Here is a 52,704-nt window from a genome sequence, read left to right on the forward strand (position 1 = left end):
CTTTGAGCTGTGGCTAGTTGCATCCTGTCAGTCTATGAACTGGATTCAGCCTCCTTCGTTTTCTAAATGAGGCTCTGATAACAGCTGCCATGTCCCTCCCCGATGGTGGCTGTTCTGCTGTGGTGTAAGAAGTAACCACTCTGCAGAGCAGCTTCCAGGCCTTTGGGGGTGAAGAGCACTGCCTAAATGTAAGATGTTAAATCACCATAATTAATGAGTTAAGGACACAAAGGAAATGAGGAGGGATCATGCAGTGGGTGCATGGGGCTGATTTCTAAGACCCACAGAGACATTTCAACAGCCACTCACTGAAACCTTTGTCTTCCTCCTCTCCTCTGAACTTTGCTCGGCAAGGTAAAATCTTGTCTATCACAGAACTTTTTCTTGGCATAACCTAAGGTGGGAATTTACACCAGCTGAATTAGACCAATTCCCTCACTCCTCTTAACACTCTGGTGTAAGAGTGTCCTCACAGTGAGTTATACCTGTATAACTCTGCCAGTATAGCAGTAAGATCAGCTCCTGTAAACAAACTGGCTCATATGTTCTCCACTGATTTGCACATTGGGTAGTGGTAGCCACCACAACTGTGCACAATGGGTGTGAAATGCAGCTGTTCTGATTGGACAGCATCTCACACCTCCTTTGCACAGAGCCAAGCAGTGACATCAGGTTAGGAACAGGACTTTCACGAGTGAAAGGGCCAAATTCTTTGCTGACATAGAATGCCCTTGCCTTCAGTTGAGTGATCCTAGTGGAGAATTTGGCCCAAACTCCCTACTTCCAGAGCTGTCCCCTGCAGCGAGGCTGAGAGAGAGGACCAGCCACGTGACATAGGTTAGTTATGCTGGGCGACTGGAAGTGGCTCAGAGACGAAGGTGCGCAGGGAGGAGTAAAAACCTGAATAAAATAGCTGCCAAGTGGTGCCTGAAGCCATCCAGAACCAAAGATCCCTGCTTTTCCCCTTTCAAGCTGCAGATACCGCCCATTTGGGTGCTAAAGAGCACAGCAGGCACAGCACCAGAAAAGAAGCAAGAGGACTATCTTGTGGCAACCTCAGTGGACTCATAGAGGGCTCTGCTATCTGTTAACATCTAGACTTCCATGACTGCTGCCAGTGGAGAGAGGACTGGGAGAGGGGAGATTTATCCCTAGCCAGCACTGAGGGGAGCTCCTGGACAACTCACTTCCACTCTGCCTCCCCTCCACCCTTGTCTCTTGGCTATAAGCTCTTTGGGTGGGGGTTGTTTGTAGAGCGCCCTGTAAATTAGAGGCCTGATCTCGGCAGTGCCTCTAGGTTCTTCTGTCAACCAATCAATCCTGACATCACTGAGTTACACACAGCCTCACTGACTCCCACTCTGGTATGGGCCCTGCCTTGTGCCTCAGTTTCCCACTCAGTCTGTGCTGAGATCTGGGGATGGGGCTGCCCTAGGTCTCCATTCCCAGCCCCTGTAAGATCCTTTCTGCCTTCAGTAGAGAGGAGAAATCAGCTCCCCAGGCAATGGTGTGGCTGAAGAGGGAGGTGCCCCAGACTCCCTTTCTTTCTTGCTCCATTAACAGGTGTGTGTGTGTGGGGGGGGGGGGGGTCACACAACAGGTACTAACCCCATATCACCAGCAGCAATCGCCTGGACACAGCAAGGCAGCTCGGCAGGGTGGCTGTCCCACCCCTTCACCCTCTTTTCCAGTCTCAAACTGCCACAGCCTGGGAACACTGATCCTTTGAGGATGGACAGTGGCAGACACAAGCTGAGACCTGGGGGAATTCATCACATCCCAGATTCCCGCCCACGCCCAGGCATCTGCTTCCTCCTCCCCCCTCCACCTGTGCCTGGGGCTCTAGCATATGGGAGCTGGGTTGGCACGCCCATATAGGTCAAGTTCCCCCAGGGCAGCCCCAGGAGCACGGTGCGGTGTCTGAGGCACAGCTCAGCCTGTCCCATGCGGCTGGCTTTCCAGCTAACCCCGTAGCCCCCTCGCTAATTAAACCGTTAAACACCTTGTAAATTACACAACAACAGGCGTGTGCAGCTGACTTAGCAACAACAAAGGGGGAGAAGATGAATAAAGCGGAGGGAGAGAAATACATTTTTAACCTTCCCCGGCAGCGGCCCCTGGGGAAGGAGGGGAGGGATTTAACCCAAGGAAGGCCTTTCTCCCTTGGAGATGATCATTCTGGGAACCCTTCTGCCATCTGCTCCTCTAGATAATGACACCACACCCAGCACGGGGGCACCTGAGTGGCTGACTGCTCAGCGGGGACAGGGAAGGGGGTGGAAATGGAGATAGAGATGGACACTTAGGAGGAGAGCTAGAGAGAGAGAGGAGCCTTACCCATCTACCTTATTCCCTGCCTGAGCGCAGGGCCTGGAAGTCAGACACAGCCCCATTTTGCATTTGCGGCAGCACCTTTCCTCTGCTCACCTCAGAGCACCTTGTGGATAATTAACTCACTGCCCCCATCCCACAGGGCTGGGGCAGGGAACCTTTCCTGGGTCAGGGGTCAGTGACCCACGGAAACATCAGTTGGGGGGCTGCACACGGGTGAGAAGCAAAGCAAAAATCAAACACGCCCCACATTCCCCTCGCACACCACAGCCTGGGCGGGGCCTGGTTAGTAGATTTTCAATTTTGTGCGCGCCAGACTCGTGGGGAGGCTGGAGCGCGGGGGCCAAATCCAGGCAAGCTGGGGGCTGGATCTGGCCCCCAGGCCTTTTCTTCCCCACCCCTGCCCTAGGGAAATAGTCCGGCAAAGAGAGAGAACAAGGCCGCGCGGTGTGTGTCCAGCCATGTCACACTTCCAGGGGCAGAGTTACAAACCAGGAGAGATTTCAGGGGCAGCTGGAGGAGAACCCAAGAGTCCTGCCTGCCCGGACCTTGCTCTCCAGGCTGGAGCCAGACAGCTATTGCCTGCCGTCGCCTGCGCAGTGTTTGGCCGTTAACTCGCCACTGCCTGTCTGTAACTGCACATTGGTGGCTAGGTTACCGCCGGGGCTGGAGAACAAGAAGCCGGTGGAGTGTGTTTCAGGGGCAAGGCCAACCCTTGCCCAGGAATGAGGGTCTGCGTCCTGAGGGGGGCAGACTTATGCCTCCTCCCCTCCCACGGGCTGAGGTGACACGGGCTGCTGGGGGAGAGGCTGCAGGGAGAAGCCATCGAAGCTGGGCAGCGGTGCTACCGAATGGAGTGCCTCTTCCGATACAGGACTGGCCCCTGTTGGCCTGTGGTCTGGCTGGGGGCTGCCCCTCTGTTCCTCCTGGCAGGACCCCCCCTTTACCCCAGCCATGCAGGGACCTGCAAGCTGCAGCAGCCTTTCCCTTTAAGGGATGATTGTGTGAAAAGGCTCTGACTCCTTCACTGCTGAGGCTGCCCCTGTCAGAGCCCAGGGCCTGCAGCCCGCGCCCCGCCCCTCCAGCCGCTGCTGGGGTAGTCGGAGGAGCGTGGCTGAGGCCCCGTTTCGCCTTGCAGTGAAATCCCCCCTTGGCAGCCCCTGCATCAGCGTCCTTCACACGGACCGAGTCCCCTGGACCGCAGAGCCGGATCCCTCCGAGCCATGGCCCTGCTGCCACAAACAGGGTGTAGCCGATCCCTGGGGCTGCCAGTCCCTAGGGCCCCGCAAACACCTTCTGTCTCAGATCTTGGGCTGGGCTGCTGGCGGGCGGGTACTTCCTCTAAACACAGGCCTTCCCTTGCACCTCCAAATTAACAGACAGCTACGATAGACAGACAGACGGACAGAGATGGACAGGTCACTGTTACAGTCGGAGCAGTCCAAAGCAACGGCGCTGTCCCCCCTTTAGCAACCCCAGCCAAGCCATCCCCGGCACAAACCCTCGCTGCGCTTGTCCGCCTGCAGCACGTGGCTTCCAGAGGGCTCTGGAAAGCCGCTCCCGGTGCCCCCCCCCCCCCCGCCCCGAGCCGAGGGAGCTTTAATAATTAAGCAGGCGAGTCAGGGCCCAGATGTCAGCTCTTATTTAAGGAGCTGAGCTCAATCCCGCATCGGCAGCACTTCCAGCCTGGCTAAAAAAAGACTCTGGACTCGGCGCTCTCCAGACGCAGCCCCCTGCGCTCCGCAAGGCTGGCAGACACCAGGCAGGCCATGACGAGGCAGGTGGCGTCAGCCAGCAGACCAGGCTGGGAGCAGGGCTGGGCGTAGACTGGTTGGGGAGGATGTTCCCAGGAGAGGTCCGTGTGCTGTATCCTCTCTTCCCCCTGCCCCGCCCCAGCTGGTCCAGGCCCCAGCGCCATATCCCCTGGGGCTCAGGGGGTGGGACCGTGTCACTGTGAGGAAAGAGCTGGGGAGGGGGGGCTATACGGGAACAATCCCTCTCCTAGGCTCCACCTTCTCCCCTCCATCTCTGGGTGTCAGACCTGCTCGCCTGGATGCCCATGCCAGGCTGTGATGGGAAGGGGTCTGATGCCCTCTGCTGGAAAAGCTCATTCCAGCCAGTCCGCCCACGGCCCTGGTGCCAGGGCTCGCCAGCACCAGCGGGCATGCGGTCGAGGCTGCTGCAGCTAGCAACGCCAAGCTCTGCAGGGTGGCGACGGGCCCACTGCAGGCTGGGAGTGCAGAGCCTGGCTGAAATCTCCGGCCAGCTCCCTGCAGAGCCTCTGCTCCGAGCAGCACTGGGGAGCGGGGCAGAGCTGGCGTCCTGAGCGGGCCCAGATACACCGGAGGCGGCATGAGCCCAGGGGCCCCTGGAGTTCGGCGAGGGGAGGCGGCTCCTCGGCCAGACGCAGCCCTGTGGAGCCGTCATGTCCGGGGAGGATCCCCAGGCCTAGTACAAGACAGCAGAGCCTTTGGGGTGCGACCAGCCCCTCCAAGCCTTCCCGCCACTGAAACGCCCCCCCGCCTGCCCCACACCAGCACCGCCAATAAACTCCCCTCCGGAGAGTATGGCCTGCTCTCCGTCGCCCCCGGCATCACCGTTCATCTTTCTCCTCAGCCCCAGCAGACGCCACTGGTGTCACAAGCCCACATGCTGCTCATTCGGATGGGCTTGCTGCACTACCCATGTCGCCAGGCCAACCGCCCAAAAGCCTCAGTCACCGACCCAGCCCTGCGAGGCCCCCACCTCAATCACTGACCCAGCCCCGCGAGGCCCCCGCCTCAGTCACCGACCCAGCCCCGCGAGGCCCCCACCTCAATCACTGACCCAGCCCCGCGAGGCCCCCACCTCAATCACTGACCCAGCCCCGCGAGGCCCCCGCCTCAGTCACCGACCCAGCCCTGCGAGGCCCCCACCTCAATCACTGACCCAGCCCCGCGAGGCCCCCACCTCAATCACTGACCCAGTCCCACGAGGCCCCCGCCTCAGTCACCGACCCAGCCCCGCGAGGCCCCCGCCTCAGTCACCGACCCAGCCCCGCGAGGCCCCCGCCTCAGTCACCGACCCAGCCCTGCGAGGCCCCCGCCTCAGTCACCAACCCAGCGCCACGAGGCCCCCGGCTCAGTCACCGACCCAGCCCTGCGAGGCCCCCGCCTCAGTCACCAACCCAGCGCCACGAGGCCCCCGGCTCAGTCACCGACCCAGCCCCGCGAGGCCCCCGCCTCAGTCACCGACCCAGCCCCGCGAGGCCCCCCGCCTCAGTCACCGACCCAGCCCCGCGAGGCCCCCCGCCTCAGTCACCGACCCAGCCCCGCGAGGCCCCCGCCTCAGTCACCGACCCAGCCCCGCGAGGCCCCCGCCTCAGTCACCGACCCAGCCCCGCGAGGCCCCCGGCTCAGTCACCGACCCAGCCCCGCGAGGCCCCCGCCTCAGTCACCGACCCAGCCCCGCGAGGCCCCCGCCTCAGTCACCGACCCAGCCCTGCGAGGCCCCCGCCTCAGTCACCGACCCAGCCCCGCGAGGCCCCCGCCTCAGTCACCGACCCAGCCCCGCGAGGCCCCCCCCTCAGTCACTGACCCAGCCCCGCGAGGCCCCCGCCTCAGTCACCGACCCAGCCCCGCGAGGCCCCCCACCTCAGTCACCGACCCAGCCCCGCGAGGCCCCCGGCTCAGTCACCGACCCAGCCCCATGAGGCCCCCGCCTCAGTCAGTAGGTCAGTCCCCATAAGGCCCCAGGTTCAGCCGCAGGGTGAGCTCTGTTGCCTATTTCTCTATCAGCATGAGGTCATTGCAGCTAAAGTGGTTTTTTAGCTCATATAACTGTTTCCTTAAAAGGACCCATGTCCTGCAGGCTTCAGTGAAGCCTTTGCTTACTCCCCTCTGCTCCAGGCTCCTCCAGCCAGCATGACAGCCTGGCTTGGCCTCAGCACCATGATGAGGGCTCTAGTCTCTGTAACAGCCCACAGCCTCATCAGCCACCTTCCCGCTCAGCTGCGTGGGTCCTGTTAAGCTCTGCACAGGTGCCCCACGACAGGCAGGTACCAGATAGCCTGCCTTAGTAGCACTGCCTAAGTAAGCCCGAACCCCAGCCCGTCTCACCCTGAGCCCCCCCAACCCTTGAGTCACCTCCTGCACCCCAAAGCCCACACCCCAGTCCAGAGCCTGTACCTCATCCTGCACCCCAACCCTCAGCCCTGAGCCCCTCCCCACACCTGGAGTCCCCGTTCCACCGCAGAGCCCTCACCCCCTCCTGCACCCCAATCCTCAGCCCTGAGCCCCTCCCCACACCTGGAGTCCCCGTTCCACCGCAGAGCCCTCACCCCCTCCTGCACCCCAACCCTCAGCCCTGAGTCCCTCCCCACACCTGGAGCCTTCCTTCCACTCCACAGCCTTCACCCCCTCCTGCATCCCAACCCCCTGCCTCAATGCACAGCCACCTCCTGTTTTCCAAACCCTCTGCCCCAGCCTCGAGCCCCCATCTGCACACCAAACCCCTCATCCCAAGAGCCCTTGCACCCCAGCCCTCTGTCCCAGTCCTGAGCCCCTCATCCCTGGCCCCACCCAGAGCCCTCACACCCCTGCACCCCAACCCTCTGCCCAAGGTCTGAGCCCCCTCCCACACTCAGAACCCCTTGGCCCCACTCCCGCCATGTCAATTTTTGTTATGTGCACCAATATGAAGGTGATGTGTTGCACAGCGCCTCCACATTGGTGCACATAACAGAATTCATTGCACACCAGGGTGGGAAAAATGAGACCATGAGCAGCACCTACAACCCCCTTCAATCTGCTACTGCCCTGTGCATTCATTAGCACAAAGGGGGGAAGGGGCAGAGAGATTGCTCAGCCAGGCTCCACGTCGCTGGATTCAAGCAAAGCCACCTGGTACGTCTCACTGACGGCCCTGTCCACAGTATCACTAGTGTCCGAGTCCACGCTCGAAATCAGCACTCCTGTCCCCACCAAACTGCCCCCATCATGCACTATGCGGGCACCCCCTTCTCGCACCCGCTAGGGGCCCTGGAATGTCACATCAGGACCAGCTCCTCAGCTGGCGTAAATCAGTGTCGCTCCAGGAAAGGCAACAGAGCCATGCCCCTGGCCTCTGGGTGTTTTGTTACATGGCACCAGTGCTGCTTCTCATATCGTCCACCCATGTGCAGAATGAATTTTGTTGTGTGCACCCATATGGAGGTGAAGTTTTGGACTATGGGAGGGGAGTCAGGACTCTGGCTGGGGTGCAGGCTCTGGGGGGGGGAGGCCAAGGATGTGGGGTTTGGGATGCCGGCTGCCTCAGGGCTAAGGCAGGGAGAGAGGGGTTCCCCCCCAGCTCACTCTTCCAGCTGCAGCACCTGGGATGGGGTAGGGGAGAGGCCTTTTTCCTACCACAGCAGCTCTGGGGCTGTGGCCATGGGACAGGTGCCTTTCCCCCAGCTCTGGTAGCTCAGGGGCTGGGCTAGGACGGGGCCAGGGAATGGGTGCTGGCCTGTCCCCCGGCTGCAGCAAGTCGGGGGGCCAGGTTAGGGTGGGACCAGGGAGGGGTGCCTCTGCCCTGGCCGCAGCAGGTCTGCTGGGGCTGGGTTCCCTGAGCAGTGGCACAGGCTGCCGCGTGGCTGCATGGCCTACGGGACACTTAGCTCTGGGGTGAGTTCTGTGATGTGCTTGCTCGCTAGCGGGGGGGGCCTGCTTGGTTGAAGTGCAGACTGTTTGGGGGCTGCCTCCTGAGCCTCCTGACTGAAGGGTCCGTCTGCCATCCTATGATCCCTGATCTCTTTGGGAAGCTTTGTCAAGGGGCAAGGCCAGCTCGGGTAAACAGGGGGTTAAGAGCCAGCCCCTAAGCGGGCGCCCCTACCCTGTCGCAGAAAGTCAGCTCCTCCCTCCCCCACAACGCTGCCTGGTTAGACATCCCCCAGGGCACTGTCCCACTAGGGGCACTGAGACCACATCCAGAGAAGGCCGCAGCAGTAGGAGGCTACACGCTTGACCCACACTCCAGGAAGGAAGCATGTCGCTAGCTGGCTCCAGAGCCGTGGGTCAAGCGGGAACGTGAGCCAAAGCAACAGGGCGTCCCACCTGCCACACCGGGAGATCTCAGCCGCGCAACGCCCAACTGCAGAGCTCTCCAGCCCACCGCACAGGGGGTTAAGCGAGATGCACCAGGCATGCTCTGTAATGAACAGCCAGGGCTGCTTTGCAAGTCAGACCAAGCGAGCACTGCAGTGCAACCCCGGCACTGCAGTGCAAACGGAGACTGCGGAGCAATTCCAGGGTGGCCCCCATGAATGACGCAAAACCGAGCCCATCCCAGCACAACTGCCCTGTGGGAACGGCAGGGAAACGGCTGCTCTAGAAAGGAATCGAGGGAGCAGGCTCCCAGAGGGGTAGCGATGGCTCTTCCAAAGACAAAGTAGTGGATGCACATAACTGCCCACATTCGGCTCACCTCACTTCACTGACTGCAGAGGTGAACCTGCCGTGTGGGAACCTGCCCTTCAGCACGCAGCTGCCAGCCTGTCCGGCACGGGCAATGTAGTGCAAAGCCAAGACTGTAATGCTAGGGGTCCTGTCCTAAGAACATCCGCTGCCCGTGCTCAGTCAGACTCCAGAGGAGCATGGACCCCGTGGGAGGAGCAAAGCACTCTGCAGGGACGGGGCCGAAGGCTCAGGCCCAGGTGACTGTGCTACAGACGGGACTTGAGACAGTCTCCTGGAGCAGGGGTCCCCAGCCTTGTTCCTTCTGAGCCTCCCCCTCCCCCATGTGCTATCAAACCTGCATGGTCCGTCTGTGCCACAAACACTGGCTTTCTGCACGTAAAAGCCAGCGCCAGCCTTAGGCAACAGCAAGAAAGGCAATTGCCCGAGGTCTCGTGCAACCCGGGCAGCTAAGTTGTTCAGGCTTTGGCTTCAGGCTCGGCTGGTGGGGTTCGGGTCTCCAGGCTTCATCCCCACATGGTGGGGCTTGGGCTTTCTGCCCTGTGCCCCCGTGAGTCTGATGATGGCCCTGCTAGACGGACCCCTTGAAACCTGCTCGCAGCCCCTCCCTGCCTGAGTGTGTGTGTGTATGGACAAAGTCCCCCCGGCACAGAGAATTGGCCACTATTTGATCAGCAAGTCCAGTTGAAAAGGGGACTTGACAGTGTCCAGTCAGAGCTACTGACTGGGCCCCCAAAGTCCGGCTTTACAGGCGGGGGAGGTGCCAGCCATCCCTCGTGCCAGTCCCTGCTCGGTTGGGGCCACCTGCTATCTGCATTGGCTGGCTGCAGCTCCCGCATGCTCCGGGCACCGGGGAACAGTCAGCGGGGCTCACTGGGCGCTGCAGCCCCCCAGCCATGATGCTGGAGATGGGCTCCCCGCTGTCTTTCCAATTGCCTGTCCCAGTGAAAGGTGGGGAGGAGGAGGGGGGCGTCTGGCTGCAGATTTGAGCTCCAGGCCCTGCTAGCAACAAGCAGACCCAGCTGCAGGGGACAACTCCTTCCTCCAAAGCAAAGAAGCCCATGGAGAAACGGGGGGGGGGGGCTCCAAGCTGCCGCAAAGCTCTGTTCCTGGGGTGCAGGGGGATGAATACTCTGCAGCGGGCGTGGAGGGAGCAGGGGGAGATGCCTCATCTGCTCCCCCCTTTCCCTTCCATCTCCCCGCTGGGCACAGCCCCAGCTGCTTACTGAACGCGGCTTGGCGGGAGCCACCAGCTCAATTAAAGCTGCCCTGTAAGTGGATTGATTTCTACTGGCTCCATTTCACCTTGGCTCCCAGTCAGCCCTTTGCTTAATAGCCCTGCATTGCTCCGCGGGGCTGGCGCTGGCAGGAGAGCCCGCCGGGGCTCCCCCACCCTTCAGCTGCTGCAGGGGAGGGGGAGAGCCCCTCTGCAGACTGCGCCCCTCCCCCCGCACCACCTCCAGCCCGCCAGCTCTGCAGACGGGCGAGCCGGGAGGAATAATCAGCTCTCTCATTCATTTTCATTAGGGGCGGCCGGCGCGGTGCAGCTCCCGCCTGCTGCAGTCTTGCTAGAATAAGGCTCTGCAGAGTGACTCAGCAGCCGATGCAGCTGGATCTGTTCCTGAAGGGTCAGGGCAGCCTACCGGCCTATGCCCAGGGCACAGAGCCCCCTATGCTCCCTGCGTGCCATAGGAGACCTGCCCCCTTCCACACCGGGAAGCCCCCTGCCATGAGAATGTATTCTAGCTTGCTTAGCCATTGAGCATGTGTGCACACATGGGCTGGGCTTGCCATGCACTTATGTTAAAAGGTTGGCCTAGTGGTTAGAGCAGCAGATTGGCAGCAAGGGCATCTGGGGGCTAGTCACAGCTCAAGCATGAATGCCCTGCGTGATCTGGGGTAAGGCTCTGTGCTTCAGTCCCCCTCTAGGTAAAGCTGTCTCCGGCAGACAGTTCCTTTCCTGCTGAATAAGGAAGCTGTTCTCTAGTTAAACGGCACAAAACCAGAATAAATCTCCCCCACCATTTTTCAAAATATCATGTTTTTAAAGCCAGTCTCGTGATTTTTGGCTGCGTGCATGCAGCTTTGAAGGGGGACTTGATATTTGTTCTTTCTTGTCACGCCTCTGACTCTGAAATCAAAGTCCTTTTCAGCTGAAGACGGGGCTGCTATTTGTGCAGGGAGGAGCATCAGGCTACTGGTGATAGACCCTGCCTGTGCATGGGCTTTGCACATCGCAACGTTCGCCAGGCACCCCCTGTGCAGGGAAGGGGTGACACACACTTTCAGTTTTGTCCAAGGTCCCTTTATCACGCCAGTGGCTCATGGATTTCCCTGGCAGACTGGCAGTGGCAGCTGTGTCTTCGTTTCCAGCATGAGGTGGCTGAACCCGTCTGTGTAATCTGAGTGAGGGGGGACTTGATAGCAGCCTTCAACTTCCTGAAGGGAGGTTCCAAAGAGGATGGAGAGAGGCTGTTCTCAGTAGTGACAGATGGCAGAACAAGGAGCAATGGTCTCAAGTTGTGGTGGGAGAGGTCCAGATTGGATATTAGGAAAAACTATTTTACTAGGAGGGTAGTGAAGCATTGGAATGGGTTACCTAGGGAAGTAGTGGAGTCTCCATCCCTAGAGGTGTTTAAGTCTCGGCTTGACAAAGCCCTGGCCGGGTTGATTTAGATGGGATTGGTCCTGCCTAGAGCGGAGGGCTGGACTTGACGACCTTCTGAGGTCTCTTCCAGTTCTGATTCTATGATAAGGGGATGGTTGGATGAAATAACATGATCTTGGTAACTAATTGACCATTCATTTCCAGTTGGAAATAGGTCAATGGAGGGATGATAGGAGTTGCTATAGGGAACTTTCTGGGTGTCTGGCTGGTGAGTCTTGCCCACATGCTCAGGGTTTAGCTGATCGCCATATTTGGGGTCAGGAAGGAATTTTCCTCCAGGGTAGATTGGCAGAGGCCCTGGAGGTTTTTCGCCTTCCTCTGTAGCATTGGGCACAGATCACAGCTGAAGGACTCTCTGCATGTTGGGGCCTTCAAAGTATTGGAAGGCTTCAATATCTGAGACATAGGTGAGAGGATTATTCTAAGAGGGGTGGGCGAGATTCTGTGGCCTGCACTGTGCAGGGGGTCAGACTAGATGATCATAATGGTCCCTTCTGACCTTAAAGTCTATGAGTCTATGAGTCTATGAGTGGTGCTGCCGGGACAGGCTCCTTCCGGGTCAATTCAGGCAGTTTATGGTCAGGGTCACAAGAAGACCACGCGGAGACTGACGCCAGTGCCCATCTATAGCCCTGGCCATCTAGGTGTCACGTCTCTTGGCTGATGTGAACCTCTCGTGCTGCGTGTTTGCCCCGAAGCCAGACGGAATCAAGTCTCCCCCAGGAGCCGCGGCTCAGGGGTGAGGCTCGAAATTCACAGCCTCAGGTCACAGCAAATGCATCTAACAACACATGGGATCAGCTCTGGGCTCTGTCTGCTCGGCAGCAGGAGAGGAGAGGAAACCAGATCCTGAGTCGTCGGGGGAATCCCTGCTGCAGGAAGCAAGGTGTGAGATCTGAGGAGGAAACAACCGATGGCTGGTCTATCTTCCCTTGGGGGAGAAGGGAAACTCTGTCCTTCCTTACGCCATGGGCTCCCCACTGTCTCCCACAGCCACTCACAGGGGTGGCAGAGGCAGGCCAGGGTTTAAGCCAGGGTAGGTTTGGCCCTGCGATTGGAACAGTTCTGGGGACGATGCAGGAGCTAGAGGAGAATAGGGCTCGACCTCTTACCTGTATTTGCTCCGCTTGGCAAACAGTGAGCCCCGTGGCTTTGGCACAGCTGGGAGCCGGTCGGACTCCCAGTATGCACTGGGGCCTGATGGGCAGGAGGGAGGGGAAACAAAGGCAGCATTTACATGTCTTTGGACTCCCCATAGGCTGGAATCGCCAGGATCTCGCCTGGGACCCAGGATAGATTAGAGCAGCCTCAGGGCTGCGGGAATTGGTGCTCCAGTCCCTATGCCCTATATGGGCCCTGACAGGCAGTGCACTCGGCCTTCATACCCCTTCCCTTCCTGCCCTCAGCCCACTCCCGACGTGGTCCTGACGCCCTGGGTGGGGGCTCCAGCACGAAGCCAGAGAATGGGGAGGCAGGCCGGAGGCCGGAGCCTCACCAAGGGGCCTGAGGCACAAGCCAGGAGGTTCTGCTTGACTTGCCAGCCTTCCAGTTGCACTCCCCTGGCAGCCACGGGTGTGGAGCCAGAAGGACAACACGAGGGATCCCAGCCCCCTGTCCCCCTGCACAGACCCCTCAGAAGGGCCAGGAGAGTACGCAAGGGGAGAGGGAGGTGCCCCTTTGCCTGCCCTGGGAGGAGCTGCGGTGGTGCTGGAACACTTTCAGTAGTGGGGGAGGAGGACTGAAAGCTCCCTTCCCCCTATTTTTGTCCCTCCCCCGTCTGTGGGATGGGGGAGCCAAATGGGGTCGAGGTTGGGGCCACAGCTGGGGGCAGGCACTGGGCCGGGAGCGGAGCTTACAGGCCTCTTAGGCTACGTCTACACTGCACCATAGCTCGAAATAAGACGCAAATTGCGTATCTTATTTCGCTATTTCAAAATACAGAAGGCCCCCGACTTGCGACTGCCCGAGTTCTGACCCCCCGCACTTACAACTATTTTTGTAAGCGCAGAAGGGGCCGGAACCCCCCGATTTACATCCTCGGCCTACATTTACGATGGCGCATGGCGCCTATCATAAGTGAGGCTTCGAGTTACGACGCCCCCACCTTGTGATGCTTCCCCGGGAACCAATCATGTCACAAGTCTGTGACAAGCCTGTAGCTTATTTTGTACTTTGGCGCTGTCTGCACAGCGCCAAATTTCGAAATAACCCGCTACTCCGAAACGTCCCTTCCTCCTCATGGAATGAGGCTTGCAAGGACGTCGGAAGAACGAGCCTGAAATAACAGGCTTGCCGCGAAGATGCGGAATAGCAATTTCGGGACACTCCGGTATCTCGAAAAAGCACTGCAGTGTAGTCATAGCCTTAGTGAACTGACATTATCTAAAGAGCCAGATTCTCATCTGAGGTAAAAGGGATGTAGCAGCTAACTATCTAGCCCTTCATCGCAGCCCCCTGAGCAAATCCATCTGTGGTGCCGTGCCGCGGAGGGCCGGCCTGTTGGTGGCCCATCAGGCACAGACCCTGCTGCGGTCCCTGTGCTCGCTCTGAGTGACCCAGGCCAACGGCACTGTGTGTGTCCCTTTAAATCAGCCATGCCCGGGCAGGCCTGACTGTAACTTGCTTTTCATCCTTCACCAGCCCAGGGGAGATATTGCTCATTAAAGAGGCTTCCCAGCTTCCTTTGCGGGGGACTTTAGGCCAGGCAGGCTGCTCTGCACTTGGGGGGCTGTCTTCAGCTCCCAGCACGAGGCAGCTTCCCCCTTCTCCACCAACCCTCTTCCCCACAGGGGCACTCCCCTACCCGTGTCACGCCGGGCAGCGAACAGCCATCCCCTGGTGCGGAGTGCGGCTGGCCAGCACTGGGCTTGGAGCTGGGGTCCTGAGCCAGCTCACTGTGCACCCCACCCAGAGCTTCCCAGGGCCCTGCTCAGACTCCCCCGCAGCCTGGGAGAGCGCTGGGGCATGGCCCCAGGGACTGGGCTGGCAACATTCTTCACTGCCATCCCCCAGCGGGGGGCGTCCCCGTTAACCATCCCCAGGGGTGATAGCTCATGCCCCTGCTGGGGATGGTCACGGGAGCACATGACCCCAAGTCCTCCTCCCGCTTGGCTTGCTGCTCTGCCGCCTGGGGAGCACCCCCCCCCCGCTGCATTGGGGGGCTTGCACTGCAGGTGCTCCACACCCTGGGGAGGAGTGAGGCATGAAGACAGGCCCAAGCACTGGAGACGCTCCCCCTCCCCCAGCTGCAGGCCCCCAGGAGCCCACAAGCACTCAGCTCCCTCCTTTAGCGGGAAAGGATCTTCCAGCCACGCTGCGGCTCTTGGCTCATCCCCGTGGCAGGGAGTCTCCGCATTGCGCATTCGCCCCCATCCTCCTCCAGGGAGAGAGCCTGGCCTCCACCAGCCTCCACTCCGGGGACTCCCACCAGCACTTCCTCGTAGGCTGGCCCCACCCCCGGGCCTATTTAGACCAGAGAGAGGCCCGACTGCAAACCCAGATCCAATCCCCCTGGATCTGTCTGCCTGGCTCTCGGTTTTGCAGCTTGAGTGGCTCTTTAATGAGGGGGTTACCATCGCGCTACCTGGGCTGCCGTCACCGCAGCGTTACCCCGAGTTTGGAGGGAACCCCTCGGGAGCCAGCCTTCCTATTGTGTGAGCAGCCACGGTGCAGAATAACGCCAGAGCAGCACCGAGCGATGGCGTTCGCTGCCACTCAGTTGTACTCACTCGAGCCTGAGACCCGTCGTGGCCCACCCCACGCTAATGACGGGGTTTGGGGTGTGGGCAGGACTCAGGTGAGGACCAACGCTGGTGTTAACTCTGCAGTGAAGACAAAGTTAAAGTCACAACGTGGAGTCTGTTTAAAGCTGGTCAAAACAACCAGGGGCTGGCTTTACCTTTCCAAAACTTTGAGACTTAGCCAGGGCAGAGGACAGACCAAATGCAGGGCCCATTTTAACTGAACTAGGGGAGAATAAGAAATTGTTTTCCAACCCCCACAAGAATTTGTCCCTGCCCCAAATAGAGACAAAAAAAAATCAAAATCTTAAAAATGTTCATGAGCCAAAAATCTGGAAAAAAAATTGACACGGGTCAGTAAAAACATTTGCCCGTCAATCATTTTGAAAGGGCTCCTTTAGCTTTTGACCCTTGTTGTTTTGTATTTGCATTTTTTTTACTGTAAGTTATATTGAATGTCAAAAGGAAAAATGGAATATTTTGCAGCAAAAATGAGGAACTGGGACGTCTTGACCACTTTGAAATGCTCACATTTCAAAATAATTTTGGAACAAAATGCGTCCAGAGTGCCCCCCTTCCCCTGGACAGTTTTGGTGATGCTGAATCGGCATTTTCCAGTGAAAAATTTTGCCAAAAAATTCCCAACAAGATGTAATTTGAATCCTAATGTTTATCAAATATTAATTAAGAAAAAAACAGGCCTGAGATACTATCAGAGCACAAACAAAATCAGGTGAAACAAAATCAGCCTTACATGACAGCACTTCACCAACTGGAGAACTCCCCCCCCCCCAACCCCGCTGCTCCTAGCCTTAGGCACCACTGTGGAAGCAGGTTCAGGACCCTGTGAGGAAGGGGGGTGAGATGCCAGAGGATCGCATCGCGCTCATGCCCTCTGCGTATACAAATGGCTGCAGTGCTGGCTGGCTGGGGTTACACTTGTGCTCTGCTGGGTAATCGCCCCAGTCTGGGAGGAAGGGATGACAGATATTTACCAGTCTCAGCTGGAGTCCTTGAAACCCGGAGGACAAGGGGAGGCACAAATCTTTGTGCCGCAAGGGTTATTGGCTTCCGTCAGCCCCCTGCCAAAGTGATGGAGAGAAACTATGGATTGGTGTCAGACTAGCCCAGTCCTCCTTCCCTGCTGCGTTCGCTACCCTGCCAATGAAGTAATTGCATTAGTGACTGCACTGTGCTTGAAATAGCTCCTCATCCCTGAGCCAGGGCCATGTCACAGAGCGCCGCGGCCTTAGAAGAGCCAGAGAGGAAGGAGGGTTCTATGGTTAAAGTCCTAGAGCCTGGGAGTTGAGGTCCCAGCTCCACCAGACTCCCCAGGTGACCTTGGCCGTGTCACTTTAGGGCTGATTTCAGCCCCGTGGGGTTGAAAATTCCAGCCCTGATCTCTCCAGGCCACAGGACCCTGGCTGTCAAAGGGGATCGTCCTCCTCTTCCTTGGGCCCAGGTAGACCCTTGTAAGCTCATTATGCTAATGAGATGGCCTGCTGGATCTGGGCGAGCCAATCAGGTTTGGGAGGATGGCCCTGCCATGCTGTTCAGAGCCTGCTGGAGAGTGGGATGGGGAGGGGCTGTTCCCGCTGTACATCACACAGAGGGAGTGCCCAAAGGCCAGGACCACCTTGGATACTAGCTGGCCCCCAGGACTGAGTGAACCATGGGCCTTGGCAGGGCAGCCGGAGACACGTGCACTGCTGGCGCTGCTGATATTGTTGACAGGTGGAGCTCTCTGGGGCTGGACTTTCCTGTGGCGCCCTCTCTAAGGTGACCAGGGGGAAAGTCTTCATCACTGGCTCCACGATGGGCCCGATCCTGAGAGCCACTGGGCACCAACAGCTCCCGCTCACACCAGTGGGTGCCCAGAACCTCGGAAAACTCAGCCCTGGTATTTAGGTGCCCAACTTCTGACCATCCAATGGGGACAATATATGTGCTTGTTGGCAACCCCCAGCACTACTCACTCAAGGGGGTAAGAGTTGTTAGGCGATGGGGAAACTGAGGCAGAGAAGAGGCAAGGGAGCCAGCGGCACTACTAGGCCTGGAACTCAGGTCAGCCGAATCTCATTCCCTTGCTCTAGCCACAAGCCAACCCTGCCCTTGTAAGCAGAACAGGGTCTGGGCGATACGGCCTAGAGTGAACCACGGCCTAGTGTGACCTCATTATTCCAAAGAGGAGAAACTGAGCTATGAGGGAGTTCGATGACTGAGGCCCAGGAAGAGGCAAATGCACAGGAACACTTTGACTGGAGGCGGGGCCGTTGCTTCCAGCTCTGCATCTCCTGTTACCCACAGGGCTCTTCCCAGCTCCAGGGCTGCATGCAGCATGGCTGATGGCCTTAAAGGGGCACATCACCATGACTGCCCCTTCCCCTCCCCGCAGCCTCAGAGCTGGGTCCGAACTAACGCACCAGCGCCAGCTCCCTACGCTTTGGATCCTGATAATAGATCAACCCGGGGTTGAAGGAGACCTGTATCAGAGCTGGGCGCCTCTGGATCATGTCCAATGGGGCAGGCTGCCCCTATCCCCAAAATACACCCACGACCTAGAATCACAGAATCCCAGGGCTGCCAGAGACCTCAGGCCCAAAGCAGGACCAACCCCAACTCAATCATCCCAGCCAGGGCTTTGTCAAGCCGGGACTTAAAAACCTCTAGGGATGGAGATTGTACCCCCTCTCTAGGGAACCATCCCAGTGCTTCTCCACCCGCCTAGGGAAATAACTTTTCCTAAGATCCAACCTAGACCTCCCCCCCGTAACTTGAGACCATTGCTCCTTGTTCTGCCACCGGTCACTACTGAGAACAACCATTCTCCATCTCCCCTTCAGGTAGCTGAAGGCTGCTCTCAAATCCCCCCTCACTCTTCTCTTCTGCAGACTAAACAAGTCCAAATCCCTCAGCCTCTCCTCGTAAGTCATATGCTCCAGCCCCTGAACCATTTTGGTCGCCCTCTGCTGGACCCTCTCCAATGCGTCCACATCCTTTCTGCAACAGGGGGCCCACAATACTCCAGATATGCCCCCCACAGTGCCAAATAAAGGGGAATCATCACTTCTCTAGACCTGCTGGCAATGCTCCTCCTAATGCAGCCCAATAAGCCATTAGCCTGCTTGGTTACAAGGGCGCCCTGTTGACTCCTATCCAGCTTCTCAGCTACTGAAATCCCCAGGCCCTTTTCTGCCAAACCGCTGCTTAGCCAGTCGTAGCAGGACTTGGGATTCTTCCGTCCCAAGGGCAGGACTCTGCACGTGTCCTTGTTGAGCCTCCTCAGGTTTCCTCCACTCTGGGGCGGGCACCCTCCTACAAGGCACCAAACCTCCATTGGCAGGACGCCTGATTAAGGGCCTGATCACTCGCCTGTTTGAAGTCACTAGAAAGACTCCCACGGATTGCAGTGGGCTTTGGATCAGGCTCTTAAGGCCAGTCACCTTCCACTAGCCGGACCCTCCGTCAGAACAGAGCTCTGCACCTTGCTACCCCGGCAGCTGCAGTTCAACCAGCCCCCACCCAGACGCATGTCCCAAACGCCCCCCTCAGCCGCCGCAAATCTGGGACCCCGCCAAGCTAGCGCTGGGCGTGAGCCAAACCAACCCCGGCCTGCTCCTGCTGACAGAAGATTTGCGTCAGGAGCTGCACGTCACCCTTCAGGCTTGTCCGACCCCAGAAAAGAGGGCTGGGCAAGACCCAGGCTGGGCACAGTCCAGACTTACCCGCCCCCCCTTGACTGAGATCAGAAACCACCTTGATTTTGCTCCCCTCTCTCTGGAAAAGGCTCTGTCCCCTTTAAGCAGCGCTTGCAATGCAGCCCGGGGCTGGGTCCTCCCCTGACCCTTCCGTGGGCTTGTCCCCGCTCCCTCAGGGGCACGGTGTGAACCAGCACAAGGGACCTGCAATTTCCATGCCCCCGTTTCCAGCTCTGAGAGGAGGCTGATGCTGCCGGGCTGCCTGGGCACCGGGTTATCTAGGGCTCAGATTTGGGACAGGCGTCTAATCCAGCCCCACATCTTATTCCAGATGTGGTGAAATCAAACACAAGCCCCCCTCCCTTTCCTCTGTGGCCTCGTGTTCCTTCCTCCCAGCTTAATAGTCGCCTTCCCCTTTAATCTCCCCTCCCCCTGCACAGACTCATCCCTCACTCCTCGGAGGCCATCAATCCAAACCCAAGAGCACCTGGTGAAATATTTATCCGCTGCTGCCTGCACCACCCGCGCCTCTTAAAAGGGGCTGAAGGGAACCGGTCGATGCCATCGATCGGGACGGAACGGCAGCAGCGCCAGGCCAAAGCTGGGGACAGGAAAGGGGGAAAGCGCAGGCGGGCGACTGCAAAGAGCCCCTCAGGCCCGTGAGTGTTCACTGGGCCTTGGGGTAGATGCAGCTGTGGCCCACACAATGGGGCAACATCCTGCACAGGCCACGAGTGTGGGAGACTCAGCTGTGCTTCTCCCATCATGGCTCTCGTGGGAAATAAGCCAGCAGGCGCTACCTTGGCGCTGCAGCGTGGCGGACACTTTTATCCCCCTCCAAACCCCCCTGCCACTCCCCACAATGCCTTGCTCCGGAGCCAGGTCCTCCCCCACCCTTGCCTGGAGCCAGGACTAGATATGGCACCTTCCCCTGCCCCCTCTATTCTCTAGGGATAGAGAATAAGACAGAGAATATCTCATTGCCTCTCTATAAAACCCTGGTGCGCCCACATCTCGAATACCCGTACAGATGTGGTCGCCCCGTCTCAAAAAAGATCTCTTGGCATTGGAAAAGGTTCAGAAAAGGGCAACAGAGATGATGAGGGGTTTGGAACTGGTCCCATAAGAAGCGAGATTAAAAAGACTGGGACTTTTCATCTTAGAAAAGAGGAGACGAAGAGGGGATAGGATAGAGGTCTATAAAATCAAGACTGGTGTGGAAACAGTGACAGAGGAAAAGTTATTTACTTGTACTCATAAGAAATTAATTGGCAGCAGGTTTAAAACCAAATGAAATGAATAGGCAGCAGATTTAAAACAAACAAAAGGAAGGTTTTCTTCACTCAGTGCAGTCTACCTGTGGAACTCCTTGCCAGGGGATGTGGTGAAGGCTAGGACTTTAACAGGGTTAAGAAAAGAGATAGATAGATTCATGGAGGTGAGGTCCATCAATGGCTATTAGCCCTGCTGGGTAAGAATGGTGTCCCTAGCCTCTGTCTGGAAATGGGTGACTGGGGCAGGATCACATGATGATTTCCTGTTCTGTTCACTCCCTCTGGGGCATCTGGTACTGGCCACTGTGGGCAGACAGGACACTGGGCTAGATGGACCTTTGGTCTGACCCAGTCTGGCCGCTCTTATGCTCTTCCTATGTTCTTATGTTCTCATGTTCTCTAGGCAGTGTAGAGGCCGCCGGTGACCAGCCAGATCCAAAGGCCAGGGATGCTTGGTGGCAGGATTCTGGTCTGAGTTCTCCTCTAACACGGCCATGGCAGGGCCCCATATTGTCTTGCTAGGAAGCCGTCCCTGGCTCTGGAGTACAAGGAAACTCAACTGCTCCAGCCCAGGTTCTGTAGGAGGATGTTCCAGTGGTCTTGGCCGGCCTTGCCTCCTGCTGCTAGGAATGCCCTGTGCTAAGCTAAGCAACCCACGCTCCAGGCCACAGGCAAAGGGAAGCCAGGGCAGAGGAGGGAAGATGAGTGGGAGCCGCCTCGCACTGGGGCTGAGCCATTCAGGACCATGCCCACCTCGCTGCCCTGCTGGCAGGATGCATTGCTCTTTGCACGCTCGCTGCAGCAGTGCATCACTGCCACCTCTTCAGATCCTTCGAGGGAGGGCTGGTGGGCACAGGACAGCCCCAGAGCAGCAGTCCCAGAGCAGGTTACCAGTAGCCTGCAAAGGAAGGGATCTGGAACCCAAGTGTTTTACCCAAACCAGGCACCCCAGGGTAAATGGGAGGAAGGGAGAGTAGCGGCGAGCCAGCAGATTGGATTTTTGGGGCCTACATCTAATGCTGCCCCCACTTGCAGTGTGATCAGGGGTGGGAAAAAAAAATCTCTTCTGTGCCTCAGTTTCTCCACCTGAGAAATGGGGCTAACAAATCCTTCCCTGGCGTGAAAAGCACTGTGAGCGCCTCAGACGACCCGGGCTACCGCCATGGCGACCGTCAGCCTCACGACTGGCCCTGGAGCAGCAAATCAGGAGCAACACCAGCCAGGCCCTCGGCAACCTCTCTGGCCTTCGGCAGGGGCACTAGCCAGCCTCTAAGAGCTGGGATCCTCCTGCCGGTGCCAGCATCCCCCGCAAGGCAGGAACAGATCAACAGCAGGGAACATCTCACCCTTACCCGCCTTCTCGGCTATGATGGAGAATGCCTGGGATTGGTTGCTGCTGGCCGAAAGATGGAGAGGCAGAGAGAAACCCTGCTGGCTTTATCCTGGGTTCCGGTTTCATGCTCTGGCTAGTGCACCAGAGCCCCTGGGCTGCACAGATGCTTCACCCCATAGAGAGTGGGGTTACGCAGCCTGCCCCCTTTGGCACCCTAATGCCAAAACATTTTCCACGGGCTGCTCGGGGCCCCAGGCTGCTGCTCTGCAGCTCACAGAAGAACAAGCTCCCTTCTGTGTGGTCAGCCCCATGAATCCAGCTGTGGAACAGCAAGAGGTCCAGCCACGTCCCCATTTCAAACGACCCCAGCGCAGCTCACGGTCACTCGCAGCAGAGTTGCCCGCACATACACCAGCTGAGCAGCTCACTCCGGAACTCCGAACACACCCAGATGGCGTGGTGTGGCAGCTAGCGCCCACAGACCCTCGGCCCGCCCTTCTGATGGGCGACACCCCTGTAAAGCCCCAGCAGCTGCATTCAAACCACGGATGCAACTTTGAACCTGCACCCACTGGGGCGGCCCGTTCGCACGGTGACAGTTCAGAATCCAGTTGCTACTGAGGGACCAAGCTGGGATTCACTGCAATGAGCACGCTGGGTTGTTCAGCTCACTTTCAAAAGGCTTTTATTTATTCACACCAAACAATGTCTACGTGGAAAAACCGGGCGATGCCACTCCGTTCTTAACAAAGGAATTCTACAGAGAATTCAGAGTCCTGCGGCGGCCTCTGCCCTTCCCGCCACCCAAAACGAGCGTTTCCCCAGTCTCCCCGCAGGGAAAAGACAAAGCATCAACGACAAACCCCCAGCGGAGTCTCAGAATTCCCCGCCAGGGTCCGAGAATGGGAACAGCCTCCTTGTGAAACATACCCGGCCGAGCGGGGCGACCACAAGTGTCTTGGCTGAGAAGTGGAGCTCTCCGATGGGCCCAAGAAACGCACACGTTTTGATGCTCTACTCCCCAGGGGCGAGCCCCGCAGGCAGGTCGGTGCTAGGCACACAACATCCCTTGACTCCCAGGGGGCTCTGTGCAGCTACAGGGGCAAAGCTGCTGGCTGGAACAGGGGCCTAGATTTCTAATGCACCAACATGCCTACAAATGAATCACCCGGGGGTCACTCCAGCATGGATCAGCTCTGCCTTCCTTAGAAAAGTCAACCTCATTGGTCAACAGTGGTCCGGGCCCTGCTTGTGCTATAATAGTCACGGGGCCACGGCAAGGAGGTGCGTTATCGTGATGGGGACACATGGCCACGGAGACCTGCACGGAGATCTGCTGCCAAGCACGTCTCACACTCACCCACCAACCACCCTCGGATGGCAACAGCCCATTTTAAAAAATGACCTAGGAACTTAGCTCTATTGGCTTTTCAAAAGAGCCTGCCTGACTACTTTCCATCTTTAAGTGCCTAACTACCCTAGGCTCTAAAATATCTAGGGCCCAGATCTTCAAAAGGTATTAAGGCTCCTAACTTCATTGAAACCAATGGGAGTTGGGCACCTCAATACCTCTTGGGCTCTGGCTCCAAGTCTTGTCTGAAAATGTGGTACAGGCACCTCTGAAAATGTTCCCCATGGTCACCTGGGCTGGATGTGGGCTGGCCAGCTGGACCCAGCCACCGCCGCTCGTTTCTCAGCTCCAATGCAGCTCCCAGCAACCGCAGAAAAGCCCGTTCCAGCTGCCAGAGCCGGTGACTCTCCAGAGACTAGCAATGCAGGGCCGGCTCCCCGGTTCTCCGCCTTCTCGGGCGTGTACGTGCGTCTGCAGTTCCCTTAGGAGACCGCGGGGCAGTGATGGGCCTTCTGGCGCTGCTTCCATTCGGAGAGCTTTGGGGGAGAAAAATCGCCCTGCCGGAGGGTTTGCGGGGATGCCCGTGGGCATGCGCTCGGTGCACCGGAGGGAACGGGCGACGCGGGAGGCTCTGGCACATGTTCAGTTAGACGTTGGCCAGCGCCCCGGGGAAATTGCCGGGGGCCAGCGAGGGGCCGCAAGAAGAGCCGTCCGTGGCCGCTACAGCCGTGCTATAGGCAGCAATGTGCAGGTCATGCGGGCGTTCGGCTCCCCCGACGTCAGCGCCCAGGACACACCAGAAGCCTGCCTGCACCGTGCTGCGTGCCGCCAGCACCTGGGACTCCTGCGGCTTGGGCCAGCGTCCGTCTGAAAGAGGAACAAGCAGCCAACCTCAGCTGCCGGCCCGGGCTTGTCCTCCTGCTGCTCTGCCAAAGGACAACAGGGGGCAGGCCCTGGGGCCTGGCCCCTCTGAGCCACATGGCCCGCCCCTGGCTCCTCGTTACCCTGCTTTCACGACAGGCCGGAGGCACCACTGCCAGGCGGCCTGAGTTACTGCTGCTGGTCTGTGAACACCTCCAGGGGGAGCTTTCCCAATTCAGGCTGGGGAGATTCACCTCAGCTGAGCAGGGCCAAGGTCTGGGAAGGGAAGGGCTCTTTAGAACAGGGGTGGGGGCCTTTTGGGGGTCAGGGGCCACTGACTCACAGAAAAGTCAGTCAGGGGCTGCCCACAAGTGAGAAGCAGCCGGGGAAGGGAGGTTGGAGCACCAGGGCATGCTCCCAGTGCTGGGGTGGGGCCCCTGAGCCTCGGGGGCTGGATCCAGGCAAGCCAGGGGCTGTACCTGGCCCCCCAGGCCCGAGGTTCCTCTTTAGAGGCACTAACTGAGGTACGGGGTGGTGAGTGAATTTACCACTGCCCCCCACACTCACTGCCCCCCACAGTAGGGTTGCCAGATGGTCTCCCAAAAAATACCGGACACGTGGTATTTTTGTCGAGCAAAAAAAAAAAAAAAGGAACGCGGGATAATAAGTACGGACACTCCCCCCCCAGCCACTCCTGCCCCCCCCCCACCCCATTCTGACATGCCCAGAGAGGCCATCGCAACCCCGCCTAACAGCTGGGACTCCCAGGCTGGGAGGCGGGGCCTCCATCCGCGCTAGGAGCCTGTGATTGCATAGAAGCCGGGCAGGGGCGGCTCCTAGCGCCGATTGTGGCCCTGCCTTCCGGCCGCTCCCCCCGCCCCCGCCAGGCTTCCGTCTGGTGCACAGCCGGAAGAATCAGAGAATACCCGACATTGCACATGTCTGGTATTCTCTGATTTTTTTTCCGGACAGAGAGCGCAAATACCCGATTGTCTGGTAGAATACCGGACACCTGGTAACCCTACCCCACAGCCTGTCTCCTTCAGTCTGTGCCCTCTTAGTGTTCACCACCCCCCACAGCCTGTGTCCCTCCCTCCCACACTCTGTCCCTTCCCTCCCCACATTGTTCAGGGCTCCCCTCCCCTCCTTGGAAGCCCCCAGCGAGGGGCTCAGCCAGCAGCCCGGGGACCCAGTGGACCTGGGATTGTGGGGGGCATGCCAGACGGGGGGACACAGGCTGGGGGTAAGGGAAGGGAAGGCGCACAGGGGTCCAAGGCAGCTCCGAGCTCCGTGGCTGCCCTCAGCCCCAGGACTGGCAAGCCTCCTTCCATCCTGCCGAGGACACGTCACTGCCCTGGGTGGAGAGCTGGCACAGCGGGACACACGAGGGACCCTATCCCCCCAAGGACTCACCCACGCTCCACTGGGCGGCCGAGGGCACAGCCGGTCATAGCAGCCCGCAGAGGGCGCCGGCGTCTTCCGAGTGGTCACAGTTGTGCACGTTCCAGCGGATGTGGGAGCAGCGCAGCAGGGAGGGCTCGTCCCCTTTGCACTTGAGGTTGTCGAGGAAGATGTAGCCGGTGCCTTGGCCGTAGCGCGCCTCCCCCCAGGCGGCCCGGGCGCCCCCGCAGCCCAGCTGCCGGCACACCACCTTGACGTCCCGCAGGTCCCAGGCATCATCACACACCGTCCCCCACTGGGACAGGTAGAACAGCTCCACGCGGCCCTCGCAGCGGTGGCTACCATTCACCAGGCGCAGGAAGCCTGCGAGGGGCGCAACAGCGCAGGGTGAGGGGGCCCTGGGGAGGGAGCCAATGCGGGAGCCAACCCAGGGGCCCCCCTACATCCAGACTCCCCCTCCTGTGGCCTATGCCAGGCCGCACTTGGCCCTGGGAGCCAGGGGCCGGCGGTGGAAGCATCTCTAAGGCCTCTGTAGGAGCTGTGGTGTGGAGACGAGAGGGCAGTGGTCCAGAACCAGGGAGCAGCCTCAGGATCCCGGAGCAGTATGGCCCAGTGGATAGAGCATTTGCCGGGGAAGCTAGGAGGCCTGGGTCTTGTTGCCAGCTCAGCCTGGCTGGGTGATTCTGGCCATATCGCTAAGCTTAACCTCCTCCACTCATCTGTCCCACCCCAATATCCTGAGCTTGTGGGGAGTTTGCAAGGTGCTTTGGGACCCAGCGACGGCAGACGCATGGGAAAGAGCCAGCCCTACGATGCCTGCTACCCTGTGTTGCAGTATCACCTCTGATCGCCAGGTCAGCCAACACCTCGGTGGATCAGACTCCTAGGATTGGAAGTCCAGTATCAGAGGGGTAGCCGTGTTAGTCTGAATCTGCAAAAGCGGCGAGGAGTCCTGTGGCACCTTGTAGACTAACTGAAGTGCAGGAGCATAAGCTTTCGTGGGCAAAGACCCACTTCATTCACACCTCCAGATCAGCTACTGGAAGTGGGCCTCATCCTCCTTGATTGGATCCACCTCCTCATCTCCAGCCTGATTCTGGCCTGCATATTTATTCCTGCCTCTGGAAATTTTCACTACATGCATCTGACGAAGTGGGTCTTTGCCCACGAAAGCTTATGCTCCAACACTGCAGTTAGTCTATAAGGGTATGTCTACACTACCACCCTAGTTTGAACTAGGGTGGTTAATGTAGGCAACTGGAGTTGCAAATGAAGCCCGGGATTTGAATTGCCCGGGCTTTATTTGTATGTTGCTGGGCGCCGCCATTTTTAAATGTCCGCTAGTTCGGACTCCTTGCCCGCGGCTACACGCGGCACGGACTAGGTAGTTTGGACTAGGCTTCCTATTCCGAACTACCGGTACTCCTCGTGGAACAAGGTGTACCGGTAGTTCGGAATAGGAAGCCTAATCCAAACTACCTAGTCCGTGCCGCGTGTAGCCGCGGGCACGGAGTCCGAACTAGCGGACATTTAAAAATGGCGGTGCCCGGCAATATGCAAATGAAGCCCGGGCAATTCAAATCCCGGGCTTCATTTGCAACTCCGGTTGCCTACATTAACCACCCTAGTTCGAACTAGAGTGGTAGTGTAGACATACCCTAAGGTGCCACAGGACTCCTCGCCGCTAGGACTGGAAGGGCCCTCGAGAGCTCTTCTAGTCCATCCTCACCTGCTTTAGTCTCTGGCTTTGTCCGACACTGGCCCCAGGGGGTTTCCCATGGGAGGACACCCATGGCTGGGTGACGATGGTTGGGGGGTGCTGCTGGCCCCTTGGGGTACCTACCATCCTTGGGTCGAGTTGTGGCTGAGGTTGTGGTTGCAAAAGCATCTTCTCCAGCATGGTCTCCAGACTCACCTGCACCTGCTCCAGCAAAGGAGGGATGAAAAGAACCACGATTAGCCCTCTCTGGTCTCCAGCGCAGCTGTGGGGTGCGAGTGGCGGGGGCCAGGGATCGGGTAGCCCCAGACAGACAGGCAGGGAGAGGAACTGGGCTGCAGGTGGCTCAGGAGTGGTGCATTTAGGAGACAGCGGAAGGGCAAACCTCCCACGAAAGCGGGCACTGAAATGCACACAGGCTGAGGGTGTTACCCCTCCCCAGGCAGTGCCTCTCTGGAATGGAGTCCAGCTGCAAGCCCAGGGACTGGGCCAAATCCAGCCTCCCCCCGGAGCCTGATCCCTCGGCAGTTCTGGGAGCTTGGATCGGATCTGACCCTGTCCCAAGATTTCTATTCTGGGCGAATCCAGAAGCAGGTGGGGCCTGATTGGGCGTATCTGAAATTCCCCAAGAACGTGGGTCACCTGGGATTCCTGCCAGGTGGGGCGGGTACCTCACAGAAAGCCCAGCCCACTCCGGTTCCAGCCCACACGAAACCCGAGCCCCAAATTAAACAGGACGTGATCCAAATGCCCCTGCATGGACCCTCTTCCGCTCGAGTGGCTGAAACTGCAGGAGCTCCCATGGCACTCCTGGGGGGCCCGTTAATCCTCCCTGAGGCCTGCAGAGGCTGGCACAGGTTCACCCTCCCACCCTAGGGCAGCCCCCGGTCGGGCTAGCATTGGAGGGGGGCGCAGGGGCGGGCGCGTGGGCAGGAGGTGCTGCATCCGCACGCATCCCACCTCTGCAGATGACGCCGGCGTCCTCGTGGTGCCCGCAGTTGTGCTGACCCCAGCCCAGGTGAAAGCAGTTCGCCAGGTCGGCCTCCCGGCCGGCACAATCCACATTGTCCAGCAGGACGGGCCCGGTGCCGTAACCGAAATAGCCCAGGATGGTGGCCGCCACCGCCGCCCCACAGCCCATCTGCCGGCAGACCACCTGGGCGTTGGGGAAATCCCAGTCGTCGTCACACACCGTGCCCCAGGTGCCCTGGTACCGAACCTCCACCCGGCCCTGGCAGCTGCTATTGCCGTTCACCAGCCTGACGCTGCCACCTGTTGGTCAGACCCGGAGAGAGACGGCGAGAGAGTGAGAGACGCTGGCGGAGGCAGGTGGTGCCAGGGAGGGAGACGGGCACGTGCCCAAGTGCCGCCCCATACTCTGCAACCACCCTCACCTCTGAACCAGGCAGACTACAGGTCCCTGCATGCATTGCTCCCTTTGCGGCTCCAGATAGAGCGTGGCATGCTGGGACTCGTAGTTTCTCCTGGCTACGCCACCAGGGTGCTCTGTTGGGTAGAGCAGGGGCCGAGTTAACGCCGCTGGGGGCGACAGCCCCATTCATATGAGCCCAGGGGCGGCGGGTCTAAGAGGCTAGGGAAGGCAATGCCTTTCCAAAATGGCAGCCTGGCCCCACCCACACTCTGCCCCCCCCCCCGAGCTCTGCCCCCCTTCAGTGTGTCTCCCTCAGGGCTGCCTGGGATTCAGCCCTGCCACGGCTGGGCCGTGTCACCAGCTTGCCAGGGGCTGTGCGCCACCCTCCCTCCCTCCCCATAGTGCTCTGCCTGGATCCAGGGAAGGCTGGAGCTGTGCACCCCCTGCTGGGGGAGGGGTGGCCTGCCCCTACATCGGGGCGGGAGGGGGGGCTCTTGGCTCCCACAAGCAGCCCTAGGTTCACCCCCTTCCCGTGTATGGCCCACGGGCCCTTGAGGCTTTCATTCGGCCCAGGGCAGCCCAGTGCAGGCATGTGGCTGCCCTGGCTTTGCAGAGACCCTGGAGGAGCCCTGGGCAGTCCAGAGCCAGGGCCCGCCTGCAGGGAACATGCTCACTTACTTCTCTTGCCCGCCGCCACGAGGGCCACCGTGCTCACTTCCGTCTCCGGCGAGGGCTGAGCTCTGCCTTCTGTGACTGCAAAGACAAGCGTGGGCATGGGGCACCAGGGCAGCTCCAAAACTGACTACCCGCTGGAAGGCTGGAGCTGCGGCATGGCAGCCCCAGCTCCCAGCTACAAGGGAGGGCCAGGGCCAAAGCCACAGCATGGCAGCCCTGGCCCTCCAGATGGCCAGGAAAGATTGGCAGAAGGGGCGGGACTGGGGCTTGCCATGTCCAGCTGGTCCTTCACCCCCCACCCTCACCCGCAATGGCAGCACACACCAGGCAATCTCATGCCCACAGGATACAGGGTCTGACAGGGCTCCTGGGCACAAGGCACCCCGGATTGGTGGCGGCCCCCTTGGATACTGGGGTGGAGGGATTCTTTTTGCAAGCCAGCGCTCTGTGCCCTGAAACAGGACTCCATGAATCGCAACCACAGGCGCCTCGTTGTCTTGCCTCCCAGCCCCGGCCCTCCGCGCCAGCATGCCAATGGCAGTCGCAGCAGAATCAGAGCCCGAGGGAAAGCAAGCACGTGGCCAGCTGTGCAGGGTACGGCCAAATTCCGGCTCCCAGAGCTCTGGAGACATGTGCAGCCCCCGCGATCCTGCTGCTGGGCCCTCCCCGTGCTGTGGATGGAGCAAAGCCCTGCACAGCCCAGGGGCCACTCTGGACTGCACTGAATTCTTGGCAGCCCAGCCGGGAGGCAGGCCTGTCCCTTGGCGTCTCTCCTGATGACCCCAGGGCAGAAGGTGAGTTGGGAGCTTGGAAGAGGGAGTCGGAGCCCTGCTTTCCCAGGGCGGGCAGCTGGGCCAGGAAGGAGAGCGAGCTGGTTCGGATCACAGCTGTGTCCTCCACGGGATGATGTTTCAGGGTAGCGGCTCTGATCAAAGCCCCAGCCTTGGGGCTGTAGATCTTCTCATGGATCATCCATCAGGAGCAGGGCCGGATTAAGGCATGGGCTAGCCGGGCAGCTGCCCGGGGTGCCAACCTATGGGGGGGCGCCTGATGGCAGTTGAAAGGGGCGCACAGCACCCCTTACAGCTGCCATCAGGTGCCGCATGCCCAGCTCCGGGATCGCGGGCTGCAGCAGCTCCCAGCGGCCACCCTGCAGCGGCCACCCGGGGCGGGGGCCACGTTAACCCCCGCAGCGCCGGCCAGCAGCGCCCTTCCCTCCGCGGCCGCGGGGCCCTGCACGGCCAGGTTTGGCCTGCCTTAGGCAGCCCCGGGCTGCGTGCCAGCGGCAGTAACCGGGCTGGGCTGGGCTGGGCTGGGCCGGGCACATGCGTCCTGCTGCCACCAGCTCCATGCTCCCTCCCCCAAGCACCAGCGCAGGAGCGGGGCCGCGCATGCACCCTCCCCCAACCCGGGGCGCAATTAAACTGTCTGCCCAGGGTGCTGGAATGGCTCGGTCCGGCCCTGATCAGAAGAGCCCTGCGGCTGGGGGGATGGGCCCTGCGGGCAGCACTGGCCTACCTGTGGCAGTGTCAGTGAGCGAGTCTCCGTAGTCCCAGCCGGCCAAGGTGGTGAACGGTGTGAGCGTTGAAACCCGCAGCCCTGCAGGGACACACGGAGGGGCGGGGTCACATGACCAGTGGCCATAGTTTTGTCCACACTAAGCCATTGCAAGAGGATGGGCAGCCAGAAGGGAGCCCGAACAGAGACAGGTGTCAGTCATCCACACTCCTCCAGCCGTTCCGTGCAGCTTCTGCTTCAGACCCCCGCTGGTGCCGGGACCACGCACGGTCAGAGCTTCGCGTCCTGGTAACCACCAGCTGGGATCAGCGGGCGCAACACGAAGGATTCGATGTTGATTGGGAAAGCCACGAACCCTCCATTTTGCCGCACACGCCCTAGCTGCTGAATAGTCATCGAAGCGTGCCGGGTGGGATAATGCCGAAAAGCCACCTGGGGGCTCGCTGGAGTTTGATTTAAGACAATTTACTTGGTTTGTGCTGACCTGTGATATTGACAATTTGGGTTCTAACAGCTCAAAAGCTTTTAACCTTTGGAATCTCAATGCCTCCTGTTATTAAACAATTATTCGCCCCCCTCCTATTGTCTGACCCCAGCAATTTAAACGTAAGAACGTAAGAGCGGCCAGACTGGGTCAGACCAAAGGTCCAGCTAGCCCAGGGTCCATCTTCCGACAGTGGCCAATACCGGTGCCCCAGAGGGAGGGAACACAACAGGGAATCGTCAAGTGATCCCTCCCCTGTCGCCCATTCCCAGATTCTCATAAACAGAGGCTGGGGACACCATTCCTGCCCGTCCCGGCTAATAGCCATGGATGGGCCTGTGCTCCATGAATGTATCTAGCTCTTTTTTGAACCCTGTTAACGTCCTGGTCCCGGTTAAATTTCCTGCCACTGTGAACATTAAAAATTGATACAAATTTTAGGAAGTGCTTAAAAGCCAGGGTTTGGGGCAAATTTCAATTAAAATATTAAAAACAAACCTCCGTATTAGGAGTCGATATGGTAAGAAAAAGAACACTGGAATTCTGCCATGCCCAGTTACCCAGCTCCCCGGGTCTGGGGGGTGTTACTGCTAGTCCTCAGTCTGGTGCATTAGCCCACGCTGGAGATGCAGGCCTTCTGTTCTGGAGGTCCCCCACCAGACTTTTAGCGGCCCTGTGCTGACCAAAAGTGCCAGGGTTCTTTTTGACTGGGTGCCCCCAGCAGCCCTATTGGAGCATAGTGACAGTGACACCACAGCACTCCTCCCGTTCTGTCCTGTCGTGGGGCTCCAGCCAGTGGGTCAGGACTCTGCCCTGCCTTGCCGCCAATCTGGCCTTCATTAGCATCTCCCCTTGAGGTTCGGTTCTCCCAGCTGGGCCTCCCCCATGCTGCTGCCCCCACTGGGAACAGCCGACCCACGGGGCTGCCCCCGTCCTAATGAGCCGGCCCACGGGGCTGCCCAGCCCAGCGCTCCCTTCTCCCTGGCTCTCAGGACAATGGCTGGTTAGGCAAGAAAGGAACCACCTGGGAAAATTGCTCATTTTGCGCCCAGCAGCCTCTTTGTTAGTTAATCGCTGGGCACGCAGGGCTCCAGGCATTAGCTGCGATAATGAGGGAATTCAAGGGGATTATTAACATTATAAATGGGAGTCAGCAGACAAGGACCGAAAGACAATCGAAAGTGGGGAAGGGAGGGAGGCTGGGGATGGCTGGGTGCCCAGCCGCCGACAGCCAATCACTCACTTCCTGACCAAGGCAGCTTGGTTTCCACCGGAGCCGGGAAATCGCAGGCAGCCAGAGTCATTTCCCTGCAAATTGCTGCTCTGACTAGCCGCAGCCTCTCTCGCCATTACATCCTCTCCATCTCCGGGTTTCAGCCTAGCTGGCAATGCGGAAGGATGGTCCAGTGGCTCGGGGACTAGTTTAGGCCTTGTGAGCCCTACTTTCAAATCCCTCTTCTGCTACAAACTCCCCGTGTGACCTTGGGCAAGTCACTTAGCCTCTCTCTACCTGATAATGGGATATCAGCTTTGCACCACCTCTCTGGTGTGCTGGGGGAGATTATTCAGCCATCAGATCCTGCAGCTTTGGGGGCCACGGAAGCACCTCAGGGCACATCTGCACTGCACAATTAAGTCACCCAAACATACAGGCCTACAGCCACCACCGTGATTATATCACTTGCACGTCTACACTTTGTTTCTTGTGTCGGCTGTGCCCAGCCTGGCCAGGAGTGCTCACACTGACCGAACTGTCCGTTAGGGCATCGTGGGGCAGCTTCTGAGAGCCAGCTAGAATTGCCAGGCTGTGCCCACACAACACTGTCGACCTAACGACGTCTACCTGAGGGGAGGGGGCGGAGTTAGGAAGTTGGCGTAGCCAGTGAACTAGAACGGGTGTGAAATGTCAGTGTAGACAATAACAGGGGGGCTGAGGAGAGACCAGGCATAGCTAAATAGGCCACACCTGAGGGGAGGCCAAAAAAGGGCTTTTCCAGGCTTGTGCTGAGCTGTCTCTGGATGGGGGAGGGAGGCAACATGCTGGTCCACGTGCCCCCCCCTCCACAGGGGCCATGGCTGTGCCGGTCCACCTGCCGGTCCAACGTGCTGGTCCATGTGCCCCCCCCCCCGGGCTGTGGCTGTGCCAGTCCACGTGCCCCCCGCTCCACAGGGGCCAACATGCGCCCCCTCCATGTGCACCCCATCCAGAGGGGCCATGGCTCAGCCCCGGGTGGGTCAGCCAAGATGGCAGCTGTTCCCATGGGGCTTTGCTCCCCTACCTGTGCAGACGACCCCAGCGTCCTCGTGGTGCCCGCAGTTGTGGATGCCCCAGCCAAGGCTGTAGCAGGCCGCCAGGCGGGACTCGCTGCCCTCGCAGTTCACGTTGTCCAGCAGGATGCGCCCCGTGCCGTAGCCGAAGTAGGCGTTGCTTTTGTGCTCCAGGGCCTGGCCGCAGCCCGTCTGCCGGCACACCACGCTGGCGTCGCTCAGGCCCCAGTCGTCATCGCACACCGTGCCCCAGGTCCCCTGGTAGAATATCTCCACCCGGCCCCGGCAGGGGTCTGCGCCGCTCACCAGCCGGATGCTGCCGTCGCCTGCACAGGGGCAGCCAGGTTAGCATCAGGGCTCTCCTCAGGGGAGCTGCCGCAGAGCGGCCATGGGAACAGGGCGCTGCGGGCCAGTAGGGCAGTGCGGGCCGGCAGCCGGGCTGACAGGGCAGTGCAGGCCAGCAGGGAGGTGCAGCCTGGCAGCCAGGCCAACAGGGCAGTGCAGGCCATCAGGGAGGTGCAGCCTGGCAGCCAGGCCGACAGGGCAGTGCAGGCCATCAGGGAGGTGCAGCCTGGCAGCCAGGCCGACAGAGCAGTGCAGGCCAGCAGGGAGGTGCAGCCTGGCAGCCAGGCCTACAGGGCAGTGCAGGCCAGCAGGGAGGTGCAGCCTGGCAGCCAGGCCTACAGGGCAGTGCAGGCCAGCAGGGAGGTGCAGCCTGGCAGCCAGGCCGACAGAGCAGTGCAGGCCAGCAGGGAGGTGCAGCCTGGCAGCCAGGCCGACAGAGCAGTGCAGGCCAGCAGGGAGGTGCAGCCTGGCAGCCAGGCCGACAGGGCAGTGCAGGCCAGCAGGGAGGTGCAGCCTGGCAGCCAGGCCGACAGAGCAGTGCAGGCCAGCAGGGAGGTGCAGCCTGGCAGCCAGGCCGACAGGGCAGTGCAGGCCAGCAGGGAGGTGCAGCCTGGCAGCCAGGCCGACAGGGCAGTGCAGGCCAGCAGGGAGGTGCAGCCTGGCAGCCAGGCCGACAGGGCAGTGCAGGCCAGCAGGGAGGTGCAGCCTGGCAGCCAGGCCGACAGGGCAGTGCAGGCCAGCAGGGAGGTGCAGCCTGGCAGCCAGGCCGACAGAGCAGTGCAGGCCAGCAGGGAGGTGCAGCCTGGCAGCCAGGCCGACAGAGCAGTGCAGGCCAGCAGGGAGGTGCAGCCTGGCAGCCGGGCCGACAGGGCAGTGCAGGCCATCAGGGAGGTGCAGCCTGGCAGCCAGGCCGACAGGGCAGTGCAGGCCAGCAGGGAGGTGCAGCCTGGCAGCCGGGCCGACAGGGCAGTGCAGGCCAGCAGCCGTACCAGTGAGAGACGTGTAGCCAGTGCAGCACCCCGAAGCAGCGGAAGGTGTGGCCGCCAGCCCTTCTCTCGCCCACAGCCCTGCCACACTAGGGCTTCTCCGTCTGGGCAGCAGCCCCACCGGATGACAGGGCTGGTGGCCCAGCCTTCTCCTTTCCTTGATGCAGTGCAGGGCTCTTTCAGGAACCCCAACAGGGAAAGGAGCAGGACACCGGCATCTCCTCCAGTGCGGGTCTACCGCCCCAGCCTTTCCACACAGCTGCTCTCTGGGGTCTCCCAGCAGCCCCGTTGGACAGCCGGGCAGGGGGGCTGGCACTGGGCGGCAGTGCAGCCATGCCAGAGGAGCTGCCCCATTTCCTTTCCCTGCGGCCGGTGCGATGTCTTCAGAGCAGTGGGAGGAGGAGAGAGCCCCAGGTAAGGGGGGATGGAACAGGGGAGGGGAGAAGGGGAGAGCATGGGGCCCCGGTGTGAGGATGGGAATTATGTGCTGGGTCATGTGAGGTGGTCACGTGTGGGTCCCCCCCATTAGCTGCTGCCTCCCCCACTGCGGCAGGGTCACTGGCCATGAGCCCACAGGAGTGACAAGAGCAGGCCATGCCGTGAGGGTTGTGGGGTGAGGGAGCAGGCAACTGGACACAAGTTTGCACGTGGCAGCAGCAGGCCGTGGAGCTGGGGCGGTCCGTCTCCGCGCAGCGAGACCCCCTCTGTCCAGCCACTGCTCTGAGCAGCCCCCGGCAGCCCGCTGCACTTCCCTTAGCCTTGCTCTCATGCACGCCAAGTGGGGGGGTCTGGGGAGACGCTGTGTGCTGCTTGGGCACCTTGGCCCAGCCCTGGAGGAAATGAAGGTGGGGGGGGGAGAGGGGAATGTGAGGTACAAGAAGCCCATCCCCCCACACTTACTCTTTCCCTTCTGCAGGGAGGCTGTGGCCGTCCGGCTGGTGGGCCCTTTGCTTGCTCGGGTGGGGGAGAGCTCTGAAAAGAGAACCAGAGGCAGGCTGGGCCTCAGCGCAGCTTTCCCACACGCCTGTACTCCCTGCCCCTGCTGCACACCCAGAGCCCAGCGCCTGGAACCCAGAGGAGAGCAGCCATGTGAGACGCTGGGTAGAAAACCAGCAAATAGCAGGAGACCCCTGAGAAGGGTATTGGGCTGCGTTAATAGGAACGTTGCCAGCAGGTTTAGGGAAGTGATTGTTCCTCTCTCTTCTGCGTTGGGGAGGCCACAGCTGGAATGTTGTGTCCGATTCTGGGCCCCCCATTACACAAAGGATGTGGACGCATTGGAGAGAGTCCAGTGAAGGGCAATGAAAAACAGCGACGGATTTAGGGCAGGGAGAGCGGGGCGGCTGCCCCGGGCCCCGCGCTTCCCGAGGCCCCGCACATGCGCCATGTCAAAGGGGGGACCCTGCAAAATTTCGCTGCCTGGGGCCCCGCGGTGCTGCCCTGGGCCCCATGGCACTCTCATCCGCCCCTGATGAAAAAGATTAGGTGGCTGGAGCACATGACCTACGAGGAGCGGCAGAGGGAGTTGGGCTTGTTTAGTCTGCAGAAGAGAAGAGTGAGGGGGGATTTGATAGCAGCCTTCAACTCCCTGAAGGGGGGATGGAGAGAGGCTGTTCTCAGTGGTGGCAGAGGACAGAATGAGGAGCAATGGTCTCAAGTGGCAGGGGGAAGTCTAGGTTGGAGGTTAGGAAAAACTCTTTCCCTAGGCGGGTGGGTTCCCTAAGGAGAGGGTGAAATCTCATCCCTAAAGGTTTTTAAGTCCCGGCTTGACACAGCCCTGGATGGGACGATTGAGTTGGGGTTGGTCCTGCTTTGGGCCAGGGGCTGGACTTGGTGACTCTTGAGGGCTCTGCCAGCAGAGCAGCACAGCCCACGGGGCACCAGTGCCCACAGCCAGTGGGGCAGGGAAGCTGGTGGGAGGGGCCGGAGCTCATGGGGCAGTGGAGCTGACAGAGCCACCAGGATCTTCAGTGGAGCTGCCACAGCTCGCGGAGCCGGCAGACTGGACAGAGGAGCCCAGTAGAGAGTCTGGCACCCCCCTCCCAGGCCTCTCCTGGTCCGGCAAACTCCCTTGTCCAGGACAGGTCAGGTCCTGAGGGTGCCAGACCAGAGAGGTCCAACCTGTATCGTTCTTGAAGCTAGCTAGCTCCAGATTATCTCAGGTATGTCTACATGCTCTGCCCTCGCATTGGATTGCAGTACAGACCTAATCTAAGGGGGGGCGGTGTCAGAGAGCTGACAGATGGGAATGCGGAGCCACGGGCCAGGGTGGAGTGAGAGCAAAGGGCAGCGGAGAAAGGGAAAACATGGAGGGAGACCTGAGCCAGGCCCTAGGAAAGATTCATGCTCTTGGCCCATCCCTAGTGATTCAATCCCTGACAGCTCAGCCCTGCGGCACCCTCTCCCCCCGGAGCCCAGAAGCCGGGGGGAGCTCAGCCCCCCCCTCTGGATGGAAGCCCCATGAGCCAGTCCCAAGAGGGAGTGGAAATAAGAGGCCGCTTGGGCCTAGTGGGTGAGTCTGAAGACACCCAGTCACTGGACGCCGTGTGACCCCCATCACGGCCCCCCGCCCCCGCTGCTGGATGGAACCAAACCTTTTTACCGTTACAGGTGACGGCCACATCCTCGTAGTGGTAACAGTTGTGGATGCCCCAGCCACGGCTCCCGCACTCACTCAGGGCCACCTCCCTCCCTTTGCAGTCCACGTTGTCCAGGAAAATGGGCCCCCGGCCGTGGCCGAAGGTCAGGGTGGCCGGCATGGCGATGGCGTGGCCGCAGCCGAGCTGGCGGCACACCACGTTGGCGTCCACCAGGTCCCAGTCGTCATCACACACCGTCCCCCAGGAGCCATTGTAGAGGATCTCCACGCGCCCCTGGCACCGGCTCCGCCCATTCACCAGCTGCACCTCTGCAAGGAGGAAGGTCACAGTGAGACAAGTAACCTGTGAAGCAATGAACACATCACGACCCCTGGGGCCAGCAACAGGTTTGCGCCTATGGCCTTCCAAATCCCAGACTGCTACCACATAAGCAAAGGGAGCAGCTCCATTAGTTGATACCAGTAGTAGGTTGTTGTCCAGCTGGCATTTGCTTTGATTCTCATGAGTGGGTGTCTATCTGTTTCAGCGAAGCCAAGGGCCATGAATACATCTTTGCACCGGACACCTTCATTGGTCACCTTGAAAGCTCTTGTTGGGTTAGGGAATTGTCCAATGAGAGAAGAGAAATGCAATCATGTGACTTGGATGATCTGACACCTGGTCCAGGTAGCAAATTGCTAATACTCACAGCAAAACCACCCCTGGCTAATGCCTGGGCTGAAATCAGCCCCACACAAATGACCTGTCACTTAATCAGATAACAGAACACACGTCTGTATAAATGATGCTGCTTGTCTCACCGAATCAGTCCGTCATTCCCCAGAACCACGGGCGCCCAGCCCTAGGCACTGCCCATCAGAGATGGCATGGAGCAAGCTCAGGAAGCTGCAAATACCCCTATGGCTTCCAGCAGTAAAGAGAACCCGTCATGAAACGGTTATTTTGCCTCTGCAACAAACGTGAAGGGTTCGTCCAAATTTTCATTTTAAACCCTTCCCCCGTCCAAAGCAAAGCGCAACATTTCATCCCCCTCCCCCCTCCCATACCTTCATTTCTGACAAAAATCCCATTTTTCAGGCACAAAACGCCTTGTCCAAACACAGTTCTCAATAAGGTCTCACCTGGGAGTGACAACGGAGCCGAATCGGAGGCGCAGCCTGAAATGGAGAAGGAAAAGGATCAAACATCCCTTGATGTGGCAGAAGAACACAGGCAGGAAAGGGTTACTGGATACGGGCTATCAGAGCTGAACCAGAACATCTTAGGGTCCGTCTACACAGCAGCATTATTTTGGAATAACTGGTGTTATTCTGAAGTAACAAAGAGCCTGTCTACACTGCAAGCCGTTATTTCGAAGTCATATCGAGCTGGAGGACTTCTTACTCGACTCCTGTCACCGTCATTTCACGAGGAGGAAGGGAAGTCAGGGGAAGAGAGCTCTTCCTTCCACTTCCTGCTGTGCAGACAGCGCGAAAGGCCAAATTAATCATTTCAACTTCAGGGGCAGCCCGTGAGCCTAGGCAGACTAGGCAATCACCTAGGGCGCTGCTGGCCCAGGGTGCCCGATGATGACATCATGGGGCACCCGGGCACCCGATGATGACGTCACGGCCATTGATGGCCGTGCAGGTGGGGGCGCTGATCGCGCCTTCCACCTGGGGCACCAGCTGCCACAGCTGGCTTCAGACTGCTCCTGTTCAACTTAAGCTACGCAATTGACGTAGCTGAAGTAGCGTAGCTTAATTTGGCTTTCACCCTGCAGTGTAGACATGCCCGTAGGGAGCAGCATGAGAGCTAAGGGGGAGGATTTAGTTCATTAAGCAACAGGTATAACGCACATCCCAAGCCCAGCAGGGCCTTTCACGCTTCTCAGTTAAGTAGCTGGATTCCCTTCCATGCCAGGCAGGGTTTCAGATGAGCTGCTGAGGTCATAAGTCACCCCTCTGGATCTTGACTACCACTGTTGAGATCTATGGACTGTCACAGATTAAAGGGGAAACATTTTAGGGAGGCCTTTGTTAGCATCGTGGCCACATTTCACTGATCATACTGAAATCCATGTGACTTCCCAGAAGCTTCTACCCAAAAGGAACTGTGTCGTGTGGTTCCACGCAGCTATTTGTGTACTAGCACTTGGACCGCAGTAGCAGAACTGTCCTGGCTGCTGTGGCGTGTGGAGCCTTGAGATTAATGGACCAGAAGCAGGTGGGGAGGAGGGAAAGCAACTAGCAGTGAGTGGAGAGGTGTTATCCTAGCTCCTGGGACTTGCCTGATTATGCAGAGCAGGGTGAAATTCTGACCCAGCGCAGAACCTACACGGGCTGCAAGTTGCCCCCAGCCATGCGGGGAGTCAGAGATAGACTGCAGTTCTCCTGATTCCTCGCCATATGCTTTAACTGCTAGGCAACACCGCCCTGTGTGGGCTGTATGATTTCACCCGAGGCTGTGAGATTCGGCCAGTGGGCTGAGCTGCCAAAAGGCTTTTAAAAAGACAGTGCAGGCAAACACACCCAGCCAGCTGGGGGTGCTTGGGGCAGGCAAGTGCCACCCCGTTGCTGGGACATACGTGGTCACACTGAAGTTAATGATTATGGTGAGGCCAGGTGTTCATCCAGTAGGAGGCGCACTTCCTACTGGTTCACCAGCCAACTCCCATGGCATCTTGCCTTCCTTGGGCTGTCTTCTCTCCTGGTGCTTAAAGAACCAGCCTAGGGCAGCTGCTGAACTCACATCCACAGTGGCATGGCTGGTATACCCTCCTGGTACGCTGTATTCCATCCTGCCTAGCCACAGTCGGGTCACGGACATTGCTATCCCAGAACTTGGGTCTATAGACTTGGGGGTCACACTATGGCACTAAAGACTGCCATGCAGACGTCCCCATCTGGGCTGGAGCTCGGGGTCTGGCACCCACCCCCCTCCCTGGGTGTCCTATCTCAAGGTCCAGTCCGAACGGGAGCAACTGCACTTCAGCCCGAGCCCAAGTCTGTACACCCAGGCTCTGAGCCACTCCATGCAGGACCTAGCTCGTGCCTGGTGAAATTTGGCATGTTTTGCAATTGGACTGGAAAAAAGGATGATCCAGTGACCCCAACACATTTGGCAAATGCGTCTTGGTTTGGCTGAGTTTTTCATCTCAGGGGGGAAAAAGGCGAAATGTTCCGACATTTTTAAGGAAACGCAGTTTGAAAGCACTTTTTGGTGCAATATTTCCTTTGCTTTTATGTAAAAAAACCCATGCCACCTCCCCCAAATGCTCAACATTAGAAGCCAATTTATTCTGACCCCAAACTACCTCCCCAGCACTACTTTTAAGTTTCCTGAACATTTCAGGAGTTGGTTGCCAAGCCCCCCGAATGTTTTTTCCAGAAGTGCCAGTGAGCCACAAATCCAGTGATTTGCCCAGCTCTTTCCCTAACACCGGCTGGAAGGGTGGGTCGCAGATGGGCCCCACCCTGGGCTGGCATGGCTCATATTTACTAGCAGAACAGGAGAGACAGAATGTTGGCTCCAGGTGGTTTGATCAAAGTTGGGAGGAACAACTGTGTGCCCAGCTAGTGAGGAGAGGAGCCTGAGCTCTACCTCCTCCAGCTCTGCCTAGGAGCTGCCTCCTGGCTCATCCTAAATAGCCCCATTGGATCGGGTGAGCAGCCAAAGCTAACCTGGCCCTCCGGCTGGAGTGACGTGACCATGGCTGTGATCACCGCTGCAGCACATGCAGCTCTACACAGAGCTCTAGGAGGGTGGTTGGGAAAGGCTGGAGAAGCAGCAGCAATGATAGGACAGATGTCCCTGGGGTGCTGAGGTTCCGTGTCACGGCCTGGGGTGGTGCATGCTGTTCCATGCACGGGCGTCCTGCCAGACAGGTAGCTAATGCTGTCACTTGGACACAAAGCAGCCGGAGCTGTGACTGCAGCAAATGTCTCCTTGTATCCTCTGGGCGCAGGGAATGCCAGACTTTTCTCCACCCCAATGGGACCTGATTCCCCATTGCCCTATACACTGCGTCACTCACGCCTCTGCCAGCCATCCCCTGCTGAATTGTTAGCAGTTTACAGCCCCTTTATGCTGGTGTCAATGATGACAAAGAGAATTGGGCCAGTGATGGGCAGAAAAGTAGCAAGGGTGTTATGCACCTGGGGGCAAAGGCAAAATTTGCACTTTCCTTTTGCCGCCACCGCGCGGCGGGGCCTGGAACCTGGAGCACAGCTGAGCCCAACCCTGGGAGGAGGGAGGGAAAGCTTGTACTGTGTCTTCCCCCACCCCCTTCAGTTTCAGGCCAGGCCCCTGAACACACTAACCCACCGGTGGAGATGGAGGAGGGTCAGGCTGGGGGAGGAGAGGTGGGGAGAAAGCTCCAGTCGCCGGCAACGGGTGGAGAAGGAGCAGGTGAGCTGAGAGATGATGGGGAGCAGAAAGGGATTAAATTAACGCCCCCCTAGCATGGAGCCTGGAGGCAACTGCCCCCCTCCCCTCGTTACTCCACTGGTGATCGGTGCTAGGCAAAAGCCCAGTGCAACAAACCCAGGAGACACTGGTCCCCTTAAGAAGAAAGGATCAACAGGGCAGGAGCCATGGACCAGCCACAAGTTACCAACACACAGCCAGATTCTGCAGTGTCCAGGCATTTGCATGGCAAAGTGGAGTAAAATGCTCTGCACTTCAAATCCCTGTTGTATTGGTGTAAGGCTATGTCTAGACTGCAGGCTTCTTTCAGAAGAAGCTTTTCCAGAAGAGATCTTCTGGAAAAACGTCTTCTGAAAAAGAGCATCCCCACTGCAATAGTTCATTGAAAAAGCCATCTGCTTTTTTGAAAGAGAGCGTCCACATTGAATGGACGCTCTCTCACATTTAAGCTGTGATTGCTATGGACGGAGTGGTGACCCAGGCACCTGTGTTTTTTCCTCTTCTTTTGAAAGAACTCCCTCTTCCCCGTCCACACATGCCTTTTTCAGAAAGAGCTCTTTCGGAACAGGGCTTCTTCCTCGTAGAATGAGGATTACTAATGTCGGAAAAACCCCTCTGTTCCTTCCATTTATTTTCAAAAGAACACGATTGCAGTGTGGACGTAACTCAAGTTTTTTTTTTAAATGGCTGTTTTTTAAAAAAATAACTCTGGAGTTTAGACATACCCTAAGTGACTGCACAAGGACTCAGGCTACAGGTTCTGCTGTCAAGTAATGACACAGAACATCTGGCCTAAGCAGGGAGCCCAAAGACCTGCCACATTGGAGATCTGCTCCCCTGTCTGCCCACGGTCCTCAGCAGGGACAGTTGGGCTGAGTCCCGGGAGAGAAGATGCCCATTATAAAACCCAAATGCCTGGATGTAGCTGGAGACTGAGGGGAGAAGCGATGGGGGAAATGCAGGCAAGAATCCTATTCCAGTAACTAATCCTCTCTGGGAAATGGGAACGAAGGTGCTGTCCCAGAAATATGACTTCTCAGTGGGTGTTTATCCCTATATGCAGTGTAGGGGGGTCCCTGTGGACCGGAGGGGAGCAGGGGCTGCAGAAGGGAGAGGCTGGGGCACTTCGTTTATTTTCCTAATCAAACAAAAGGCTTGTCATGGACCCAGGCGGCACCAGCGGGCAGACAAAGCAGGGGACGTGCATTTGCTCGGACGGCCTGTCCCTTCTTTCGGCTCAACCCACAGGGCTGGATCTTCAGCTCGGGTTACTGGGGCTGTTCTCCCCAAAGCAAGAGGGAGATGACAGGTGACGTGAACCGAGGAGCGGGCTCACCGAGGGCCGCCCCACATTTGGCTCGTGCAATGTCGCCAGCTCTGGCAATTCTATGAGGAGTCTTGTGATACCTGGGGCTTTCCTTAAAGCCTCATCTCCTGCAGTCTTGTGAGTAGGGGAGAATCTCAGCTGTGAAAAAAGTGGACTTCTAGCCCCCTCCCCACCCTGGCCACTGAGAGAAGCTGATCCGCTGACCCACAGACGGCTCAAAAGGCAGAGGGAACATAAACAGACACCGACATTTTTTTAAAACCATCTCCTTGTTTTAATGCCAGTGGTGGGATTTCAGATGAGGCCATGGGGCGAGCCATGTTGCGTGTGCCACTTGAGGTGGCAGTCCGGCAGGTGAGGCTGTGGTGGGCGGGGGGTCATTTGAGCTACTCCTCCTTGAGGAATTGCTCTTCACTGCTAGGATTGCCAGGTGTCTGGTTTTGCACCAGACAATCCAGCATTTGAGCTTTCTGTTCGGGAAACAAATTGAGAAAATATAAACAAGAAAATACAAATGTCCGGTATTTTCTAAATAAGATGTAATGTCGATTGTGATGGAATGTCAAGTGTGTCCGATATTTTTGTTGAAACCATCTGGCAACCCTATTCACTGCCCAGCCCGGCTGCTGCTCTGCAAAGGCCGAGAGACTGCAGTACCTCAGGTCAGGCCTGTGCTTAAAGCGCTGCACCAGGGCAGCTGCACCCGTGAAATCCTTCAGTCACGGCCAGCGGAAGAGAAGCCTCCTATCTGGGTAGTGACCCCAGCTCCCCAAGAGGCAGTAGCGATGTTGGAGGGAGAAGCTGTCCTATTGGCATATGGCTGGCCACGCCGGAGGTTAGGCCAGTGTAAATATGTTGCTCAGGGTGTGGATTTTGCACCCCCTGAGCGATGGAGTTCTACCGATATCGACTGGCCTCAGCCTTGGAGCCCCAGATCTCAGCAGGGTTGCCAACCGTCAGTAAATTTACAGACAGTCCGTAAAAAATTCGCCAAAATTGGACATGTCCGTAAAGTCCGTCAAAAAATTTAGGTGTCCGTAAATTTTGTAAAAGTGCAATAAATTTTCAAAAAACAGCCATTATTCTATAGCAATTAAATGTCTTCTGTGCTGCTTCAGCCATTCTACTGCGGAGCAGCGGAAATGGGCCGTTTTACTTGTTTATTTAGCTCAACGGTTGAGGTGACGTAACATGACTCCCGTGACCCACATGATGTTAAATAGCATATTGTTCTTGGGATGTATGAATGACAAAGATTACTTTCACTTTTGGCCATTTATGTCGTCTTAATAGAGTATAAAAATTATGTCTGTAAAAAAATGTGTCTGTCCGTACATTTTTTCCATTTTGTCCATAAATGAAATTTCTGTGGCTTGGCAACCCTGGTTCTCAGTCTGGGCTGATCGAGCAAGGGGTGGTCAGCAACAGAAAAACACCGTCAGCCCCTAGCCAGGGGGACTTTACCAAGGGTTCCCTAGAGGACCAGCCCGTCACGGGTTTAACCCCAACCGAAGGCTCCTCGGCCCTGTCTCCGTGTGCTTAGCCAGGCAGACACCCCGCTCGCCAGGCCTCTCGCATGTGCCCCATGCAGGCGAGAAGGCGGCTGCTCTAAGGCAGCTGCCTGAGGCCAAACAGCCGGGCAGGCCTGAGGAGTGGAGCTCTCTGGAGACCTCACGCCCAGGGAGCCGCAAGAATTGGCCATGGCCTGGGCTACATAGTGCAGTGCTGACACCCAGTGGCTCGGAGAGTCAATGGATGTGAGGCCGAGCTGGGGCTTCCTCCCCTTTGCCGCCCACACACAGCAGGCCGGGCCCAGTTGTGCACCGTGGCGGGGGCTTCACTGGCCCCATGCACAGGCCCGAGTGCATGGGGCTCTGCCAGCCCAGGGCATTCCCAGGGGGAGGAGGGTGGTGTAGGTGGATCTATGTCCTCCCCTCCCCCCTCGGCTGCCCAACATCTGCAGAGGGCATGACTGGAGCAGTCCCTGGTCTGGCTTTGGGACACCACCATAAAGCTGGTGCCTCACCACCGGGCTCCCCAGCCGAGGGGCTTCCCCACCCCACGGAGCTACTCAGACCCCAGCCAGCTACTCGGGATGGGACACTGCGCCCCCAGAACGTGTACCCACCCAGAGGGGACTTCCCGCTGGCCTCCCCGCTCAGTGCTCCAAAGAGAGACCTTCCACACTGGGGCACTGGATCAGATCGTCCACAGCCTTGGGGGCCAGTCGGCTCCAGAGCCAGAAGCCAATGTCCCAGCTCGGGCCTCTCTCTAACGCGCCCGGGCCAGAACCCCTGACCTGAGTGCTCCCTGCCTTGGGGAAGGGGCACCTGACACAGCACAAAGCTCAACTCGGGCCCCTCAGCACTAGCCAGAGCTTCCCACACATGGGCTGAGCGCTGAACCGCTCCACACGGGCCAGAATCAATGCACAGCCACTGGGCCAATCCCCCAGCACTCTCCAGCCGCTCCAAAAGCTTTATGTCCACCTGAAAACCCACCACTGATCCGCTCTGTTCTCGGCCTCGGAGGGACGGGCACGTCTGATGCCACCTCCAGAGGAACCCCCAGACCTGAACGCTAGACACCCTCCCCGGTTCAGGATAACAATTCCCAACGAATAAAACCTGCCGCCCAGTGCAAGATTTGAGGTGCTCAGTCTATTTACTTAAAGCGAGGGTTACAGGGGTGATGGTCATAGTCTACACGTACCTAGATGGGGAACCGATATTTGATGATGGGTGCGTCAGTCTGGCAGACAACGGCTGTTGAACCTGGACAAATCCAGCCTGGACTGGAGCCGGCCTTTGTAGCCACGTGTGTAACTAACATCCCAAAGGGTTCCTCCCCACCCGATTTTTCAGTCCCACATGGCTGTCTGCTCTCGTGCAAACTGAAATGATTCCAGGGCAGAGCTCTGGCCACAGACCTTCTGGCCTGAGATCCGTGAAATTTCCTGTTTTAGTCACCACATGTGAACACAGGCTTGGGGGCGCTCTTTGCCCTCCCTTTGCCGTCTTTTCTCTACCTTGTCCCTCCTCTATCCTGCCTCTAGCCAGCCCGGCCATGCTCTTCCCAGTCAGCCCTTTTCCCATCAGCAATGGCAGCTCTCAGTTCAACACAAGCCTCGCATCCTGTATCTCATGGGCTGGATGTCACAGCCATGAAGAGACTAATAGAAAGGCAACTCGTAGGGCATGAAACAGTCAGCAACCTAAGGGGTGAAATTCAGCTCTTAGCCCTTCCCCTCTCCCGGGGGGACTCTGGGCCACAGGCAACCTTTGAAAAGGCAGTATCATTGGATTATTGATCACTTAGCACCTAGAGGCCTAGGCTGAGGCCCCATTGTGCTAGGTGCTGTGTCTCCCTGCACCAGAGATTACACTCTAAGTAGGCACGGCAGGCTAATGGTCTAGAGATTCATTCATTGAGCTCAGGCATGGGGGTGAGGTGAAGGTTTCCAGTTCTTGGCACCCACAACCAGAGCTCAGCTCCCCACTTGCGTTCCGAAATAAAGGGCAGGTGTTTGGAGGAACTCAGCGCCGAGCTCCTTGCAGTGTGAAACCGAGGGCCAAGTTGTCCAGAACGCACCTGCCAACACATGGAGCCCTGATGTAAATCTGCCTCAAGGTGTCTTGCTCCAGGCCATGCAGTGTGTCTGGGGCAGAGCAGGGAACTGAGATCTGGGCTATGACTGACCCCCAAGGCCTTTCTCCTGGACCTCACTGCGGCTATCCCACCACGCCCAGCCAATGTCTCCCAGAACTCAGCAAGGCCCCACATACCTGCCCCCAGTGCAGTGCGCCGGGTGGACGCAGGCATCGCTGCACGTGAGCACACACAGCAAAGCATGGGCGTGCGCCAGCAGAAAAGCTCTCCCAATGGCACTATGAAGACAAGTCTGAATCTGGAGCAACTTGTGCCCCAGGGCAAACCAGAAGAGTCTGCAGTCTGGACCCAGGCCTTGCCATCACTGGAAGGAAGGCCCCAGACAGAAGTCGGGAACACAACAAGTGCTGAGTGATTTACTTGAAGGAGTTGCCAGGTTCTAGGGTCACCAACAGGGGAGCAAATAATTGCCCCAGGGCCCAGAGATTTAAAAGGCAAGAGACTCTGGGCCACCACCGCTGCTACTGCAGCAGCTGGAATCCTGGCCTCTTTAAATCGCTGTGGGAGCCCCACGTGGTGCTGAGAGCCAGATGGGGGAGGTGTGGTGCAGTCGGGGTGGCACTGAGGGCTGGCTGCCCCTAGCCCCAGCCCTTCCCAGGGACCCAGAGCCAAGCCCCGCCCCACATTGCCTAGGGTTCGGCAAAGCCTTCTTGCCAGGCCTGCCCTCACCCCTCTTCCGCCCGCATGCACCGAAGGGACAGACCAGTAAGATTCCTAGGGCAGCTCCGCAGACTGCAATTGAGACCCACGGGATGCGCTCTGTGAAGGCTTAGCACCATACATGAGTGAGTGCCGTACCCGTAATGATGATGCAGTTAAACTTTAAGCATTACTGATTCTCACTGAGCTGGGCGAACCAATTTAGGTCACTGAAGTAAACCCCACAGTGAGAGGAGATATTTTAGTCAGATTGTTTAAACCTCTGGTTTGCATGGGTTTTTGCTCACACCTAAAACACAGTTGATAGAAAGGACATCTTTGGCAAAGTTTCCTATGCCTGCCCCTTTCAATAAGGAGCAAGAACTTGCAACGTGCATCTGAGAAGCCCAAGCTGTCATTTAGCAAAACCAGGAAATCCCAGACTTGACACTCCTGGTATTTCTATGTTTAGAAGAAAGTAGGGGGAAAAAACCTGGTATTTTGAGAAGCAACTCTTCCAAGTAGAGCCATCTGGAAAATGTTCCATGGAACATAAGAAAATATCCTTTTTTCCAAATCAAAATGCTTTGCAGAAAGATACCAACTCACACCATTTGACAGAAATATTTCAGAATGACTCAGTCAGAACCGAGTGGGTTTTTTAAATTTATTTTGACTCTCTCATTTTGTTTCATTTCAACCTTCTTGCTTTATTTTGCCTTTGCCTTTACATTACAAACTATTAATGTGAATAATGTATATTTGACATCATGTTTCCAAATGATCAATGTTCACTTTTTGACAGTCTCAAAGCAAAATGATTCAATAAGGTTGTTTAGATATTTCCAGTCTTACATTTTTTAGCATTTCTATTGCTATGGAATTTTCTAAATTTTGTCTTTTTGTACCGATTTGGGATGAAAGCAAATGTCAAAGTGTCTTCATTTCTGTGGGATGGAAATTCCATTTCCCAACCAGCGATTCTTCCAGGCTTCCTTTATCCAGCTTAAGAAAGTGAAAAATGGAACAGACCCAGTGGAAATAAAATCCACCAAATAACCTAGCGCCAGATTCCCTTCTCGATTACATCAGGGCAGGCAACACGGCCCTGGTGCAATACGCCTACATAGACACTTATTTCCAGATGCTGCTTCTACAATAGTGTAACTTGGAGAACAAATCACCCTCTGTTAGCGACTTAGCCATGTCTCATTCACAAAAAGAAATGAATGAAACACTAGAGGGTAGCACGGTTGGTTCCTGTCTGAGTAGCTTAAGGTTACAAAGTTCCTGTCTCAAATTTTCCCTGTGGGAATCTGTCTTTAGTCCAATTCCATGCAATTTTACTGGGGAGGGAGGGAGACTGTGGCAAGTTAGTTGACATCTGTAGCACAAACTCAGTGAGAAGTGATGCCAAGTCACTACTGCCAGCCAAGCTTTTCTCATTGTGGGCCCAAGAGGTGCCCGCCTGCAGCTATTCACACACCAGCTCTGAATCAAAGCAGAGCACTCATTGACAAACAGCTCCAAGGCTCTCGGCTTAGGCCAGCAAGGACCATGCGCTCGCTCGCTGGTGTTCAGTCTGCACACTGCTAGCCTGGCGCAGAGGTGAAAAGAAGCAGGTGCGCCCTGGTGCGCAGCTCGAGCAAGAGCTAACCGAGCTGCGGCAAATGCCAGCAAGGAGCTATTTAAAGACTGGCAGGGACCCAGGTTGCAACAGAATAGTACCTGTAAGAAATGTTAAGAGACTTTCATGGAGGCTTGCAAGTGACACCAGCGTGTCAGGCTTTCATTCCAGGCCCCAACCCAGTTTCTGAAAAGCTTTAGGCTTGAGCCACTTCGGAGCAAGGGAGAGCCACAAAAGCCATTTAGCTAAGCTGGGATTTTCCAAGAGCCTCAGGAAGCAAGGTGCCCAAGTCTAACAGAAGCAGACAGAGGTGTGCCTCAAAGGTCTACTCTAGGATGTGTTTGGGGAAAGTTCTGTGTCATACAGGAGGACAGAGGAGATGGTCACCATTGGTCCCTTCTGGCCTTTGAATCTATGAACAGGGCAGGTGCATTTGGTGGGACATTTCACAAGCATTTTTCTCGGAATTGGAACAAAACACTGAAATTGAAAAAAAAAATTCCCAGAAAATGAAAATTAAAAAAAAAATCTAGAACTATTTCATGAATGTCATGAAATGTCAAACAAATGCCTTTTGTTTCATGAATGTCAAAAGGTTTTTTGCTAGTGTCAGTTCATTGTTTTGACTTGTATATGATAGTCAAATATTAACAATACAATATTATATATATTTAATAGTAAAAGTCAAAACAATGTTGCCACACCAGAATGTCACTGAAATCAACATGCTCCTATGCATTGTTTCTATTTCAGTGAAATTGCATTTGTAGACAGACGACTGTTCCATCAAAAGTCTCAGAGAGGTCATTGCGTTAGTCTGTAACTTTAAAAACAACTTTTAAAAAAACAAGTAGCCCTGTGGCACCTTAGCAACTAACAAAAATATATGTCTAGTACCATGAGCTTTCATGGGCAAAACCCATTTCTTCAGATGACCTCAAGATCATCTCATCTGAAGATGTGGGTTTTGCCCACAGAAGCTCATGATACTAGATATATATTTTTGTTAGTCTCTAAGGTGCCACAGGACTACCCATTTTTTAAAAAGTTATTTCATCAAAACTGTGCAATCAGCTCTAGAGCCTAACTCCTAGTGTGCTCTGACAATCCCAGCACTACATCTTGTCTTCTTGGGAAAGCTAGAACATTATAGGACATTATAGACTAGTATAGCTCCCTGCCCTGGTCTACACTAGGACTTTATTTCAAAATAACGCCCCCACACAAAGTTGAATTTATAAATGGAGCGATCACACTACCAAGCCCATTATTTTGAAATAACAGGCAATGGAATTCACAATCTGTATTCCTGCTTTCCATCGGGAGTAACGCCAATTCAGAAATAGTTATTTGGAAATAGTGGTTGTGTGGATGTACCGGTGCTGCTATTTTGAAATAACTACTCCCCAGAGTAATTCAAATCAATTACTCCCCAGTGCTTCCTGGGGCTCTAAGTGCAAGGTTGCGCGTTCACAATAACAGAACCTGCCTTACACTAATTTCAAGGCTTCCCCATCGCATGGACATGCTAGTTTGATTTTGTTAAATCGGGAGTTAAGTCTAATGTACTTATTTTGAAATACTTTCCTAGTGTAGACATGGCCTCTGTGTGGACACCCTGTTCCACAAAGAAGAATGTTTTTTCCCAGTTTAGCATACTCACTTTCCCAGCTCCAAAGTGGCATAAACTAGACTAAACAAAAGGTACTTGCATCAAAATAAGAGCATCCCTATGGGGAATACCACTGCTAAATCAATCTGAATCCACACGATAGCAGCTCATACTAGAATTGCTCTCCTGTGTAGACAAGGCCTCAGTGTTTAGATTGTGCCCATCATCATGGCTTTGGAGTGCCCAGACTGGAGATGGGCTCTGGTGGCACATTTCAGATCTGAATTTTTATCCCCCTGCCAAGGCTGGGGCTGTAGGTGGCTGGCCTCTCTTCCCAGCCCAGAAAGTCAGTCCCTTCCTTCAGACTGTGGTTCCTTATTCAGCTCAAGGCAGCAATGGGCAACCTGCGGCCCACGGGCCCCCTGTCTGCCACCCACCTTGCACTTCCTCCCTGATTGGCAGCGTTCAAGCTCTGGGAGGCAGGGGGAGGAGCAGGGATGGAGAGCAAATCAGCTGGTGGATTCATGGCACTCCGAAAGTGCTGGGAGGGAAGGAGAAGAAATGACGGGCTCCCATGCATGAGAGGCAAATGGGAAAGGAGCCGAGGGGGAGGTGCACGTGGGCTCCAGGTGGAACCCCAGTAGGCCACTGGTTGCCCACCACTGGCAGTCACGTGGATCTCTGAGACGAAGGAGGGCCACTTACACAGCCCACTCACTAGTTTTGGTTGCCCATCGCTGGCATAAGGTCTGCGTATAAACCTGGCCTTTCCCTCAGCTCAGATCTTCTGCTGGGGCCCTTCCACCAGTGCCTGTGTCCATGTCGTAGTCCCCTTCCTGCAGCTCCTCTTTATAACTGAGACCCCAGCTGGCTTTTATAAGCACAGGATCAGGCTCTACTGGTGGGTAGCTGACCAGTCCCAGGTGAGGTGGGGGACCAAACACCCTGTGATGGGGGGGGGGGTGTTGGATATTAGTTCTGGCCCATGCGTATCCAAAACCAAGCACTGACATTAATGGGAATTGAGCATCCAACCCCCCTTGTCATCTTGAAAGGCCCTTTTCTTCTCTCTTTTCACTGTCCCCCTGTCCAATCACCCCCGCACACCCACTCCTCACCTCCCTCCAGACCTGCTCTGAGGAGGGCAACCACTGGTCCTTCAGCCAGCCCAGTCAGGATCGCTCCCCACTGGGCATGGAGGCCACATGGAGTGACAGGGGGTGGGGATGTGTGGCGCTAAGTCCTGACTAGGGGAGCACTCACATTCCACAGAATCATCCTCCGTCTTGGAGGCCAGAAGGGACCATATGACCATACATCACTCGCTCCTGATTTTAAAGAGGCCAGCAATGGAAGAATCCATGCAACTCTTGGCAAGCTGTCCCAATGGTTAATTAACCACTCATTTGAAAATGTCTGCCTTATTTTTAGTCTGAATTTGTCTGCTGTCAACTTCCAGTACTAAAGCAAGGAAAAGGCCCTAATCAGTGCTCAATGAAGTACCCACGTAGGTCAGCAAAAAGGAAGGAAGAGAGACTGGCATATCCGCTTGGAACGGCCAAAGGAGAATTGTCAGATAGGGGCTGGCAGGAGTTGGGGGTGGTTGAAAATTCCCATGTCCAAAGTCCTGGCCCATCTGCGTATAACATAGACTAGGAGCTGTTTGCTCAGCAGTAGCCCTTCCCATGGTTACCACTGCAGCTGCTCAGAAAATATTCAGCAAAAGGGTTTTTTTGATAGAAAAAGCCATTTTGGCCTAAAATCAAAAAGGCTAGAAAACCATGTCAATTTCAGCGACATTTTATGTAGAAAAAACCCAAAACAAAACATTGTGAGAATGTCGAAGCACCTCGTTTTTTGAATGGAACTGTCATTTCCAAATGACCCTTTTAAATCAAAATCAACCGGTTTGCCTATAAATACAAAAAAGTCCAAAAAGGGCCAAATGCGGAACAAACGGTTTAGATTTTACCAAACCAACACATTTCAATTGGCTCATAATGAAGAGTTTTCAGAAATTTCATTCTGCAGCAAATCTAGAAAATATGTTTGTTCCATTTCAGAACTGAAAAAAAAAATGATTACACAATTGCCTATGATTCCCAGCTGATTATGGGAACTGCATTTGCCATCACAAATATCATTCACAAGTATTGATTTGGAAAGTAACTCATGCTAGCAGGGTCCTTCCTGTGTTTTAGCCATTATTTGCCGGCATGGTTAACGTCATTTAAGGCACATGCAAGGACCTGACTGTGCCCAGAGACCAAGGAGACCTCTTGTCTCAGAGACATTGATTATGCCTTGACATAATGGCAGGTGGAAAATTGCATCTGCTATCTGTGCCCACAATTTGCAGGGGCAAAAAGG

General features: G+C 57.1%; 1 protein-coding gene across 1 annotated transcript; it reads right to left on the minus strand.

Moving 5' to 3' along the window:
- Nucleotides 1-23,556: 23,556 nt before the first annotated feature.
- Nucleotides 23,557-51,649, minus strand: SSC4D (scavenger receptor cysteine rich family member with 4 domains). Its single transcript, XM_075905121.1, has 11 exons — nt 51,598-51,649; nt 38,175-38,210; nt 37,056-37,361; nt 35,354-35,425; nt 33,134-33,448; nt 30,371-30,451; nt 28,856-28,930; nt 27,766-28,077; nt 26,932-27,009; nt 25,101-25,451; nt 23,557-23,693 (listed from the first exon to the last, which is right to left on the minus strand). The coding sequence occupies exons 1-10, from the start codon at nt 51,647-51,649 to the stop codon at nt 25,135-25,137; spliced, it is 1,644 nt and encodes a 547-aa protein (XP_075761236.1). The 3' UTR covers nt 23,557-23,693; nt 25,101-25,134.
- Nucleotides 51,650-52,704: the final 1,055 nt, after the last annotated feature.

Source organism: Pelodiscus sinensis, chromosome 21, assembly GCF_049634645.1.
Source record: "Pelodiscus sinensis isolate JC-2024 chromosome 21, ASM4963464v1, whole genome shotgun sequence".
Lineage (NCBI taxonomy): Eukaryota > Metazoa > Chordata > Testudines > Trionychidae > Pelodiscus > Pelodiscus sinensis.

Excerpts from the sequence above, each read along its gene's own strand:
- SSC4D (XM_075905121.1), bottom strand. The coding sequence starts at position 51,649 with ATGGTCATATGGTCCCTTCTGGCCTCCAAGACGGAGGATGATTCTGTG. Across the intron at positions 38,211-51,597 it reads GGAGGATGATTCTGTGGAAT|GCTGCGCCTCCGATTCGGCT; the intron begins GTGAGTGCTCCC and ends TCTCCATTTCAG. Across the intron at positions 28,931-30,370 it reads GCTCACTGACACTGCCACAG|TCACAGAAGGCAGAGCTCAG; the intron begins GTAGGCCAGTGC and ends TTGTCTTTGCAG.